This window comes from Camellia sinensis, chromosome 1, assembly GCF_055761805.1.
Source record: "Camellia sinensis isolate YWXY chromosome 1, ASM5576180v1, whole genome shotgun sequence".
NCBI classification, from domain to species: Eukaryota; Viridiplantae; Streptophyta; class Magnoliopsida; order Ericales; family Theaceae; genus Camellia; species Camellia sinensis.
Window position 1 is genome coordinate 126,730,119 of NC_138961.1, and position 72,089 is coordinate 126,802,207.

Consider the following 72,089-nt stretch of genomic DNA (forward strand, 5'->3'; position numbering starts at 1 on the left):
GGACTTGTGATGCTTGATCTGGTAAGTATCCAGCAGCCTTCCCACAGTCCAATTCACAAGGGGAGTTCTGTTGTTAGAAAATATTACTCTTCGTATGCCAAATCTGCATATGATATTTTTTCGAATGAAATTAATGACTCCTGCTCCATCTACTCTTCTCATTGGTATGACCTCTACCCACTTACTGCTAATTTTAGTGGCCGCTAATATCCATCAGTAACCCTTAGACTATTGTGCAATTGTTCTAATCAAGTCGAACCCCCCAAGTATGAAATGGATACAACGTCTTGACATTGTACAACTTAACTGTCGGTGCATGCAGCAGTTTCCAAATTTCTGGCAAGACTGGCATTTTTTGACATAGATTTTTGAATCTTCTTCCATCGTTGGCTAGTAGTAGTCAAGGTGAAGAAAGTGTTCGTACAATCGTTGGCCTTCTTGATGTTCCACTTTATGAGCTTCTCTTAATACTTTGTTTTCTTCGTCTTTGGACAAACATGCCAGGGGTGCCCTATCAAAACTTCTTCGGTACGATTTCCCTTGGTCAAGGAAGAAACGGATGGCCCTCCTCTTGACTTTGATAGCATCTAGGGGTTTTTAGGGAGTACACTCTTCTCTAGCCAATCAATGTATGGTTGTCTTCATTACTGCTCAGGAAATGGGCCTCTTCTTCCTTTGGATAAGCTTGACAGTTCGCACATTTATAGACAGCCCATTTTTGATGGCCCTTCAAGACTTGGATCTTCTTGCAGGTACATCTGATGACGAGTCTAATTGCTCGCCAAGCACTCGAAGTCCTCAGCGAAACGCCACAGGTTTGAGCCTTCTAAACCCTGCATCCATTTTGTCTCTTTTTTAGACCATGTCTTGGTCTTTCTCCCCTGCAGTTTGTGGTGGCTTGTCGGCCATCTGCGAAGGCTGCTGGCCATTGATGTGCCTTGCCGGCCGTCACTGATGGCCAGCCGTCCACCAGTGTTTTCTGCAAATATTTTGTGCCAGCTGTGCCAGCTGGTTGCATAGATGGTTGCATTTGTCCGCACGTGGAGGTCTGGATCTCCGTGTATAGAATTCATGTTTTCTATATATACGGAGGCCCTCTTTCATGTTTTAAGGTTGGAAGATTTAATATTCAAAATTCTCTATCTCTCTCTAGATTTCTCTCCCTCTCTGTCTCTCTCTTGCATTTCTCTACACTTTTGCCTACTTACACTACACTTTTGCATATCAACCCCTAACCAAAAGTGATCACCTTTGAGCTGAGGTTCTTTGAGGCCCTCTTGGAGCTCTACAAGTTGTTTTTGGCTTGATTGGTTCCCTAGAATCACTCTTCTTTTCAAAAGGTACAATAATTGCATTGTTAGCATACTTTGTGTTCTTGTTTTCCTTTCTTTTCCTACTGTTTTTGAGCCATTCTTGAGCCATAAAAACTCTGTCAAAATGGGATGAAATTTGTGGTTTGAATCCATTTTAAGGTAGGGGGTGGTTCACCCTTCTTTGTATCTTGTTTGTGAGGCTTCTCTACTAGTGTTTCCCATTTTATTAAACCATCCTTTTTTGGGCCTTTAACCACTGAATTTCAGAGTATTTTCAGTGGCAAAAAACTTGTTTTGAAATCCAAAATTGGAGGGGTTAGCCTCCCCTCCTTGTGTCTTGTTTGCTAGCTTAGTTAACTCCATATGTTAGCATGTTTTTCTAGCTTAACTTAGCTCAAGTCCAGCATGTTTTAGCCTCTAAAATAGCCTGCTTTAGCTCTGTTTTGGGCTGGTTAGTTCATTTGAGTCTTGTTTTGCATGGTTGTAGTGTAATAATCTTCACAAATTGGCGTTTTAGGGTCTTAGACACCTCTTTTCTGAGTTGATAGCATCTTTTGGTGTTGTTTTTCAATCCATTTCAGCATTATAAACTCTACAACCTCCCTCTTTGCTTCACTCTTTCATTTGCTTTTGAGGGTTGTTTCAAGCTTGGGATCCTTTAAGCTTAAGATTGAGGTCATGTTTAATGGTTTAATCCCTCACTTGGGATCCTTTAAGCTTGACATTGAGGTCATGTTTAATGGTTTAATCCTCTTTGAGGGTTTATTATCAACGGCATGATCTCTTTCTTGCCTTACAGTATCCCTTGGTTGACACTTCTTTCATCTTAGAGGACACTCACCAATGGACAAATTGATTAAAGAATGATTTGGTAACTAAAATCTGTAAACAAAATTGGCACGTAAAAGTGGCAAGATAAGCATTTCTTTGTGTTACATGGCATGTGTTCAAATCGAACGTTAATTTGAACATAAGGAAAATGGGACATTTCATACTCAAAAGTGATGAAATGTGCCACTTTCCTAGGTCTCCATTGCCCTTGATCATGCATGATAGGGTGATGGTCCTTGAGTGTCTTGTTTTGCATTAATTGAGCTTGCACACCTTGAAGCACAAGCCATCATGCAATGAAATTGCTTAGATTGGTGGTTTGTAGTTTAAGTTCACAATTCCTTAGATTTGTCTATGAAAATGAGGGGTGAATTGTGCATACAATCCTTGGAAAAACCTTCTTTTTGCTCTATTTATACTCTGTTGCAGCATGGTGATCCAGTGCATCAGTGGCCGATAGTGCACTATTGATGGCCGGCAGGCCACCTTCTTGGCCAATAGAGGGCTGGCAGCATTCATCTATGGCCGGCAGGCCACTGATGTAAGCTTCAGTAGATTTTGGTAAGATGGAGCAGAAAGGTTCTGGAAATGTTCAACTCTGCAAACAGAGGCTTTTAAGAGCAAAACGGAGGTCTTTTCGGGCAAAAACTGAGCATGTGCATCCTCCACTTCCCGAGGCAAAGTAGTGGCAGTGTAGTTTTATTGCTTAGTTTACTTACATTTTTGTTGTAAATTAGTTAGTTAGTTTACTAGTTGATTCATTCAAGTGCTGTAATAATTAGTTAATTAGTTTAACTATTTATTTCATTTTGGTTTGTAATAATTAGTCTAATTAGCTTAGTTAGTTTGATTAGCTTAGCCCTAATTAGTTGCTAGCTAGTTTTGCTTTATTCATTCAGACTTTCCTTCATGAGAGTAAAATGTAATAATGTGTATGTCTTCCAACCCCACGTCATTCTCCCTTTTATTTAATCGCTTTTGATGGTTAGATTAGGGACATGTTTCAATTAGCATACCTTATTCTTGCATACATTCATCTTGTCTTCCATGCACCAAGGCTCGACGAGTCATTCAAACTGCATTGCCATCTCAATATCTTAACTGTGGCATTTCTTTGCATAGCATTTGTATTAAAATGTTTCATTGCACAGCTTCATTGCATGATCATAAGTTATGTTCTTGCATCATGCATATCATTTGCATTTTGCTCCAAAACTACGCTGGTTTGATTCCTTGCAAAGGGATACGTAGGCAGCTTGTGGGCGCAACCATTTTGTTTTCTGTCTTGATTGTTTGTCCATGTCTTACGGCCTTGTCAAAATGGGTCATCTCAGGGCTTTGACATTCACTCACGTCATTTCATGGCTCTGAGTACTATCAAAGAGGGGCAACTGTAGATACCCCATTTTTTACGGCCCTTTAAGACTTGGATGTTCTTGTAGTACATCCGATGACGAGTCTGATTGCTCGCCAAGTGCTCGAAGTCCTCAGCAGAACGCCACAGGTTTGAGCCTTCCAAACCCTACATCCACTTTGTCTCCTTCTTGGACCATGTCTTGGTCTTTCTCCTCTGCAGTTTTTGGTGGCTTGCCGCCCATCTATGAAGGCTGTCGGCCAGAGCTTCTGGTCTGCCGGCCATTGATGTGCCTTGTTGGCTATCACTGATGGCCGGCCGGCCACCAATGTTTTTTGCAGATATTTTGTGCTAGTTGGTTGCACAGATGCTTGCATCTGTCCACACATAGAGGGCTGGATCTCCTTGTATAGAATTCATGTTTTCTATATGTAGGGAGACCCTTTTTCATGTTTTAAGGTTGGAAGAGTTAAGACTCACAATTCCCTCTCCCTCTAGATTTCTCTCTCTCTCTCTCTTGCATTTCTCTACACCTTTGCCTACTTACACTACACTTTTGCATATCAACCCTTAACCAAAAGTGATCACCTTTAAGCTGAGGTTCTTTGAGGCCCTCTTGGAGCTCTACAAGTTGTTTTTGGCTTGATTTGTTGCCTAGAATCACTTTTCTCTTCAAGAGGTACAATAATTGCTTTGTTAGCTTACTTTGTGTTCTTGTTTTCCTTTCTTTTCCTACTGTTTTTGAGCCATTCTTGAGCTATAAAACCTCTGTCAAAATGGGCTGAAAATTGTGGTTTGAAGCAATTTTAAGGTTGGGGTGGTTCACCCTTCTTTGTACCTTATTTATGAGGCTTCTCCACTAGTGTTTCCCATTTTTTTAAACCATCCTTTCTTGGGCCTTTAACCACTAAATTTTAGAGTATTTTTAGTGGCAAAAAACTTGTTTTGAAGTCCAAAATTGAAGGGGTTAGCCTCTCCTCCTTGTGTCTTGTTTGCTAGCCTAGTTAACTCCATATGTTAGCATGTTTTTCTAGCTTAACTTAGCTCAAGTCCAGCATGTTTTAGTCTCTGAAATAGCCTGTTTTAGTTGTATTTTGGGCTGGTTAGTTAATTTGAGTCTTGTTTTGCATGGTTGTAGTGTAATAGTCTTCACAAGTTGGTATTTTAGGGCCTTAGACACCTCTTGTTTGAGTTAATAGCATCTTTTGGTATTGTTTTTCACTCCATTTCAACGCTATAAACTCTGCAACCTCCCTCTTTGCTTCACTCTTTCATTTGCTTTTAAGGGTTGTTTCAAGCTTGGGATCCTTTAAGCTTGAGATTGAGGTCATGTTTAATGGTTTAATCCTCTTTGAGGGTTTATTATCAGTGGCATGATCTCTCTCTTGCCTTTCATTATCCCTTGGTTGACACTTCTTTCATCTTAGAGGACACTCACTAATGGACAAATTGATTAAAGAATGATTTGGTAACTAAAATGTGTAAACAAAATTGGCGAGTAAAAGTGGCAAGATAAACATTTCTTTATGTTACATGGCATGTGTTCAAATCGGACGTTAATTTGAACACAAGGAAAATAGGACATTTTATACTCAAAAGTGATGAAATGTGCCACTTTCCTAGGTCTCCGTTGCCCTTGATCATGTATGATAGGGTGATGGCTCTTGAGTGTCTTGTTTTGCATTCATTGAGCTTGCACACCTTTAAGCACAAGCTATCATGCAATGAATTGCTTAGATTGGCGGTTTGTGGTTTAAGTTCACAATTCCTTGGAGTTGTCTATGAAAAAAAGGGGTGAATTGTGCATACAATCCTTGGAAAAACCTTCTTTTTGCTCTGTTTGTACTCTGTTGCAGCATGGTGATCCAATGCATCAGCGGCTGGCAGGCCACCATCCATGGCCAACAGTGCACTACTGATGACCGGTAGGCCACCTTCTTGGCCAACAGAGAGCCGGCAGGCCACTGATGTAAGCTTTAGTAGATTTTGGTAAGGTGGAGTAGAAAGGTTCTGGAAATGTTCAACTCTACAAACAGAGGCTTTCGAGAGCAAAACGGAGGTCTTTTCGGGTGAAAATCGAGCATGTACATCCTCCACTTCCCGAGGCGGAGTAGTGGCAGTGTAGATTTATTGCTTAGTTTACTTACATTTGTGTTGTAAATTAGTTAGTTAGTTTACTAGTTGATTCATTCAAGTGTTGTAATAATTAGTTAATTAGTTTAGCTATTTATTTCATTTTAGTTTGTAATAATTAGCTTAATTAGCTTGATTAGCTTAGCCCTAATTAGTTGCTAGTTAGTTTTGCTTTATACATTCGGACTTTCCTTCGTGAGAGCGAAATGTAATAACGTGTATGTCTTCCAACTCCACATCTTTCTTCCTTTTATTTAATCGCTTTTGATGGTTAGATTAGGGATGTGTTTCAATTAGCATACCTTATGCTTGCATACATTCATCTTGTCTTGCATGCACCGAGGCTCGGCGCGTTATTCAAACTGTATTGCCATCTCAATATCTTATTTGAATACGTGTTTAACCACATGTTATCAAATCGATCCATATGCCATATTAGTAGCCGACCCTATTAATTGCATTCTTTGCATGTGTTGCATTAGGCAACTTGTATAGTTAGGAATCATGCATATTTTTCTAACTCATATCTTCTTAGCTTTGAGTACTAGGTGAGTTTTTATGCTTTAACATACTCACATGAATTGTGAATGTTGCCATGATTAGCATGCTTGCCATGAGGCTAAATGCTTACTTGCTTAATTGCATGAATGCCTGTGGATGAAGGTTTGTTGTTTGAATTGGAACGATTCAATGAATATATGTTTTAAGCTCATTTGTTTGAGTGGCAAATCCATTTTAAGCCCACTATGTTTGGTGGCAAATTCGCAAACTTTTAAGCCCACTTGAGGTGGCAAATTCAAACCATTTTCACAAACAAACATAAGTTGAATTGTTCCAAATTGAGCAAACTAGTCTATACTTGCTTGTGAGCATCACATAGTAATGCTAGTTTAATAACTGGAAAAAGAGCACATAATGTTTATAAAAAAATCATATCATGATTAGTAGAGGCCGATATTTGATCAGGCGAGCGGGGGTGCTCAATTCATGACATTTCCCTCTCGTACCTAAGTTCCTGAGCCGAGACAACTTTGGTAATGACGGACACGTGGCCTTTGGCACGAGTCATGGGTTTCCTAAATTCCTCCAAAATAAAATATTTAGGTGGCGACTTTGTATCTGGCAAAGCAGCCTAATTTTGGCATTTTTTATTCAAAATCAGTTTTCCAAAACGATTTGCCGAATTTGGACTCTTTGGTGTTTATCAGTTTCACATTGCACTTGTGAGATTAGATTCAAAACCACGGGAGTCCGAACTGTAGGGCTTCTTTTTGAGCTTCTAAAAGGGGGGGCACGAAAAAGCCGAGCTACAACATTGCTTCTTCAAATCAGCGCTCTCTTTTTCCATTTCTAGCCAGTAATAGCCTTGCCTCTGTATGTGTCGATACAAGCTGATATCTCTATTTCCACATGCCTTTGCATGGATCTTCTTAAGTCTATAACTTGCCTCTTACCTACCGACACATTTTTCCAGTAAGTTGTTCAGCCCTCGAAAATAAAACTCTCCTTTGAAGAGTAGGAAAGGTGCTAGTTCTGCTGGGTTTTTTCCTCCTTTGCATGTTCTCAACTACTGCATTATGTCTTCTTTCCACCTTTCAGCATTTCACTCCGTATATCCCTCTGATTGCAGGTGTTGTTCTTTTCTCGATAACAATGGTTATTCTATCCTTAGGAATATCCACATTTACCCCCAATGTAGCCAGGGCATCGGCAAAATGGTTCTCATTCGAGGGTTGTGTTGAATTTGAACGCCATCAAATTGAGTCAGCAACTTTTAGACTATGCTTTGGTACGGTGCTAAGAACGGCTCTTTCAGAGCAAGGTCACCGAATGCTTGTTTGATGACTAATTTGGATTTTTTCCCCAAATCTTCAGTTTTTAGAGGCCTTGCCTCTACACGACAGTTAGCCCTAATATTAGCGCCTCATACTCAACCTTGTTATTTGAACATTCAAAATAAAGTTTGTAGGACAAGTGTATCTCCTTCCCACCCCGGTTGGTTAGCGTGATTCCCGCACCACCTTTGCCAACCCCAAATGCTCCGTCAAACTTTAAGTCCTAGTAAGCTTCAGTTTTTGTTGCTGAGGCATAAACCTCGCCAGGTAAAACTACCTCAACGGGTTCATGTTCGCCAGATGGGAACTATGCTAGTAGGTTTGCAAGTGCCTGGCTCTTGATGGCTTTTAAGGTGATGCACACAATGTCATATTTTGCTAATGTGAATAGCCATCTTGTCATTCTCCCTGTCACTGCTACCTTGCTCAGCAAGTACTAGACGGGGTCACTCCTAGTCACAACCTGGATCGAGTGTGCCAAAAAATAGTGTTATAGCCTTTGTGCTGTGAAAATCGAAGCCAATCAATGTCTTTCAATTGGAGTGTAGCTTAATTCTACGTCGTTTATTATTCTATTGATGTAGTAGATTGTCTTTTCAGTGCCATCAATATCCTGGACAAGTAGGGCGCTGATGGACCTGGGTTTGGAGATAGGATACAATAGAAGAGGCTTCCCAGGTTATGGAGCGATCATGGTATGTGGAGAAGCATGTGCTTTCTTTATTGCCTCAAAAGCTTGATTGTGTTCTGGTAACCACTTGAACTTATGATTTCCTTTTAGAAACACTTTGAAGGGAGAAGTGATTTTGGCGAGAGTCGGGATGAACCACCTTAAATAAGACACTTTGCCTAGGAATTTCTTCAGGGCCTTTTAGAAGTAAAGCAAGGCCATTTCCATGATTGACCTTATTTCCAAGGGGTGTCCTAAAAGCTGTCTTCTTAGCATCTTCTTTGGCCATCTTGATTTGATTGTGACTGTTGAACACATCCATAAAAGAAAACATTTGGTCTCCTGCCGTAGAGTCAACAAGGGTTTTTACATGAGGCAAAAGAAAACTCATCCTTTGGGCATGCTCTATTCAGGCTGTAAAAATCGACGCAGATTCTTATCTGGCCATTCTTTTTCTTTACAGACACGATGTTCGCTAGCCATGTCTAGTACTATATGGCTCAATGAACTTGGCTTTTTGCAATTTCTCTATTTCTTTGACTTTTGCTTCAAGATTAGGGTGATACTTCCTAGCATGCAACTTTATTAGCTTAGAGTTAGGCAATGTGCCGAGGTGATGGGTGACAAGGGATGGGTCAAATCCTGGCATCTCATCATACGTCCAAGCGAAGACATCACTATAACATTTTAAGAGATCTATCAGTCCCGTTTTAGTCGTAAGAACCATCATGCCACTGATGAACACAAGTCTACTCTATTCTAGCGAGTCACTGAGGTTGACCTCACTAAGTATTTCATGTTGTTAGGCCCACCTTGCATGTATTAGGCACCTTAACCATCCTTTCATCTGCAGCGTCCTCACACTTACTAGCCTCGGGGCCATCCTCCATCAAAAATAATAGACTGTCTTGCTGCTCTCGCTGTCTTTAACGATTTTAGCCGAAGGGCTAGACGACTTGCTGCTCTTTTTGTGTTTGCTACCTGTGGGTTCCGCCTCCTCGTCTTGAATGCCCTTCCACCTCGAAAACTTTATCCCAACAACTTTACCAGTCTTAGGGGCTTCTTTAGTCGATAATTCAATGGAAAATACTGCATCAAAGTTATGTGCCTCATCTACTCCAAACATCTTTTCTAAGGCATTTATAGTCACAGTTTTCTTATCGAGCCTTGTTTTCACACATTGATGGTAACTTAATAGAACAGCCTCACATCAATGCATCCAAGCCTTGCCCAATATCATATGGTAGTTTGTCTCCGCCTCAGTTACATGGAACTTTGTTGCGATGCGGATTTGTCCTACTGCCAAATCTACCACGACGTGCCCTTTAGTAACTTTCTTCTTCCCACCAAAACCTATAACAGTGATAGGTTGACAGACCATCTGAGGTTCTAGAATTCCTGCCTTAATGACGGTGTCGGTGGTCATAATGTTTGTAATGACCCATAAATTTTTTTTTTTTTAATAATCAGTGCATAATTTAATTGAGCAAATTTTCGGATTTGACTGCTCTGTAAATTATGTGCGAAAATAGTTCGGTTTTGTATTTTTTAAAAATAGTTCCTAATCTCAGAAAATTATGATATTTTTATATATTGTTCCCATATGAGTCTATCATGTTGGATAAAAATTTCAGAATTTAATGATGATTATTTATTTTATGAAAATTCGTAGACTGATTGGTATTCAGTTTAATTTATAGCAGTTATTAAATTTTGAATGTTTAGACCACGACTTGAGATTAAGTTTGTTGTGGGCCTATTTTGGTATATAATTGGGCCATATTTGGCTTATGGGTGAAAATTTAATTCAAGACTCATGACTTAGATTCAATTTAATTTGAATTTATTTATCACTCATATTTAATTGCTTGGTCTATTTTAATTATGTGATTGATAGTGACCACATGGGGAGTTGTTATTATTTATTATATAAGATTATAATGTATATTTGAAAGTTAAATTTATGGTGTGTACCATACGGTGGAAAATTATATATTTTTGTAGTGAACAAAAATGGGTCTATATTTCGTAGTGAGCAAAAAAATATATTTTGTGAAGTATAAAAATATTATATTTTTGTGATGAGAAAAATTATATCATTTTATAATTTATGTTATCAAATTTTAAGATATTTTACAATATATTTTATATTGAATTTTGTGATGTTACACCCGTGGGGAAGTGAATCCACGTGGGGTTGTCCCCCACGCCCCTCCCTTTTTCCTTTTCCCATCAGACTTCTCTCTTTCTTCTTCATTTTGCTTTTCCCTCATTTTGGTGAGCAGAGGGCCTGCTTCACTGCTTCGCCTCTCTCCCTCCATGGATATTCAAGCTTTGAGCTTAGAGTAAGAGTCTTTAAAGCGGAATTTTGCAAAAATTTTGTAAATGAAAGTTGAAGATCTCGTCGTACTCTTCGTAATGGTAATCTCGGATTCTTGATTCGGCAAGGTTTTCCTTTTGGATTTGCTTCTCTTCATTATTTGAGGTAGGAACTTTCTCCATATTATTACTTTAAAGCTGTGTTAGGGATATTTTGAGAAAATATATCATCATAGGAGATATTGCATATATATATTTCTCAGATTTTGGTTTGGTTAATTTTTGGAAGCAAAATTATGTTGAAATGTTAAGGATGTTGGTATTTTGAGATTGATTTGAAAAAATCATCGTGTGTTGATAATTTTGTTTAAAAACAAATAAGATTAACAGTTGTATGGGTTGTATCTACATCATTTCATGATTTGATAATTTATTTTGAAAAAAAAAATAATAATAATGTTGAAATAGCATCTCATATTTGATTTTGGAATTTATTTTTTTGAGAAAAATAAATTGATGTTGATGAATATCGTGTAAGTTGTTAAGTTGGAATTATAGAGTTATTTTGGGATTAAAAATCCTAAAAGTGTTGTATTCATGATATTCTATTAATAGTGATATATTGATGATTAAATTTTGTTCATTTTTGTGAAAGTGAAAAATATGAAATGCGGACTTTTGAACTCCCAACTTTGAAAAGATTACTCTTGGGCAAGTTTTGATGTAAATATTATGTTGGTTAGTTAATTTGGAAAAAAAGTTGTGAAATTGTTATTAGTAGAGAATTTGGAAAAAAAAATAAAAATTAACTTTTAAATAGCTTGGCATGAAATATGATTATGGTTAAAAGACGAGACATGTTAAGTTAGATTTGATATAATTTATTTTGAAAAATTGTTAATATAATAAACTTACTAATTTAGTGGATTAAATTAGTTTGGTTAAAATTTTATATCATTTATAATTAAAAGTGTGTTATTGAGATTATGCCATAACTTTTAATATAGTAGGATGTAAATGGTAAAATTCAATAAGTATGAGATTTGGTGAAAATCATATTGGTTATTTTGGTTGAGGTGGAACAAAGTTGATTGAAAGTTTTGTGTGAGTCAAAATAATTGAGAAATTAATTATAAGTTTTACTAGTTAGAGTATGCTAATATGTTATTTTTGTACCTTAAACTCATAAATGAGATACTTGATTTATAAATTGAGGGTTTGGTTAAATTGGGAGTTGATTACCTATAATCTTGCTATTAAATGTATTTTCTGTATATAAAATTGTTTATGTGGGTATTTAAAAGAGAGAAAGTCCCAATTTGTAAAAGATCCTAAATGTTAATGTTTTGGGAGTTGTTGGATCATTTGGAAAAGATTATGTTTGGTTTTAAAATTGTTGAGTTTGATGGAAAACTATGTAAGTTTTGAAAGTTTGGCTTTAAAAAGGGGAATATGGATTGTTTCCGAGTGTTGGGAATTATGGGAGATTCCAAGTTATAGTTGTATGTTGGATTGTATATACATGTTATTTTTTAATTAACGCATTAAAGATAACTGTTTTGGCTATCGGTGGAGGATATTATTGATTGTTGTATAAATTACATGAGGATTAGGTGAATTGAAACTAATCTCTTATCGGTTGTCATTAAATATGATTGTGTTTTAATACATTGTATATGTATGATGTTTGGGAGGAGAAAGGAGATGTACTCCATATTTGAAAGAAGAAAGGGGATGGACTCCAATAAATTAAGTTGGCATGTATGTCCAGGGTAAAAGTCCTGAAAACCGCGAGTATATATGGGTGCCAATTCCCGCAGACGGCATTTCCGTAAAATGACAAATGTGTTTGTATGATAGCTATGTTGGTTAGAGACCCACTGAGTTGTATCCTCAATTTGGTTGATTGAATGAAATGGACATGATTAATGAATTGAGATAAAATAAATTGTGATATAAATTGAGCATGGCATCGCATTCATTTTAAAAAGAATATCTTGATGATATTGAAGTATGTTAATTTATTTAACAATTGTAGTTAATTAATTAAATTTGGATTTAAGGAATTAGGTAATAAAGTCATAAGGTTATGGCATGGTATGACTTTATATATATATATATATATATATATATATATATATATATATGTTTGGTATCACTATATGGCTGGACTCACATGTGTTTTAATTTTATAATATGAGATTATTTGGTGAGCTAGTAGTTTGCTCACCCCTTACTTGTACATGTGTACAGGGAATGTTTTTGGACTTGAGAATCAAACAAAAGGTTTTACCTTGACATGGTTATAAAGTGCTGATAAGCCGTAGTGCTTTTTAGTTGTTTCTTTGGCTGAGTTCTATGCTTTGTAAAGGGCAACGCCCTCTTATTTATTGTAAGCCTCAGGACATTTCTTTTATTTGTATGTAAATGACACTGTTGTATAACGAGAGGGAACATGTGTATTTATTTATTCATTATTTCATCAAATGATGAATTATCATTTGCAAATGGACTTAATTAATAAATATTGGTAATGTTATCCGAGTAATAAAATACGGGGCGTCTCAACTTCACTGATGCACCTCCATCAAGGAAGGTGCACTTAAACTCTACATCGTTCACGTAAGTTATGATGAACAAAAGGTGATTATGTGGGTATGGATATGCATAGTTGGCCTCTGAGAATGTGATGGAGCTATGGTCTTCTTGAACCCGTCAAGGTGTGCACTTTGGCCACAATGCTCTCAGTGTGGTATACTTCAGAGATATTGATGAGAGCTTTAGTTGCTTACAACCTCGAAACTTGGCTCAATCCCAGTGGTCGAACAAGTTATGGAATTTAATAGAGTTTTGTAAGGAGTGGGCATGAGTATCCTCCGTGGCCATTACCGCTAGAAGTTCTGCCTCAGGAAGTTGCCCCGTCGCTATCTCATCCAGCTCGTCATAATAAGACGCTATGTGCACTTGATCGCACATAGGCCCAAGGTATCCAACCATGCTTACATTATTCTCTTTTTTTGCTTATGATCAGGATAGGGGTCCTATCTCACGTACGATTGCCTGCATCCTTAAATTTCAACTTGTTCACCGCGACTTTCCTTTTAAAGATATTTTTCAAAGTCCAACAGTCTCTCATCTGGTGTTTGATGGCCCGATGGTTAACACAGTAGTCTGGGCTCTCCATCGCCTTTTTGCTTGGTAGGGTATCAACTAGCGATATAACAAGTTCTCCATCAGCCACCCATTCCTTGACCAAAGCTTTAACATTCTCAATACTGCATGGGTAAAAAATTTTGTCTTCATAACTCTTTGTTTTTTGGGACATAGACGTCTCTCCTCGCGAGTGGCTCCCTCCTAGTGAGGTTACCGTCGTAACTTTGCTATTGCGAGAGTACCGATGATCTTCACAAGGCTTGGGTAGTGAGCCAGTGCCACTAAGCTTTCTAGCCGCCTCAATTAGAGCTAAGAAGGTAGGTAGTCCATGGTTTACTAGAAACAAATTATAGTAGCGTAAGGCTCCTTCCACATAGATACTGACTAAGTGGACCTTGTCCCCTAGCTCATGGCAATCGATTGCCTTATCCTGGAATCTTTTGACATAATTCAAGATGTCTTCACCCTCTTTCTCAGTATCTCAGCAAAGTGCGAGTGTGGTAACCTTCTCTTGGACTAGCTCGTGGCAATCGATTGCCTTGTCCTGGAATCGTTTGACATAATCCAATATGTCTTCACCCTCTTTCTCAGTATCTCAGCAAAGTGCGAGTGTGGTAACCTTCTCTTGGACTTGGAAGAACTTGGTGTGGAACTTGTTCATCATCTTTCCTCACTACAACCAAAAAAAGTTTTTACAACACCAAATGCACGTCGTGAAAACGATTCTACAACGCGCAAGGTAAAGCGGTGTTATGACCAGTCATGGAAAGTCATTCACTTCAACATGTCGTAGTACGCCATTAAAAACCTTCTAACAACGGATCTTGTACGTCGCATTTGATTTTTTTACAACTACTTTTGCACACCGTTAATTCAGGGGACAAACCACAACGTTCATTGCTAGTCGTTAAATATTTAATAAAACGACCTATGTTGCTTGCGTAGATGACCCAAGTTTTACAACATTTTTTGCATGTCATAGAATATGTATATATATATATATTTTTAATTCAATAGTTTCTATTTTACCTGTTCTCTACAATCTAAGAAAACATTACAAACAAACTTCACAAATATACACAAATATCCAAAAAAACATTATTTCAAAAAAAAAAAAAAAAACTATCCATACGTTCTAAATATCCAAAAACTATCTATACGTTCCAAATCATCTAAAACTTATGTTTCTAAACATTAAAAACTATTCAAGTTCAAAATCATCCCAAAAAAAAACTATCATTAAGTTCTAAACCATACAAAATTTACACAAATATCTTCTTGTGAGTGCACCATCATAGGGTGATTTAATTGCATCAACACTTGGCTGTGCCCTCCATATCTTTGTATTAGGAAATTCCTAGCAGCTTGGATTGTGTGTGCACCATCATGGTAGTGAACTTCTCTCTCTGATTTTACAAGTAAAACAAGACTCAAGAATTGTAGCCAAGATTGCTATCATACCAATACAACTAAATTAGTGAAAAACATGGAAAATCATAAGGGCCTATAAATTAACAGAGCTAATTCAAGGGATTACCTTCTGCTGGGTCTGTAATCTAGCCATCTGCTCCATTAAGCATACAAGAGCAACATAGTCACACAAAAAGGACAGCTCCAAACAACCAAGTACTTGAACAGAACATCTCAACAACCCAACAACCCAGAGTTGGTTAGAATTCTCCAACAAACCTTATAACCCAAATTTCTATATATTTGAATTACCCAAATCCTAGACTTGATATGAGCAATAGAAACAACCAAACACAAATTCAAACCACAGTTCTGCACAGACTAAAAAAACCCATATCAAGGACTAAATTCTTAATCATTTTAAACAATAAGCATATCTGGAAATATATGTATATACATATATATCCCACGCTAAATACTGTAAAAGTTTTGTATCAAACAAATGTTTAGACTTGAACAAAGGGCTAAACATGTTATTTGGGAACCAACGGGAATGTCATTTGTTCATTAGAATTGTCCAAAAATTTTAAATGAGTGGAACTGTTCTATGGAGTGTAGGGGAGGTCATTGGAATTTGGTGCAGCTGTACAAGAAAGTAATAGACACCTTTTTGGTAGCCTTGAAAGTGGCTTGTGCATGTAGGCAACTTCAATGGTAGTCTATAATTAACTTTGAAATTAATTAAAAACTGATTTGTGAAGCATAATATGGCCACAAACAAAAGGTTAGTTTCATTAAGCACTAAATATAAATTAATTTCTGTGCGCTATTTTGTTTGCTAATTTCAATAGATATCATTGTTGAACATATAGTCAGATACAAATGCATGAACCTTTCCAATTGTACCCAAACAAAAAAAGTGAAATGATCTCCCATAACTAGTTTACATCCTTTTGCAAGTTTTCTATTTTTCATTAAGGAAGTGCAAGGATCATGCATTGAGTGACCCTCAGTCCATTGGAATTTAAACAGTGACAATATATGCACAAATTTCACAATTATGAACAAAAATACTTTCACATTCACAAAGAGCTGAGATTCTTTATATATATATATATATATATGACACAAAACAGGAATTCCATTAAAACAGCCAAACACGTTTCAACTTTTAGCCAAATCTCTAGTGTTTTAGTTTCTAGCGAAGTGAGAGATGTCAACAAACAGAAGTGCATATGTCAGACTAAACTTCACGCTCACACCATTAACAGGCCCAGTAGATGAGATAGGAAGCCACTTCGTGTCTCAACAACAACACCTAAAAGAATGAAAAGACTAGCATGGTTCACAAATTCATGTAGAAAATATATTTCAGTCATTCAGAACAATAATAGGTATTAGGTCCACAAAATACTTTAAGATATAAAAATCACGCAACATGATAAACACTATAAAATTTAGCATAGGGCTAATAGTTAAAAAAAAAGAAAGAAATGTTCAAATAATCAAATGAAATATAGTAATAGTTTAATATATTTATACAACAATGTTTCGTATGAATTTCTACATGCAGACAACTAGACAAGCAGTACACAAGCCAAAAAAGCAACTATTTCGACCAACTACACAAACACTTTTGATAGTTGAGCTCAATCTGTGCCCATACCATTCACTAAATCATTGCTTATTACCTTTTCTAATAGTCCACATGCATATTTCTACTGACTTTCCTGTAGTCTTAATGGTAACCACCAACTTGAATTAAAACACAACTTAATACTCATTTTATCCCTTTATACCACATCATGCTTCTCACCTCACCAGTGCACTGGTAATGCTTGGCACAAGCTGATATAGCCCATTCCAAGTCCCTGAAAACTTTTCAGTATATTGGATCTAGCGTGATTTATGTTGCTAAAAATGCAGTATAGGCAGTTTTCCAAACGTAGAAGAAACTATTGTTGTGTTTGGTTGAGGGATTTGAGGAGGGATTTGGAAAGGGAAATGGAAAAGGTAGGTGAAATATGAATAAAGCATGCCTAAATTTCACATAGTTTCACACACCTTTTCCCTTTTCCTTTCCAAATCCCTCCCCAAATCCTCCAACCAAACACACCATAAGTGATATAATGAATTACTATCAACCCATCAATCTTTCCGGTCTATGCAACCTGAATTTCTAATCATCACAAGTTGCCCAGTTTCTTTAGAAATAAATAAAGAAAAAGTTCTTTGTATGTAAATATTGAAACATCTATGATCTAACTTTTTTAGTTGCATTAAAATAATGTGTAGAATATAACTACAAATCAATTCAATCTCCAAATTTGTGTCAATGTTTCCATACCCGTTCATATTATTTACAAATTTTAACATAAGGCTTGCCCCATTGGGTCACGTGGCCAAGCCTACCACACACCATGACCCCAACCCTCTTCTAGTTTGTTCAAATTTGATAGCATTTTTGTCCACTTAACTCCAAAAGCCTTTGTCTCAATTATTTGGGTTGCACAAACATTTAGGTCATGTTTGATTCACAAGATTAATAGTGAAGTATTAATAATCCTATTAAATTAGTGTGGTATTCACTATCCAATTGGATTAATATCCATTGGATTAATAATCCCACCCCTACCCCATTACTAATAATCCTACAAATTTGTTGGATTAATTATCTATTGGATTAATAATCCTAAACCAAAATGTTAAAACAAACATAGGATAATTGGGCCCACGGATTAATAATCCCAATCCTATGCTCTAATCCACTCAATCAAACATGCCCTTAGATTATAACCAACATAATACCTAAATTAAAAATTTAGAAACTAGTTTTTTGGATTAGTGATAACTTGAGAGTTACTATTCCCCAGCCTATCAAAAAAAAAAAAATTATAAAAAACTATATATATATGAAAGAAAAGGAAGAAGTAATGTGAGTTAAGTAAAGGATGGTAAGAGGAATATCGAAAAACTTGCTAGTATGAGAGAAAAGGAAAGGTAAAACTTGAACTATGCAAAATGCATTAAGGGCAATAATTGGATAGCATTATTAAAGGACGATAAGAATAAAGAATAATGGAGGTGTTACTTTAAGATATATGTAATGGAAATCATGTTAGGAGCTTAAGTTTCGAATTAAGAAAATAATTGTAGCAATTATATGTCTATAGATTTCTTTCCCAAAAATTAGGATAGTAGATGGAAAGGAAGCCTAATAGTATTTGTATTGAGTTTTGGAAGTATTTAGGTGATGAAGGAGCAATTTGGTCAACTAATTAACTTGTTTAATAAGATTTTGCAGAAAAAGAAGCATGATGAATAAAGCAATATTTTTTTTAAAGATCCTAATAATACTATTTAGATCCCAAAATTCACCCACAATGATGAAGAAGCATGATGAATAAAGCAATATTATTTTTAAAGAACCTAATAATACTAAATTATTGAGTGTGGCAAATGCTTAAGACCCACAATTTAGATCCCAAAATTCACCCACAATGATGTGACAAGAGAGTTGAGTCTTATATAGTTGAGTGTGACCAATCAAAAGTTGACAGCTAACATGCCATCTTATATGAATCCCACATCATTTAGATTCTAAAATACATGAACTCACCAATACAACATCTACAGCAGGAATAAAATTTGATAATTAGAATTCTCATCAGTAAGTCATGTTATACTACACTATAGCGGTTTATTTCATTGATTTGATTTTTTTCACAATCAAAATTCTTATATGTGGATAAGCATCAGTGTATTTATTTAGGCATATGCAACTACAAATGTAACCAATTGTACTGTTCCAAATAACTAGTCAATATAAAACTCCAGTATAGAGTTGCTAGACATGGTTAGAAAATAAAAATATAAACCACCAACACAACAACCAAATCTCTGCATAAAGCCACTTATGTTCAATACTCAATCACCGTGTCACAAAATCCTCAGGAAATAAAATGAAAGGTGAGCCAACTTTGTCGTTTGCAATGGGAAATAAAAAATAGAAAGAAAAAACAGTAAATTAACTCTTAAATTCAGAGAAAAAATAATTAAGGGATTAGAGAAGTATACCGGACACATAGGGAGACCCATGGGACTGAGGAGACAATTTGTCTTTGATACCACCCAATCTGGTGGATAATGAAACCTACAAGATGATCCAAATTTACAATCTCCTGTTTTCAAGTAGTATTGGCAATCAGGTTGCCCAGGTCTCTCTGGAAACCCTCTTTCCTGAGTACTGCTTGAAGGTCCAGCAGGAGAGGGGAAGGTAGGATATGGTCTCGCAAATGCAGATGCTGAAGAAGGTAATTGTGTAACACCATACGGGGAACCTGCTCCAACAGAGTAAGGAACACTAGGAGACAAGACTGGGCTTACAGGTCCCTACATAAAATAAAATAACACATAATAGGTAACAAGCATAGACATGGAAATTTTTAAAAACTGTAGGACACGACACATGGGGGGACACATACACATATGCCATATATAAGGATAAATAGTTATTATATGTTAGATATATGAATATTTAAAATAATATTTTTTGAAGTATAAAGGAATAAATAGGTACACATTTACATTGTTTGTGTTTTATCACGAGATTCCAAGTTATTTTATTCAAACTTATTTGCGTTTATTTGTATCTAACCATTGAGAAGTGTCCGACGAGTGTCGTGTCGTATCGGTGTCTAACACAGTGTCAGACAACACTCTAATTTCTTAGAAGTGTCCGTACTTCTTAGTATAATAGAAATAACTTTGTAATATACCGCGTAAGGACTCCAACCCGAAATGGGAACAACACCAGGAGAAAGAAGCATAGGACCATTAGCACTTGGTAAGCACTTGGCACATATGAGCCAGGCAATGGTGGAGGCCTTCCAGTCCTATAGCTGGGAGACACTGCCCCATGTGGATCAAATGAAGGAACTGATGATGAAGACTGCACCGTTGGATAAAATTGATGTGCAGGCTCTGGCATTGACATCCCACCTGGTTGAGGATGATTGAATTTACAAATAACACCAAATTTGCATTGCCCCGTTTTCAAATAGTAGGAGCATTCTCTCTCACCCTGTCACAACAGAGACAAATAAGGCAACTTTAGTATCCCTCCCAAGAGTCCATACCATGCTCGAGTTCCAAATAATGGAAAGAGGGAACTTATGAAGGAAGAACAATTATTACTGGTCTTAATGGGTATCCATAGATATTGACTCGCGTATTACTCATCAATCCACCACCATTTCTAGGATGGTGGAACTTGCAGGATGCACCGAATTTACAGATCCCAGTCCTTGAATAATACTGCAAATTGAGCAATGCCAATGTAATCAATACATTACAAACAAGAAAAGACAATGAAATAATTTGAACAATCAACCCAAATAAGCAAAATCATGTTATAAATCAATCCCACTCCCCCTCTTCCGTACAGCCGGTTCAAACCCATAATTACTCCTACCAAATAGCAGCATAATTGCAGAGTATAATTGTCCCAACAAAATCACATGTCAGCATTCAAATATTTTATTATGATGTTGAAAACAACCGCATGAAAGCTATAACAGTCAACATATCTTACTATCAAGCAATTGGTTCCAACAACATCATGTTGAATGCTCCTGATTAAATGAATTTTGAAAAAGATGTGTGCACATATCCATAAGCAACAGTTGCGTGAAACATAAAGCTGTCTAGATTTGGAAATAGTAACTACTGACGTGCAAGCACTTACTAGTAACCATCTCTAAGACCACCGAATTTCTCTTGCCCAGTAGTATCCCAGCAATAAAATTGGATTTTCCCACAGTTTGTGAAGAAGTCCAAAGGGTGAACTTCGACAGCAATAGGTGCTGTTTAAAACAAAAACAATAATTACCAAATAAACATGCATGCATGGTACTGAAAATAATCTGAACTCAGTTAACGGGGAAATTGTCATGTCACTTAGAATTATAATTCTTCTCCTCCACATACAAAAACACAATCAAGTAGAAGCAATTAAATTAAACAATCAAACCCAAGAAAGATCAGGTTTTTACAAATACACTTACGTTCATACTTCTCAAATTCACCAGTGAGATGCCTCTTCACAATAGTTGTTTTCCCTGCATCATTCAAACATATTCAGCAACAAGAACCAAAATTCATCAAGCAACCTACTGTTCAACTTCGTGCACGTGAAATAGTTCAAATTAAACCTTTCTTTGAAAAACTAAGGATGTGTTTGGCTTCAATATTGAAAATTGTTTTCTATACTGTTCTTCTTAACAGGAAAAGAAATAAGCAACACAAACAGAACTTAGTTGGCAAACTGTTTTCAGGATTTATCTTTTCTTTTCTTTTCTTTTCTGAAACACCCATTTTTGGGAAACAATTGTTAATTGCTTTCCAAATTCTCAAAAAATGGATTCATAAAAACTAAAAAAACATAGGAAAACAAGGGTATGCTTGAAATTCTCATTCTCTTATTTTTTGAAAACATGAATAACAAAAATGGCAAATGAAAACAAAAATAGTGAAAACGAAACCAAACAATCCCTAAACATACTTTTGGATTCATTTCAACTCTGAGGGGAAAAAATGAGCTAAAGAATCACAACATGCTCATCTTTCCTTAGTGCCAAACAATTCTTATATCCTCAAGCTTGATAGACATTTAAAGAAACAATTTTTTCGATATTACAGAACCAAAAAAAAAAAAAATTAAAAAATTTTAAAAAGTAAAAATAAAAAATTAATACCAGTTCCAACATCACCAACAATGACGAGCTTGAAGCTTGGGTAATCAACAATCTGTTGGTTCGGCAAAGCCTACAAGCACGAAAAACTACAAAATCAGCGGCTCAAATATAAACCCAGAACTCCATTCTTAATAAAAATGCTCAAATGATTTTAAACTTTTTTTTTGAAGTGTAATTTTTTACATGAAAATGAACAAATCGTGATGCATTGAGAGCAAGAATTGTAAGTTGAAAAACCCTAGAGTCTAACTAAACTCAAATCAAACAATGACGAAATCAAAGACATCAGACAGTAGAATAGAATAGAAAGAGCTTTACCACTGGATTTGAATATTCTGATACAGGAGCTTGGTGTGTTGGAGAGAGAGAAGAGGCATTTGGCAGCGGCCAGAGAAATTTGAAGGGAAGAATCAATAACCAAGTGGAAATAAACATAGCTCAAGAATCAAACTGAGATTTTTTCTAGATCGAAGAGAAGAGCATAACGAAACCCTTCCCCTTCGAACCATCGATCATTGCCATCGCCGTGGTCAAACTAGTCTCACCGCCGAAGAGAGAGCACCGTTCCAGGTCGAAGTCTCACTGCCGCCGAACCAATCTCCCCTTCGAACCCTCTCTATTCTCCCTCTCTTCTCCGATTATGCCCCAGTCTCGTTTTGGCCATGCACGGGCACTTGAAAGAATGTGTGGGCTCACTTTACATGAGGCTCAATCCTTGGCTCATGACGGGGAGTTGGATATACCCAGCTTAATTCATCGGTTTTCCAATATTGGAGACATGGGTGACCTCCTCCGGCGAGGTTATCGTTAACGTGCTCCCTGCTTATGCTTACTTGCGCACTTCCTTCTTGCCCCTTGTTATGGTAGAGCTAGCATTAGGTTGGTTGAAGTGGCTCAATGTCTCAAGGAGGGTAAGAGTTGTATAGGTTTGGTGTTGGACGAGACTTTGGTGGGTTTGGATGCTTTCCATAGGCGAGAAACTACTCGGTTTGCAGGGAGTCCACTGCTTTTTCAGGTAATATTTCCCACCCTTCCTTATTTATGATTTCGCACATTCCTCGGCACTCACTTTCTATTTTTCTCTTAAAGCCGTTTTCTTCACTTTTCTCTTAACGGACATCTCTCTATTCTTTAATCTCTCTTGTTTTTCATCCATTCCCAGGTGTGGCTAATAGATAAGCTTAAAGTGGTGGACCTTTGCCCTAAGTATTCAGCCCTAGCCTATTTCTTCGTCCATAACTAGTGGACTTTCCCACAGAAGGACTGTGGTGTGATTAGATGTGCAACAGATCTGTGGCTAACATTACCTGGCATTGCCCCTGGCTTAATTTGAATGAGATGAGCTATAGCATGTCCCGACAGCTGGGTATAAAGTTGATTGGCCTCACACGTTGCGTGTTCCATTTCCCTTTCTGGTTCAGAAGCCAGTTTGGAAATGATCAGAACCGTCCAGAAGAGGGGGTAAAATACCCGGCTTCATTCCTAATTCGTGCTTCAAACTTGACTCAGTACCTTGGAGGGCGACAGAGCTTGGCCACTGCTGTTGGCTTCAGTTACACCCTTTCTGGCGAGTACTTGGCTTGGCTCGAGGACAAGGAACAGGTTAGGCTAACTTTGGTAGTAGAGACTTCCACGAGTGCGAACAAGAGACATAGGACCACCTGACTTATCTGTGTCCCTAGGTTTATCGCTTTGAATTTTCTTTTCAAGTTTTTATGATGTAAAAGCAACTTTGATTTAATCAGAGAGTTAAAGAATGTACTTGTGTTGAAATCAATAGAATTAAGGTTATGAGCATTGAAAATTTTCCTTTTTGGTCCCAAAAATGGTATAAGTTGTAAAAGATAGAATTTTTAGGAAAATCAATTCATTAAAACTTTTGAAAACAATTTTCGGAAACGGTCACTACTTGACACACACAGAATCAATCCTCAAGATGTACAACTCCAAATCAGGAGATCATAACTGCTCATAACTGCACTCGTCATCACTGCTCTATTTTGCAACCGGCCCTTCTGCCAAATGGAGGTAACACTACCACGTTCACAGGTGATGGAAAAAGATAGACCGATCAAATAAATGGACAGGACAGTTGAGTTGGAGATGGTTATGACCGAACTTTAGGATGAAGTTGCCTACATATCCCAAAGATGGGAATCAGGCCTTATGTAGTTCAATTCGGGTTCACTCGAGTGTTAACTGTCTTCTTTTGTGCTCTAACTTTTGCCAAAGCCGCCCTTTTGGGTTTTTGAATTTGCGAGCTTGATTTTTCTTTGTTTCTAATTTTTCATGCTCTAACTTTTGCCTTGGTAGCCCTTTTGAGCTTTCGGCCTAGGTCGCCCTTTCGGGTTTTCGGTCTAGCGAACCTCTCAATGATAGTATTTCTTCAACTTGTCCATATTGACCGGTTGTGAGAACTCCAGACCATCTAGGTCCATAAGGATAATCGCCCCTCTTGACTAGATAGATTTGATGATGTAAGGACCAGTCTAATTGGGTTTGAACTTGCCCCTAGGGTCATGAATGGGGGCTTGGTTGTCCTTAAGCACCATATCCCCTTCTTTGAGATTTCTGGACTTGACTTTCTTATTGAAGGCCCTAGCAATTCTTCGCTGATACCCTTGGATGTGATATAACGCCTTTAACTTCCTCTCGTCAAACAATATCAATTCTTCGAACCTGGTCTGTTGCCAATTTGCCTCTGTTATCTAACACTCGGCCATAACTCGTAGCGATGGTACTTCAATCTCAATTGGTAGAACAATTTCCATCCCATACACTAGAGAATAGGGGGTTACCCCCGTGGATGTTCGGATTGACGTTCTATACCCCCAGAGTGCAAAAGGTAGTTTATCTAGCTAGTCTTTGTAGATTTCTACCATCGTCCGCAGGATATTCTTGGCATTCTTATTGGCTACTTCAATAGTTCCGTTAGTCCGTGGTCTGTATGTTGATGACTTATGAAAAGCCACATTTTATTTCTCCAACAAATCTACCACTTCTTTCTTGAAGTGTAAGCCATTGTCTGAGATAATCTCGTTTGATACCCTATACCTACAGATGATGTTGTTCTCGATGAACTTGGCCACATGTGATGCTTTCAACACAGAGTAAGACTGAGCTTCCACCCACTTAGTAAAATAATCGATCGCTACTAGGATGAACTCATGCCCATTTGAACCCTTTGGCGAGACTTCCCCGATGACATCAATTCTCCAGACGGAGAAAGGCCACGATGAAGTCATGTTATAAAGCTTTGACGGTGGAATATTCATGCGATTAGCATGGATTTGACATTTATGGCATTGCCGCACAAAACTAATACAATCCTCCTCCATAGTTGACCAATAATAGCCTTGCCTGAGAATCTTCTTGGCTAGCATCATACCATTCATGTGTGCTCCACATTCCCCTTTATGAATGGCCTCCATGAGACGCTTCGACTCTTCTTCTTTAACAAAGAGTTTGTGCATTCCCAGATGGCCTCTCTTGTACAGCTTGGTCCCGCAGATGATGAATTGGATGGCTAGACGCCGTATTCCCCGTTTATCCTTGTCATTTGCCCCTGGTGGATACATATCTTTTTCCAGAAAGTTCCAAATGTCGTAATACAAGGGTTCTTGTCTTGAACTTCGTCTATTGCGGTTATTGAAAGTGTCGCATAAGCGGGTGCATACTTCTGTTCGATGATAATTGGACGCATCTTGACTCCAAGTGAGATGTCTACCATAGAAGATAGAGTTGCCAATGCATCAGCGAACTGGTTGTTCTCTCTCAGCAGATGTGTAAACGTCAGCCTTTCAAACCTCAGAATTAGGCCCCGTTTGGGGACTTACCTTTTTAGCCAAAAAGCCAAAAAGTTACCTCTTTAGCCAAAAAGTCAACAACTCATACCAAAAAGTCAAAGATTCTCTTTTCTCTCTACTTTTTGCACATCTTTTCGTAATTAGCCAAAAAATCATCCCAAACATATAAGTTGTTTTTACCTACTTTTTTAGCCAAATAGCCAAAAAGTTACTAAATTAGCCTGTTCCCAAACGAGGCCTTAGAATATCTAGGGTCTGATGATAAACCTTCATGTTCTCTTCCTTGATCTTCCAATCCCCGTTGGCTTGAGAAACAATCAGGTTTGAGTCTCTGATGACGTCCAACCTTATTGCCCCTAGTTCTAGGGCAACTTCTAGTCCTGCAATGCATGCCTCATATTCTGCTTCGTTGTTAGACACTTTGAGCCAGAGTTTGAAAGCTAAGGGTATGTGGGAATCATTGGGTGCTATGAGCAACACACCTATCCCATATCCATATTGATTAGATGCTTCGTCAAAGTACATTATCCATGTTTCCTCCTCTATCTGTAGAATGTCTTCATCTGGAAATAGATACTCTACCTCTTCATCTCCTTCCACTGGGTGGTCCGCTAAAAATTCTGCCACTACTCTCCCTTTGAAGGATTTGTGCGTGACGTACTTGAGGTCAAATTCGGAGAGAAAAAACAACCAACGAGCTAGTTTACCCGTAAGCGTCGGTTTCTCAAAGAGATATTTGATGGGGTCTAATCTCGAAACAAAGATTATAGAGTGAGCTAACAGGTGGTGTCTCAGCTTCCTTGTCGCCCATACTAAAGCTAGGCAATCTTTTTCCAGAGAAGTGTAGTATGTCTCATAGTCTAGCATCTTCTTGATCAAATAGTAGATGGCCTTTTCCACCTTAGCTTCTGATTCTTGAGCTAGCATGCATCCCATGGTCGAATTTGTCACCGACAAGTACAAGATCAGTGGCTTCACCGGTTCTAGTGGTGACAATGCAGGTGGATTCTGCAAATATTGCTTGACCTGCTCGAAGGCAAACTGACATCGATCATCCCATTGGAACTTCTTCCTTTCTTCAGGAGATCAAATAGTGGTTCACAAGCTAAGGTTAATTTCGAGATAAACCGTCTTATGAATTGCACTTTACCTAGAAAGCCACAGACCTCCTTTTCAGTCCTCAGTGGTGGCATTTTTAAGATGGCATTGATTTTGGATGGATCTACTTCAATTCCCCTCTGTGTGATCAAAAATCCCAGCATTTTTCCAGCAGTCACCCCAAAGGTGCATTTTTGTAGGTTCAACCTCAGTCTGTACTCCTTGATCCATTCAAACAATTTCTCCGGTGCGGTGTAGTGGCCTTCGCGCTCTTTAGACCTGACAATCACGGCGTCTACATACACCTCAACTTCTTTATGGATCATGTCGTGCAAGATCATAGTCACAACCCTCTGAACCCTCTGATAGGTAGCCCTAGTGTTTTTCAATCCAAAAGGCATGACTCGGTAGCAGTAAGTATCCCATAGTGTAGTGAAAACAGTCTTCTCTCTGTCCTCCAGTGCCATCAGAATCTGATTATGCCCGGAAAACCCATTCATAAACAAAAGCAAGGCATGGCCAACAGTGAAATCTACCAACTCGTCGATGTGCGATAGTGGAAAGTCGTCTTTCAGACTAGCTCTGTTCAGATCCTAAAATTCGACACAAACCCTGATTATGTCGTCCTTCTTCGGAACTGGAACGATATTAGCCAGCCAAGTCGAGTACTTAGACACCATCAAGAAACCCGCATCAATCTATTTGGTGACCTCTTTTTTAATCTTCAACGTCCAATCTGGACGGACTCTATAGAGCTTCTGTTTCACTGGTCGGGCCTCAAGGTCAAGAGGAATCCGGTGTTGTACAATCTCAGGATCAATTCTAAGCATGTCTTCATAGGACCACGTAAAAACATCTTTGAAATCTTTTAATACAACGATTAAACGCTCGTGTTCCTGTGAAGACAACGTGAACCCGATCTGGACCAAGCGGGGATCCTCTTCGATACCCACATCAATTGCAATGATTTCATCTATGAAGGGCTTAACACGCCTCTCCTTCTCGTGATCAACCAGAATTTTCAAAGCCCGAGGAATTTCTTCCTCTTCGTTTAATTCAAAATTTTGAAAATCAAGATCTGTGCAACAAACTAAAGGCACAGAGAAGTAAGTGAAATCTACTGCATTCCCATTCAAAAAGTCTCGGTTACAATTGACTCGAAAGAAAAACTAAAAGAAGACCTAGACAGGACCGTGGTATTCGAGTTACCAACCCCAGAAGTACCAGACTCAGACTCCTCCTCCTCAGAAGAACTCGAATCTGATCCCAACTGAACAGACTCGATGGAATTAGATTCGGACTCATTATTCGGTTCAGAATAGCCAATAGTGCCCCTCTCAAATTGCCAGACTAGGGGTGGAGCCTCAGCTGCGTCCATGATGAGACCAATGAAATCCGCTGCTAGTTTATCCCTGATCATAGAGATAGTAATACTCTCCCCCAAGTTGACGGGCTCAACGCCAGCATTGGAACTTGCTAGTAGGTCAGCCAGTGCCATCCCTCATAACTCCTCCTCATCGACGTCTAGGCTTGCATTCCTGTCTTGCTCTGTACTACACTCAGGTCAATTTGTTCATCCTCATCTTCTGGAAACTGGTGTCCAAAAAAGATCTCAAATCCCAGGCACCTTGTCTTTGTTTCCTGGTCGACCCATGGCTCTAGAAATCCACAAAAAGGGAAATCTTCCCCTTGGCGGACAAATCGTCCGTTCAGGGTTCCCCGAATTGGCTTGTGGACCAGTTCATAATGCCCTCCAGCCCTCTTTGCTTTAAGTCTCCCTCTCAACTCATCTCCCTTTCTCTTCCAGTCTTCGGCAGTAGGCTTGTACCCCAACCCGAAAGCATAGGGGTTGTGACTTAACTGTTTGGCAATGGTATCTCCTTGCCTGCCACTCTTGCCCAGTCCCAATTCAGGAATGTGCCCTTGTTTGTTTATCATGTAGATGGATTGGGTGCTCACATAGTTCCCGTCGTCCTCCGCCATGATAGATTGAACCAGCCAGGCCTCTGCCAAGGAGAAGCCGAAGAGGAACATGTCCTCTTCAGAATCCCAATTTGCACGGATTCAATGTTGCCAATTACACATAGATCACAAGCACACCAATCACTATCCCATTAACATCAAAACACAGCAGAAATTCCCATTTACGTCTCTTCCATTCCGATTGCTTTGGAGGGAAACCAAAATTACCCACAGAAAAGATTTGGGGGCATAGATGTAAATTCAACATCAATAAAACCCACAATTATCCTTGCTTTACGTGTTAAACCGTGGGCCAATTCGTCTTTAACATTGGGATGAGACTTATTGATTCATAAGATTAAAGTTAGGACTAAATGGATCAAAAGATTGAAATTTGGGATTTAATGGTGCATTCCCAAAAAAATAAATACATTGTATAAATTCAAATTTAATATGATGTAGACTACTTTCAAATTATATTCGATTTGCACATTTCATTTTCTAACAATCTTTTTTGAATAAATTTTTTGGATTATTTATATGGAGATCCCCTAAATTATTAAAAAATGTTACTTTGACCTTCTAAACTATAAAAACGTACAAATAAACTCCTAAACAATTGAGAAGTATAACTTTAACTCCTTAAACTACAAAAGCATATAAATAGACCTCCTAAACGTTAAAAACATACTAATTGGTCCCTATAATAGAATGGGTCAAATTAAAACACGTTAATAGTTTAGATGATCCATTTGTAAGCTTTTATAGTTTAAAGAGCAAAGCGATACTTTTTAATAGTTTAAAAAGTCTATTTGTACACTTTTATAATTCAAAAGATAAAAGTAATATTTTTTTAATAATTTAAGAATTCTTCATATAAATAACTTAATTTTCTTTTCTCTTGAGATCAAAATACTCTTTCCAGAATAAGATAACATTGGAAGAGATTGAGTCAGATCCTCTTACCCCAATCCCTTGTCCCAAACCATTCTCACTAGATTCAAAATACGCATTGCGTATCACTGCAATTCTCCAAGTTTTACATTTATCAATTTCGTTCCTAAAAATTGGAGCTCAACAAAGAAACTGAAAAAATCACAAATTGATTAAATTTAGACTGAACCACATAATTTGATTTGATTTGATTTTTTCAATGCATAGTTCAGTCTTTATTATTAAAATAGATGAATTCATGATTTAGTTAATGATTTTATAGTTATGGAACCAATTTGAAATCAAACCAAACCAAATATATGTGTGTATATATATATAATTTGCTACATATAGTAAATGCTCAAATATCTTATTAATATCAAATATATATACAAACTTGCAATCGTAGTGTATGATGGTAGAACTAATTCTAAATAATTAACTAAACAATTCTTTCATTGTAAACAATATTTTTTATTAAATTGTGAACAATGACGAAATTCCTAAATATCGTGATTTCAAATTGAATTGTGAGTTCAAATTGAATTGGAGAGTGTTTTACTAGACTTTCATGATTTAGTTTGATTCCAAATTTTATAAAATTATAAGTAATGATTTAATCTTTGATTTACTCCTAAACCGAATCAATTCAAACTATGCTCATTCTTGTAGACCATATGTATATATTTTATGCTATAAATATTTTTCTTATTCAATTCTTGAAGTGTGTATTTCAACCACTTTCTGACCACGTGTTTTATTTATTTATTTATTTATTTTAAAGATAGGTAACCACCTAGTGGCCGTGTTAAGAAGGAAAATGGTTAATAGTATGCATCAAGTAACTAACCCAAAACACTAATTTGAACAATGAAGGGAACACTTCCAAATATGCAGTTTGGGAAATTGGATTCCAAAAAAGAAGAAAATCAATCTATTAAAATACAGTACAAACTACAAAGTCATTGGCAACATAACACCACACCACTGTGGCTTTCTTTGTTTCTCATCCAAAATTGCAGAAGGAAGGTGTAAACAGGCTCTGTTTGACTGCCAAGAAAATTGCAGTTGAAGGGAAAACAGTAATTGAATTCCCAAACACGTTTTTAGAAGTGTTTGGACTTTTGCACTCGTAGATTGGCTTTCCCATGAATATTTTAGTTTTCTAAGAGTTTCCTTGCAATCAATAGAGCATTAAAAAAAAAGAAAAAGAAGGAAGCTAGTTCGTGGGAATCATTATTCTGAGATTATGCATTCAAACGAGGACAACGACAACGACAGATGGTTGTGGGTGGACCATTCCAATAAAAAGATGAAGAAATACTTACCCCACACTACTTTCATGTGAAACATGCTTTATCGAAGCAATTGCAGTTGATAAAACATGCCTTATCGTGGAAACGACACTAATATTCCTCAGGCTTAAATTTACTCTGCTTTATAAGTACGTACACCATCATTACCTATTCTTTGAACTCGGGAACAAAGTTCTTTTAGAAAAGAGTTGTGGTTACCTATCAATATAGAGCACCTGTTACTATCTAAATCGTTGGATTGTCGCAATCAAAGTAATCATTATGTTTCAAAGCTGAGAAATTGGAAATTCACAAGGTCAATCTCAAAATTAGATAGGCAAAGTAAAACACCCAACTAAATGGTGAGTAAAGAGGGGAGATATTACCTATGCACTCTATTACACTGTACATTTTTGTGTTTTATTCAAGTACACTACTACCACACTGATGTTATCTTTGCTACCCCAAGCCATTGCCAGCTCAATTAATACTGCTGCTGCCTCCGCAGCACGGCTTTGATTTACAGCCTCACTGAATTTGCTTTCATTTAGAGTCGCTTGAAGTCTCCTCTTAATTCTGCCATCCAGACATCTCCTCACGACTGGGCATGCAACCTCATTTGAAACAACATCCCATAAGCCATCAGTAGGTAGAATCAGAAATTCATCTGCACTAGTTCTCTTGCTCACTATGATTTCTGGTTTCGGTATTACAAATGGTTTGAGGTAGTGATCCCCAGCATTCAAATTTCAAAACCTCGTGAGGAAACAAAATTACAGCCGCCAGTATCTAAAGAGCACTTGAGCCACTGAGTTTAACATGAATGTTGTGGGCCTCGTGGTTGTCCTCAAAGTTAATTGTTGTATGGGTCAAGAGTTTGCTCATCAATTACGAGCCCAAATCCATCCCCCAACTTGACCCAAGGCATCAGGTTAGAGTTTAGGATCTGCCAAATGCTCCTTAGAAACTGATATATCAACTAATAGGTGAAATGGATTAATGATTTTCTATGGTCTTTAGAAACAATGTGCACCCTTATAAATTTTGTAAAAAGGACAAATGGCCATGCCCAACATCAACTTAAAATGTTTAACATGTCCATTTATACTACAAATAGTGATGCGGACGTTGGTGTCTAGCTCAAGAAGAAAGACAATATGGTATATCCTCATTTAACAACTCTTACACTAATAGCAAATAATACAGTTATTATCCCTGTCTAACAACTCTGACCACCACACAAATGGTCATGCTGAAGCACAAAACCAACACAATCCTTTGTTTTTGCTTGGCTAGATTTTCATTTTTTTCTTCTCTGTCTATCTAAAAGGAGCCTAACCTAAGAAACCTATTCTAAGGTGGTTATGAAAATCCTGCTTAGGAATGTAATGTTTAGGAAAGATTCACTTGTGCTCATAGAAACATACGATATATGCTTTCCCAAGAATCAGCTCAAAAGTTTTTTCCAGTCAGATTGTGCAAATAAGCAGTTCAAACACAACAATTACATGCTGAACCCAAATGTTCAATGGACACCAAGAAAAGGCATTCCACCACCAGAATCTACTCCAAAACAACTGACTACTTACTACACTCAGCTAATTAATTACCAAAGTATCAATCCAAGATTTGATATTTTTCTCAGAAAACCAGCTTCATCTATGGAATAAAGTATAATCGCATAATAAATTTTTACATACCTATGGATATTGAAGTAGAAAGAACTCCTAAGACTCGAGCCCATTCCAGTCTATAACCTTCCACCAGCACCTTCAATTCTCTCCAACTCATCAGGTCTGTCAGGCTGTGCATAGAAATGATATCAACAAAATAATCTGGAACTGTATACGCAAGATCAAACGAGATATTATTTATTTTTTTTAATAGAAATTGGATCCATCAATTACAATATATTGATAAATTGATAAGTACGATGGATGTAGAGTGAATTTATTTTTTATTTTTTTGTTATCAAGGTCATGACTCATGTGGCATAATTGTGCAAACAAGAGGTTAGCAACGAGGGCAGTAAAGAGCCAACATGTAATTCAACTTGAATTTTCTAGTTCAACCAGAACAATAGGCAACAAGCATGAACATTTACTACAATGCTGCCATTTCCGTGGGGACACCAACTCCTCATGACACTCCAAGCATGTGTCTCATACCTTGTGGATGTGTTCAAAATTAGATTTCATTTCTCTGGAAAATTTGCTGACACATCTCAAACACTCTACAACACAGCCCAAACTGTTTGACATTTTATTATTTTTAATAGAATTTGACATTATAGTCATGCACACCAATCACAAGTCGAGTATACAGTCAGCACTTTTCTATATTGACAGAAACACAATGTAGAAATATACAAAGTATAACTATCAAAATGTACTTTTCAAGCTTCGTCTTCACATTACGGAATTCTTAAATAGATATTTAAAATGTCAACAAAAGTTGTACATTTGACGTATATATTAGAATCATATACCCTATTTGTTTCAGTGTCCTAAATGTTTAGGATTTGCCATCTCGTGTTATGCTTATGTCCCATGCCCCAGTTTGTGCCACTTAGATCATTACTGCGGGACAAACAGGTCAATACAACTTCAAGCTAAGCATGGTGGGTTTACTAACCTTGAAGATTTGGAGTCCCCTTTTTCTTTCTCAAAAACATGGAAACCTCTTGATAGTTTCTCTCTACTGGAAATATATATTAATAGATGCTTTAATTTTGTAAAGATGGCGTGTTATGTAGAACTCCATAATGCTGAATGTTTCAAGCATATCTTAAACTGCTTTTCAGTTAAAAATCTATTATGCTGATAATTTTGGAGAATATCAAGAAAATTCATCGTGTATGAAAACGTGGAGGGACCACAAATAAATTAATCGAGATTTACTAATTAGATTCTTCGCTGTATATGTAGGGGCCCCATCCAAGCCGTAATGGTGTTGTCCACTTTGGGCTAGGCCCTCACAGCTAAACGTGTCATTATTACTAGGAAGGGATGCAAACTCACTTATACAACACCATGAACTTTGCTTACCTAGCCGATGTGGGATGAGATGTGATACTAAGTGCCCATAGAAGTCATATTGGAATCAGAATACTTTGGACCTACAGTATATGCACAAGGGGACTCACTAATCAAAAACTATATACAGAATCATTCATGACATTCCCAAAAGCTGGAGGTAAAAATATGTCTAGCATCACTTTAAACTATAAACTCTTTCTGACAAGGCAAGAACACAATCTGACCAATGACCAATATGGCCACATTCCACATTCCAGCCATGCCCAATGATTCATTGCATATTAAACCATAGCTGCCCTAGACTCCACTAAATTGCAAGTTGCAACACCACAACCATGTTGTCATCATCATCACGAATTGAGCCTAATATTCTAAGAACATTAGCAAATTTTGGATACATAGGTTTAACTAGGACACTTTTACATACTAACCAAGACTAAAAGATGACTACATTCATTAAAAGTGATCATCCTTAGCAAAACAAAGAATAGCAGGTGCAACCTAATTATCTCCAAACCCAGATTGATCATCAGAATTCGTTTAAATGGTATGCTTGAATTGAGGTATTGATTCACAAATACAATCCAAGCATGCATGAACTTGGTTCCTCAAAGAATTAAACTTGAAGTAAAAATTTGAAGCAATGTGCAAAAATGAAACCAGGAGAGAAATCACCAGTCCAATATGTTCAAGCTGAAAAGCCTTAGAATTCAAATTTATATCCTCAAATTAGTTTTGCAAAAAGGCCTTTATTTGAATTCATGCTAAATGTCTTACAAATTCGGAGGACTTCACTTTCATAGTGAGGACTTTGTGCAGGTTTATGAGATTCTTGTACAATAATAGAACTTCCTAAAATGCATTCTGATGCATAATACTTGGTAAGCCTCCTACTAAAGCTCCAAACTTTTGTTTTATTTTACTGTGCATCAGCATTTGTCACCAAAGTCCTCTAGCTAGAGTCCTTCACAGTTCATACAATGTGCCTATTTGGTAAAACTTTTTTCCAACTTAAATCAGCTTTTGGCTTAAATTAAGCTATGTTGATGTGTTTAGTACAACTTATAAGGCACAGATTATACCTTAATTTAAGCCATTTTCGGCTTAAATCTCAAAGTTGCTCCAAGGGTGCTTATCAATTTAGCTTATGCGCGCAGCTGATCATGGAGGGGCAAAATGACTTAAATGCCCCTCACAATTTCAAGTAATTACAAGTGTACCATGTATATAAATAAAAAAAACCCTCATTTTTGTCTCTTTGATGAAGCTGTCTGTCAATTTCCGGCGATGTCTGGCGATTTCCGACGATGAAACAGAGATCTCTCTCTTCTCTCTCTCACTCTCTCTCTCTCTCTCTCTGCTACATCCATGGCACCGTACCTAGGGTTTTTCGTCGTCGATCTCGGGTTCGCGGCGATTTCTGGCAGATCGCAGCAGATCTCACTTTCTCTCTCTTCGCGATCACAGCAGTTCTTTGTCTCTCCAACATTGTTCGTTGCCGATCGCGATCGCCACGTCGCCGCTGTACCTTCGTCGTCGTCCCCCACGTCGCGATCGCCACGTCGCCGTTGTACCTTCGCCACGTCGCCGATCAGATATCTCTCTCTCTCTCTCTCCGGCTAGGGATTTCACTCATTTTTTTTTTCTATTTTTTTTCTAATAGGTTTTCAGTATTTTTTTAATAAAAAATAATAATAATAATAAGCCATTATTATTAATAATTTTAGTATTAATTATTAAAATTGATTATTTTAGTATTAATTTCAGCATTATTAGTATTTTTAGTATTATTAGTATTTTTACTATTAATTATTTTAGTATTAATTTCAGTATTTTTATATTTATTAGTATTGACACCTAATTCATTTGTAATGAAAAAATGAAAAAATTATACTAATTGATACTATTATTAATTTTAGTATTAATTGCTAATAATTAAGCCATATTAATTAACACCTAATTTATTCATAATGAAAAAATGAAAAAAATTATACTAATTAATACTATTATTAATTTTAGTATTAATTGATGGTAATTAAGCCATTAATTGACACCTAATTCATTCATAATGAAAAAATGAAAAAAAATTGTACTAATTGATACTATTATTAATTTTAGTATTAATTGATGGTAATTAGGCCATTAATTGACACCTAATTCATTCATAATGAAAAAATGAAAAAAAATTATACTAATTGTAATTGATACTATTATTAATTTTAGTATTAATTGATGGTAATTAAGCCATATTAATTGACACCTAATTCGTTCATAATGAAAAAATGAAAAAAATTATGCTAATTTATACTATTATTAATTTTAGTATTAATTGATGGTAATTAGGCCATTAATTGACACCTAATTCATTCATAATGAAAAAATGAAAAAAAATTATACTAATTGATACTATTATTAATTTTAGTATTAATTGATGGTAATTAAGCCATATTAATTGACACCTAATTCATTCATAATGAAAAAATGAAAAAAATTATGCTAATTGATACTATTATTAATTTTAGTATTAATTGATGGTAATTAAGCCATATTAATTGACACCTAATTCATTTATAATGAAAAAATGAAAAAAATTATACTAATTGATACTATTATTAATATTAGCATTAATTGATGGTAATTAGGCACACCTAATTCATTCATAATGAAAAAATGAAAAAAAAAATTATACTAATTGATACTATTATTAATTTTAGTATTAATTGATGGTAATTAAGCCATTAATTGACACTAATTAATTTGTAATGAAAAAATGAAACTAATTAATTTGTAATGAAAAAATGAAAAAATTTATACTAATTGATACTATTATTAATTTTAGTATTAATTGATGCTAATTATATTAACTTTTGTAATACTAATTATATTAACTTTTATTAATGAAATAATTTTTTTAAAATTAAAACTGAAAAATGATAAAATAATCATTTTTGTATCATATAAGGGCAAAATGGACAATTACACAGTAAAAAGTTATTTTACAGCTTATTAACCAAACACTACTCTGCTGCTGCTTAAATCCATAATCTAACAGTTGCACCAAACAGGTTCACAACTTATGTTTACAGCTATAAGCCATAATCTATTAAACTATTATCTATAATCACTTTTCCATAATTCTACCAAACGGGACTAATACCATACACAAGCAGAAGTCCTGACCATAATTAAGCCTTCAAAAGTTTGCATACTTAATAATTGCATGGTCTATAGTGTGAGAAAACATATTAATTCTACAAATTTATCTACTAATTTAAGAATTCCAATAGACATCTATGGCCCCCAAATAGCATAGGTCTTAGGAGGACGCCAAGCCAAAGGAGTAATGTAGTTCTAATACTGCTATTTTGGTTAGGCAGGTAGCAAGAACAGAATTTGGTATAAGTATTAGGCAAAGTTTGGCAAGTTGAAAAAAAGCTAAAAAGTCAAAAAGTTACTCAAAAAGTTAAAAAGTTATCTCTATTCACCAAAAGTCAAAAAGTACGGTTGCACAACTCTCAATTCTAATTTTCCCGTACACACTAATTTATACAATTTTTTAATACATATTTTTTCATAAAAAGTCAAAAAATTAACCCAAACAACCATTTTTTTTTTTTCAACTTTTTAGTCCAAAAAGTCCAAAAGTGCATATTTAGGACATCCCAAACAACCCCTTAATATGAAAAAAGTAAGTCTAATCGGATAAGTTATACTTTTCAAAAAATGGGGATAATCAATCATGTTTCCTACAATTCTTCGAAAATACTAACCACTGTCCCTGCCAATAGGTGTTGTTTAAGATTAGTATTAGGGGTGAGTAGCGGATATACCGATCCGTCAAAACCGACTGAATCAAACCGATCCGCCGCATTTTGGACGGATGCGTGATGACCAGTGGACGGTTGCGGATTAATTTTCTGCAATCCTCCAATTTGGCAGACGGATGACGGATTTGAAATTTCTTTAGCCGCAACCGAACCGCCAAACTGCGAGCACCCCTAATAATTTATAAGACTTTATGTTTTCAATTTGTTTAAATATTTTGTTTGTGTTTTTAATTGAAAAAAAGTTTAAATATTCTGTTGAAAAAAAATTTTCAACTTGAATATATTTTTTGAATCGAAAAAAATAAACATATTATTTATCTATATTTTTTGATTTTTAAATTTAATTCTAAAAATAATAAATAGAAAATATAATATATGCTGGCTGGTTTTTGTTTTCAAAAACATATATAGATGTAACAATACAGAGACATACAATCTCTACTACTACCTTGTTCATGGTTTTGTTGGTTTGAATTGTTATTATATTTTAAGAACCACAGATTGTAATACTTTATGTGGATGAATCATGCTGTGATTGTAATATGTGGATGAATCATACTGTGATTATAATATGTGTTATGTGGATGAATCATGCTGTGATTGTAATATGTGGATGAATCATACTGTGATTATAATATGTGGATGAGCCATGCAGTGATTGTGATATTTTAAAGTTTCAAACTTTCTTTTTTTGGATGAAACATACAGTGAATATAATAGTTTTTTAAGTCATTGACTGTAATACTTTCTCTTCTTTTTTTTTTTTTTTAAGGAAGTGCACAAGTTGAATTATGTTTAAAATTTATAAAATCTTAAATCGCCAAATCAATTCGCATCCATCCGCCAAACCGCCAATCCGCTCAATCCACATCCGCCGGATTGGCGGACGGATGCAGATTGATTTTCTCTAATCCACCAATCTGGCAGACAGATGGCGGATTGAAGGTTTCGTGGTTACAACCGACCCGCGCCCACCCCTAATTAGTATATATGTAAAAAGTGTATTATGTGAAAAGTGTTTAAAATATATAAAAGGTGTATTGAAGTTTTAACTCTTTTGACATAATTTAAATCTTAACTAATGTTTATTGGTCAGTGGTTAGTATAACCCTTTCAAGAATCAAGTAACACATGCCATAAATAACTGTGTTATAGTTTCCCTTGCCCCTGTTTCCAAATTTGTTACACTTGAGTAAAGAATGAGAACTGAGTTTCAAATGTTGTGGGTGTGTCTCGCATTTAACACAGATGATACTTATTGTTACTTGTTGGCGACATACATGACCTAATTTCCGACCTGGTATTTGTATTTGGGGTCTATTTTGATCTGATTTTCTACTTTCGAATTCTTGTATATATTGGGTTATTTCAAGCTTCTAGGGTTATGATTATCTTGTAAGCTTCAGTGAAAAGATTGTTGAGAGACAGAGCTGACTTATTGTAATCTCTAAATTAATAGCGAAACTCATTTGTTGCCCATGAACGTTGACTTCTAGTCAAACCACATATATTTTGTTCCGTTTTAACTTTTTTCTCATATTTGTGTTTGCCTGATGCCAGTCGATTTCAAAATCTCTTGTATGTGAAATCTCACTCATCCGTCATTCTGTGTTTTGAAATGTTAGGCAAACTTTAGCTTATAGGAATCCAGAGAATGAAAATGTGATTTTGGATCACCATGATTCTACCATTTGGATAAAATCGGAATGGGAATGTGATTTTTGATCTCTAATCTGACCTTAATCAATTTCCCAGACCGAGGAATCTGATTCCCTACTCCCCAAAGTAATCTTGGAATCCTTCTTTAAAAAAAAAAAAAAAAAAAAGAGAGAGAGAGTGAGGTTGATTCATTTCTTAATACACTCCAATAATTTTTACATTTTTTCCCTGGAGAAGACTCTAAATTATCCAAGCACTTGAATGAGATTATCCAGATGTCATGCTTTTGGGAAGAAATTCCTAAAAATAAACTATCAATTCATGATCTGCAATTTCTATCAACCAAACAGAGCATTACTGTGAGATAGTTCACCTCAATTTGTACTCTTCATAAAAAAAACTTATACAAAAAGGAACAAAATCAAAGCCATAAAAGATTACTATCATGTAAATCCTCAATGATTATATCCAGAGATTTTTTAAAGCACAAAATGAGGAAAAGTTAAAAATTTATAGAAACATAATATCCAAAAGATCCAAAATTACCTTATGATCATTAGACATAGATACAGCGACACCTCGTCTTGACAGCACAGCTCTTGAGTCGCCGCAATTGGCAACCACCACCTCCTCCTCCCCCACCACCGCCACCACCGCCGTGGAACCTATATTTGCCGTTATATCATTCACTTCCTCATCCATCTTCCCAAAACACGCCACCATCACCTTCTCCCAATCCTCCTCTGACCTCGTTTCCACATCAATCTCCTCTTCGATCTCTTTCACCAGCAAGCAGTGTAATCGATCACGGCAAGAATACGCCACTCTTGACCCTCCGTGCCCATCGTATACGCCAAAGAAGTCATACTCTCTCGAATCTCTGCTCAGAAACCCTAGCTCCACTGTCACTGCGTCCTCCATTTCTCTTCTTCTGCCGATCACTGATGTCGATCCATGTGGCGTGCACGTGACACTCCGCGACTTCTTTCTCGACAAAAGCTCACAACAATCTTCGGTTTGTGAAAGGTCTCGGTTCTTCTTTGAACACTGATCATCTCCGGAACATGCTAACGTCATTTTCCGGCGACAGTTCAAAGACGGTGACGTGAGTCGCGGGCCGTTCATGATTTAAAATGCGGGATGAGATGGGGAAGTTTTTTTTTTTTTTTTGAAATTTTAAAATCTGAAGAAATGAGAAAACAAATATTATTAATCCGCTGGATTAGCGCCACCTGGACTAAATGCGGCGTTCTAGTACGGGAAATGGAACAGCGACGTGGATTTCGCACCGGAGTACGTGTGGGGCTGAGATTGAACTAACTAAACACGTGGCGTTCGGATCGTAAATTACGTGATTTTGTTTGGCGGGAGACATCGTTTTGAAGTGACCCCCTCCCCACGTGTAATTTCCGGAAGTAAATTACGTTGCTTCTCGAGCTCGGACATTTTTGTAGTCAACAACATCGGTTTTTTAATGTTTTTATTTTGCAATCTGATCCAATTTTTTAAGACGAATCTAGAAGTTTGTGTTTTATCTCTAAAATAATTAAGAAATTTTTAATAAAAATGAGATTAAATATTATATAAATTAAATTTTATGAGAGTTTAATATAAGTTTTGTTTGCGAACTTGATTATTTTAATTGATTTTTTAAATTATTTAATTTGATTAAAATAGTTGTATTTGAAAAGACAACTGATTTTTTTTATAATTAATTTAATGGTTGTGAAAAGAAAAATAAAATGATTATAACTCGAATATATCATTTTATTTTATAGACTATTTTAACGTATTTTATATTTTAATGAGTTATTTTAGTCAAATTCTCTTCCCAAACAAATAAGTATACGAAATTTATGGAGAAACCTAAAGAAAGTCACTGTAATTTACCTAAATGATAAAATTACAAGAATAGAGTAACTATTAAATACACTCAAGCCTCCTTTGGGTGGTAAGTTTTTGACTAAAATAATCCCAAAAAAAAAAAAAGAAAATTAACATTTCAAAAAGTCAGCGAAATTTATGGAGAAACCTAAAGAAAGTCACTGTAATTTACCTAAATGATAAAATTACAAGAATAGAGTAACTATTAAATACACTCAAGCCTCCTTTGGGTGGTAAGTTTTTGACTAAAATAATCCCAAAAAAAAAAGAAAATTAACATTTCAAAAAGTCAGCGTGTTTGAGGTGCATTAAAGAATGTTTGCTACTATTAGCACTCAAATTAATATTTTAGACTGTCTATTTCTATCATTTTTTTATTACAATAATAGCATCTGTTGGAAACTGGATCGGACCAGATCCATAACCCATAAGAAGATAATTATTGTATTATCTTTAATTATTTAAATTTTTTTGATAAGGTAATTATTTAATTATTTATAAGAGAGCTTGAATGATAGTAGATATCTATCTACACATCATTATATATCATATATGGAGAAAATAAATATACATGTGTTGTCCGGAATTTTACCCATAAGAGATCTCTAAAAAATTGTTTCTCTCTGTGTTCATCTTTCCAAGGTCACCATTTTTATACCTTAAAATTTGGAGTTTGTGTTTTATAGGGGAGACTCTAATAGCTTCTCTATTGACATGTAATTTGCAAGAAGAAGGGTTCGTAATTCAAGTGTTCGGATCTTATCACGTGGGTGTTTTTTCTACCTAAAGTAACCCATTATTTCTATTAGTGGCATCAGAACCTCTTGCTTTTTTTTTGCCTCTTGATTAGTATGGCATTGATATATTTATTGCTTATATTATTAGATTGATGCATCATTAATAATGTTTTATATTATGACGTATTTAAAGAGATTTTTGGGGTTATCCATTACAACAGATTTTTGTACTCAAAAATAGAAAATAAGATTTCATTTTTTTTTTTTTTTTTGTAAATGAAATTTATATATTTAGATTATACTCTGCATAAGCTTTTTATTGTTATAAAATAGAATTGAATCGGAGTTAAATTAAAAAATATATGATTTTTCAAACTTTTTTGAGTTAAATTTGTATTTTCTGAACAGTTTGAGCAGAAAATAATTTTTTGAATATTGCTATTACAGCTCTACCGGGCTCGCGGTTCAGACGCGCGTTCTGCTCCCAATACGGCAAAGCAGTAGGGCAAAAGTGTTTACTAATTGCTAAGTGGGCTTGTTATATGAATATATTTGCTATGTTGGGCCAGACTTAGTATCATAAGCTAGGTAGATGGATCATTGGTCCAGCCCAAAAACTTTGGGCATGTTGTTGCTAATTTCTGATCTGTCCAAGCAGTGAATTGGGAGTCATGGCCCATGCAAATGTCAGGGCTTTTGTTTTATTTCATAATTTGAAAAAAATTAACAAAAAATTTAAATTAAGTTTTTTTTTTTTTGAAATATTTAGCAAAATTAATTTCTGATTTATTATATTACTTTCATGATTAATTAAAAAAATCAATTAACTTTTTTTTAGCATTTTGTTATGCTTTATATTTGTTGTTGTGTTAATTTATTCTGTGATTAATTAATATGTTGGTCATGTATCAACATATTAAATATGAGTCCTAGGTTTTATTGTCCAACACTCTATTCCTTAAATAGAATTGTAGTTGAACTCCATCATGTGACCCATTTAAATTGCTTTTATTTTTTAATTGTTCATTTTAATTTAATTTTGTTTGTTTGTTTTTTTGTTTTTGTTTTTGTTTTTTGTTTTTTGTTTTTTTTTTTGTCTTTGTTTTTTGAATGGAGGTGACATTGGTATTCATTGGTACACATGTTTTTATTTTATCGTGTATGGTTGAATGTATATCCCATAAATGTATTGGTGAAGTGACATCCCATGTTTTTTCCTTTTGCATTTAGAATCAATGTAGTAGGATTCTTTTGGGTTGTAAATTATTATTATTATTATTATTATTATTATTATTATTATTATTATTTTGATGTATTTTTCCATAGCCATGTAAGGGGATGTGTTTCATTATCACCAATATATTTCAAGGTTGCCTTAACATGTTGCACTAAAATACCAATAGAGCTTCAAGTGGAGCCCACGTGCAAATTGTATGGCACAATTTATAGACTCATTTATATCATGTATAATTTTAAATTGTGGATAGTGAGAATTGTTCCCTATATTTTATTTTAAATTAAATAGACATTTTATTGTTACTTACATTGTGGGAGATGATTACTAGCACCTAAAAATGCGAAATTTTCAATCTTATAATGTGAAAAATAATTTTATGGTCTAATAATATTTAGAATAAAATATTGAGATATGTGTCTAATTAAATCTTTACACAATGAATTAGTGAAACGGCCTCAAAGAATATTATTGCTGAACTTTATAAGGGAGATAAATTGAACGGAAATAACTATGAAATATGGCACAGGAAGGTTCAGTACCTTCTCAATGAGCAAGAGTTGCTCGACCATTTGACCAACATCATGGCCACACCTGAGGCAAGGAACATGGCACAGTATCATTGTTACGAAGATGCCTATGCCAACTGGTTTAAGAGGGATAAGAGTGTGCCCTTTACCTTGTTGAGCTTCATGCATGATGACCTCATTGGGGAATTTGAGAAATTCCCAACTACCAAGAAATGTGGGGTCAATTACGCCTGAAGTATGGAGGCACGATAGCAACTAGGTTGTGTGCCCTTACATTGAAGTTGAATCAATATATGATGGACCCAAAACATACTATGGCTAAGCATCTTAGGGTGATATTTGCCATGATTAGAGAGATGAATGTAGCTGGCAATGATCTCACTGATGAGTAACAGATTCTGTCGGTCATCAAATCCTTACTTGACCCTTCATGCGGACATGTGAAATTGGTGCTCACGCATAATAAGAGAATCAAAAATTTTGATGACATTTCTCGATACCTTGAGCTCGAGGCAAAGCGCAAAGATGCGAACCGCACTGCTACACTTGTCGCTAAAGTTGGAAAGCACAAGGGATACAAGCCTCAGCGCAAAGGACAACAAAAAGGAGCTAGACAAGCAAGTGCTGAGAATCTGGCACCAAGGGATGGTAAAGTAACCAAGTGTTGCAGAGGCAAGCATGATGGAAAGAATGGCAAGTCCAAACTCAAATGCTATAACTGTGGATAAAAGGGTCACTTCGCTCAGGAGTGTACTAAACTGAAGCAGGTACACCTTATTACCAGCTCTCTAAATATATTTGTTTGTTCACATGTTTTTATTGCTTACTCTCTCCTTGGTTGGATTGTAGACATAGGAGCAACCAAACATGTACCTAGAGATCGGGTTGGATTTGTAGATTATCGTCAGATACCAGTTGGTAGGAATTATGTAATAATGGGAAATGGAGTTCAAGAAGAAGTCTTAAGAGTTGGTACCTTTTAGCTCAAGTTGCGTACTAGGTGCAACTTGCTCTTTCATAATGTGCTTCATGCACCCACTATCCGATGTAATATACTTTCAGTTTCAGCACTTTTGAAGTTACGTTTTTCTTTCCATTTTGAGGACATTAGAACATTTTATGGTCATGGTAATTTGAGGTATGATTTCTTTATGTTAGATTTAGATTTAGAATTGAATAATAATTCCCTTATTTGTGTTGCATCTCCTTCTTTTTCTGATAATGTATCTGATTCCATTAAATGGCATACAAGACTAGTCCATATAGGACAAGAAAGAATTGCTAGATTGGCTAGAGAATGGCTATTGGCCTCTCTCACCAAAGTTAACCTACCTATATTTAAGCCTCGTTTAGCTGGAAAGGCATGTAGAAAGCCTTTTGGTAAGGCTTCTAGAGCTATTCATCTATTAAAGTTAGTCCATTATGATATTTGTGGACCAATGAATGTCAAGTCACAACATGGCATATCCTATTTTATAACATTTATAAATGATTTCTCGCATTTTGGCGCAGTATTTCTGTTATCTCACCGCTCTGAAGCTTTGAATTATTTCAAACACTTTGTAGCAGAGATTGAGAATCAGAAAGAGAGGAACTTGAAGGTTTTCTGAACTAATAGGGGTCGAGAATATTTGTCTGATCAGTTCGGAGAATTTATGAGGAAAAAGGGATACACAGACAATTGTCAATTCCTGGGACTCTACAACAACATGGTGTTGCAGAGAGAAAGAATCGCACACTTTTAGACATGGTTAGGTCGATGATAGCACAAGCTAATCTCCCAATAAGTTACCAGGGAGATGCTTTAATGATTGCGGCTACGTTCTTAACTGAGTGCCTTCAAAATCGGTTCCTACCACTCCATATGATTTATGAAACGGTGAAAGGCCTAATTTATAAGGTTTATGCCCATGAGGATCAGCTAGATATGTTCAGAATACTTCTCATAAGTATGGGAAATTATGTCATGGAGTTAATAAATGTATTTTTATTAGGTATTCAGTGCACTCTAAAGGCTATGTTATATATGATGAACACCCCGATGGGGGAATGATTGAAACAGAGTCATGCGATATTGAATTCCTATAAGAGGATTTTCCAAGTATTGGTGAGGTAAAAAAGGATCTTGAACTCTATGAGTTAGAAGAACCTTTGGGAGACCCTTCTAGATCTCACAAATAGGATGAGAGTCACAAGCAATCCTCTACCTAGTGGAAGTATACCATTAGGAGGCCCTCAAGATCCATAGATTCGTAGAAGCCAATGTTGAATAGTTCCTTGCCGACGCTTCGATATAGAATGAGTCCTTTATGAGTATTTATGTGGATGCCGATGAGCCAACTTCTTTTGAGGAAGTCACAAAATCACCTAATTCTAAAAAATGGATAACTATTATGCAGGAAGAGATGAGCTAAATGGCTAAGAATAATGTATGGGAGTTAGTTGACCTTCTGTTTGGGCGCAAGATGATTGGTAACAAATGGGTCTTAAAAATTAAGCACAAGGATAATGGATCAATTGACAAGTACAAGGCTCGACTCGTGGTGAAGGGCTATACCCAACAAGAGGGTATAGATTATGAGGAGACATCCTCCCTTGTAGTGAGATTTGCCTCCATTCATTTCATTCTAGCTATCGTCGCACATCTAGATTTAGAATTGTTCCAAATGGATGACGAAGAGATCTATATTGATCAACCAATAGGTTTTCAGGTTGAATGAAAAGAATGCAAGGTTTGTCACTTTAAGCTTAAAACAGTCATCTAGGCAATGGTATATTCAGTTTCATCAAGCTATCGTCACTATGGGCTTTGTAATGATGGAAGAGGACCATTGCGTGCATGTCAAGAGGATTAAGAATAAGTTTCTTATCTTATCATTGTATGTGGACGATATTTTGTTAGCTGTGAATGATTTGGAATTGATTCGTTCCACTCATAAGTGGTTGTCTTTTACTTTTGAGATGAAGGACATGGGTCAGGAAAATTATGTGCTAGGAGTTAAGATCTCAAGAGATCATTCTAAGAGACTTCTTAGTTTATCCCAAGAGACTTATATAAAGAGGATTTTAGAGTAGTTTCATATGCACTATTTAAGACCAACAGACACTTCAATTGAGAAAGGTCAAATTCTTAGTACCATGCAGAGCCCTAAAATAAAGGAAGAAAAGAGGCAGATGGCTAATATTCTCTATGTGAGTGTTGTTGGTAGTCTAATGTCTGCTATGATGTGTACTCGACCCAACATATGTTTTATGGTTGGAATGGTTAGCTGATATCAAAGTAATCCTAGAGATGCACATTGGGCTACAGTTAAAAGGATATTTCGATATTTGCGAGGGACTGTAAACTTCACTTTATGGTTCCAAGGTGGTTCTTTTAGATTGGTTGGATTCAGTGATGCAGATAGGTCTGCTGATAGAGATGAGGGTAAATCAGTTGCTAGTTATGCTTTTGTACTTAGAGAATAAGCCATTTCATGGTGTAGCAAGAAACAATAGTGTGTTTCCTCGTTCACGATGGAGTTAGAATATGTGGCTTGCATTTCTGTCATTCAAGAAGCAATATGGTTAAAGAGATTCTTGTAGAGCTTGAGTGCAACAAGTTATTTGGATAAGGCTGTTGTAGTCTATTGTGGTAGCACAGCTACTATAGCTTATGTGAGATATCCCAAATATCATGGAAGAACTAAGCATATTGATGCCTATTATCACTTTATTCGAGACATCATTGCGTAGGGTTTGGTGGTCCTAAGTCATGTCTCCACTAGCGACATGGTTGCTAATCCATTGACCAAACCCATTGCAAGGGATTTTTTTCATAGACATATTAGGGGTTTAGGCTTATGTAGGATTTGATATACTTGTATTAGATGGACCCTTTTGATCTCATGCATTAATGAAATTAGTTTTCCTTTTATTTTGCATAATGATATATTGTTTGAGCACATATCTTGAACTACATGTATATGTCACCAGGCTAAGATTGGCTTTCTCACACTGGCGATCACCCTGGTGCTTGTTGAGCGAGCATGATGAGACATAGATTATCTTGGCGCTTAGAGAGCAAGCAAGGTAAATGTTTTGTTACTTGGGAGTGAACAAAACTGGTTTATTAGTAGATGTCGCTTTGGCATTAGTTGAGATGAGACTTACATAAGTCGAACATAGAGTTTCTCCACAACTTCATGAAGCCTAAATATAGCCGAATGTGAGGTCTTAGATAGGCGCTTGATGAGTGACTAGGCTAAGAAACTCAAGTTAGGCGCTTGTATAGCGACTAGACTAAGATTTGTATGGCATTAGAGAGTGACAAATCCAATTGAGTGGGAGCTCCACCATAACATACTTATCATATTGTATGTGCTATAGTCAACCATAGAAAGGAGTAGCTAGATGGGTCCCTGTTCTAGCACTGCATGAGCCTTATTAAGCCATTAATTGGTTTATACTATGCCCTTGAACTTGGAACTATGTCATGAAGTGATGACTCGATGTTGCTACTTTAACATGTCACCCTAGGATCATGATGAATATGATCTAGAGGACCATGTCTAAGAAAGAAATCAAGTTTGAGTGGATTAACATGAGTGGCTAGGGAAGATTCTTAGATTTCATACCCATATATTGTAGCTCATTGCCCAGGCGATATTGTCAGATTTGTGTTCTTGATATAGTCATGAGTACAAATACAACGTTTGAGGTTAAGCATGTTTATGAGTTGACTTATAAGGGATTTAAAATGCTTGATCTGGTGTGATCTAGCGAATTCGAAGAATAGGCAAGTTTTTTGAGTGATGTGCTAGGTTAGCTTGATAGTGACTTAATATAATATTCCTACTTTATACCTTCTTGTCAGATCGCACGCTTCATTTTTTCGTATGAGAAGTGGATTGAATGAGAGATTGAGAAATAATACCAGATGTCGACGAGTGGGAGATGTTGGGAATTGGATTTGATCCGACCCGATCCATAACCCATGGCGCGTCCACATGGGTTATAGGATTATTGTCATATAATTATAATAAGATAATTATTGTATTATCTTTAATTATTTGAATTGTATGATAAGATAATTATTTAATTATCTATAAGAGAGTTTGAATGATAGTAGATCTCTATCTACATATCTCTATATATTAGATATGGGAAAAAAAAATATATGTGTGTTGTGTGGGATTTTACCCATAAGAGATCTCTCAAAAAATGTTTCTCTCTATGTTCATCTCTCCAAAGTCACTATTTTTGTACCTTGAAACTTGGAGTGTGTGTTTCATAAGAGAGACTCTAGTAGCCTCTCTACTAACGTGGAGTTTGCAGGAAAAATGGCTCATAATTCAAGCTTTCAGATCATACTACGTAGGTGTTTTTTTGGCCTAAAAATGACATGAATTATTTTGAGACATCTCATCTCACAATTAAATCCGCTCATCCACTAAATCATAATATAGAGTTTATGAGAACACTCACCTCCATCACTACCTACACACTTAAAAACCCTCAAATCTACACACTCTCAAAACCTTCAAAATCTTTCGATGACTAGTCTTTTGGCGAAAATGGTGGCAACTATTTCACAATACATACTTTACCAACAATGGCAGTGAGTAAAAAAAATTTCAGTAACCCCAATATCATGAAAACGAATAAAGCATCACAATGTAAGCTCATAACAGGTTCACAACTTGAATGATATTCGCAACTTAGAAGAGGCTAACCTTGTAATGATAAGTTATTTCAAAAGCAAACACACACACACAAAAAAAAACAAAAAAAACAAAAAAAAAAAATGGTAAAAACAGTTTGACTTTTTTTTGGTACTGAACTCTCCTAACATATGCCAAAACCAATGACAACACATGGCTGAATTAAAGGCATTAGTTTGGCAGTGTCCAACCAAACATTATTCATATGCTTTACACTATCGATCCAAACTTTTTTATTTATATATTTGACACTTTGGACGTAACCTTAATGCATACTTATGTTTTGGTTATACAATGAATTTTAGTTTTATTTGTTAATCAAACTAATTGATGCACACTTGTCTCTGTTTGTTAAACTTTGATGAGTCAAAGTTGTTTACAAACATAGGATTTTACGTTTTTATAATGTTAGGTAACATAGGTCCGAGCATGTACAAATTGTTTAGTAATATAGGTTTGAACATGGGTAATTTGTTTGGCAATACAGGTCCACATGGCAGCAGAGAGATCGACAACGGACAGAGTTTGGCGGTGAGACATCAGTTGTGATAGAGAATGATGGCGGAGAGATCAGCGACACAGTTCTTGTTGCACAAATTGCGCGATTAAACAAAACAAATAAATTCATATTTGATAAATTAAATTATAGAACATCAAATAAATTTATATTTGATAAATTACATTATGGAACATGAAATAGAAATACATAACACATAATATATTGAAAGACGAGGAATCAAACCAAAGCTTGTGTGGTACTACAGTCTCTTTAAAACAGATTAGCCGCCTCACCGTGAGTGTTGGATGTACGTCGGCTTTTGTCTCCTAGGATACGATGGTTTAGATCGGCTAACGCAAAAGCACCTTCTGTTAGCTTTGGCGAACCGACAATGGCAGCACTCTCTCAACACAGGAAGAATATATTATAGAAGGAGACTAACTTGACTATAATATGAGAGCAAAATTTCTCTGTTGAACCTAAGGGAGATGGGCCTCCTTTTATACACAATGGCGGAGAGAGGAGTAACCTTCCAGCCATGAAGGCTGGTAACTAATGCCTATTACTCCTACAAAACTGCTGGAGTAATGCACACAATTGATAGGGATTCAATGTATGAGTTACACACACTATACACCTATGTGTATATAGATATCTTGTAGCAGACTTGGCCCAAAACGATTAGGTTGGTGGACCACCAATCCCTAACTCATTCCAGCAAGCCTCAAGCCCCAAGCCCAAGATCCAAGATCCATGACCCACGGCCCATGGATCACGGCCCACAGACCAGGCCCGGTCTGAGCGGGTAGGTGGCGCGTGCACGCGCGTGTGGCAATTTCATAACCAACTTGGACTATAGTCTTGGCCTAAGCTCATCCTTGAAGCATCCATAACTCCCTTCCTTCGAAAAATTTGGATGCCCCAAAGGGCTCATGCCCTTATCAAAATCTTGAGGTTTAAATACCCATCAAAGTTTTCCTCTACAATCAATGTGGGATTGGTACTTATACATAATACCTAATACCTCATTCATGAGGCCAACTTTATGAGACAATTTCTCATTCAATTCTTAATGGTTTTTTGTCATTCTTTTTGTAGTGTAAAGACATTGTTACAAAGAATCTAAACTCATTTAATCCCACTTTAACCAATGGTTGGGACCTACTTTAATTTCTCATTAAAGTCACAAAAAAATATTTTTTTCCAGCAATCCCCTACATGAATAAAAATTGACCAAAAAAAGAAAAACGGACAGTGTTTACAACAAAGACTTGGAGAGAGAGCACACAGACTAACCCTGCATTAAAAAAGTTAGTTGTTGGCTTTGAACCTTTCGTAGTGAAAGCGTATCGGATTTACTGGCGGACAAGTGAATGTGATGTCTTGAACTGTTCTGTCATTTGTGTAAACCGAGACAATAGACCTCATATAGGAGTTAGTCCAACCGTTGTTCTTGTTCTCATTATTGTGTTCGGTATGGCCCTGGAACACTAGCCTGGTTCAGTGAGTGGTTTTAAAGAATTCGGCCTTACCAATTCTTAAAGAAGCGGCCCAATTCGCACTCACATAGGTGACCTATATAAGGTATCTCATTATATCACAGTTGATTATTCATATCACTTAGGTCATTAAAAGCATTAGCTTAACCTTCCACCCCTACAAGGTATCACTGTACAAAGGAATAGGCAAGAGGATTTACCTCTTCAGTGACTCACCCATTACACGAAATTAGGTTGTCCCTTTGAACCTAGATCTTGGGATTTCCAATCAACTAGGTTTGGTTTTCCGTTTCGGTAATGTTACTAAAGGCGTTAACCCCATTCCTCTTGATGACGTTTCTACTAACTCTAGAATTAACCCTTTGGTTAGTGGATTCATAATGTTGTCCTTAGACTTTACATAGTCTAGAGAGACAACTCCATTAGAGAGTAGTTGTCATATGGAATTATGTCTACGACAGATATGTTTAGACATTCCATTATACATATGACTCTATGCCCGTCCAATTGCCAATTGGCTATCACAATGAATACAGATAGCAGATACAGGCCTCGACCAACGTGAAATATCCTCAACGAATTGCTGAATCCATTCAACTTATTCAGTTGCTTTATCCAAATCAATAAACTTAGATTCCATCGTTGATCTCGAAATACACGTTTGCTTGGATGATTTCTAAGACATGGCTGCCTCTCCAAAGGTATACACATAACCACTAATAGATTTGGAGTCCTTTATATCAGATATCTAATTAGCGTCACTATACCCTTCTAGTATCACTGGGTATTTGCTATAATGCAGCACATAATCCCAGGTGTAGTGTAGATAACCTAACATCCACATAATGCCTCTCCAATGAGTGGCATTCGAATTACTCGTGTATCTACTAAGCCTGTTAACAGACTAAGCTATTGTAGCTCGACTTTTTCGTGCTCCCTTTCGGAAGCTTAAAAGAAAGCCCTACAGTTTGGACTCCCATGGTTCTAAATCTAATCTCATAAGTGCAATATGAAACTGATAAATACCAAAGAGTCCAAATCCAGTAAATCGTTTTGGAAAATTGATTTTGAATTAAAAATGCCAAAATTGGACTGTTTTGCCAAATACAGAGTCACCACCTAAATATTTTATTTTAAAGAAATTTAGGAAACCCGTGACTCATGCCAAAGGCCACATATTCATCATCACCAAAGTTGTCTCAGCTCGGGAACTTAGGTACGAGAGGGCAAGGTCATAAATTGAGCATCTCTGCTCGCCCGATCAAAGATTGGCCTCTACTAATCATGATATGATTTTTTATAAACATTATGTGCTCTTATTCTGGTTATTAAACTAGCATTACTATGTGATACACACAAGCAAGTATAGACTAGTTTGCTCAATTTGGAACAATTCAACTCATGTTTGTTTGCGAAAATGGTTTGAATTTGCCACCTCAAGTGAGCGTAAAGTTTGCAGATTTGCCACCAAACATAGTGGGCTTAAAACTGATTTACCACTCAACAAAGTGGGCTTAAAATTTACATTTGTTGAATCATTCCAATTCAAACAACAAGCCTTCATCCACAAGCATTTATGTAGTTTAACAAGTAAGCATTTAGCCTCATGGCAAGCCTGCTAATCATGGCAACACTCCTACTCATACAAGTATGCTAAAGCATTAAAACTCATCTTGTACTCCAAGCCAAGAAGATATGAGTTAGAAAACTATGCATGATTCCTAACTATACAAGATGCCTAATGCAACACATGCAAATAATGCAATTAATAGGCTCGACTATTAATATGGCATATGAAGCAATTTAATAATATGCGGTCTGAGCACGTATTCAAAGAATTATTGAAATGGCAATGCAGTTTGAATGATGCGTCAAGCCTCGGTGCATGCAATACGAATGAATGAATGCAAGCATAAAGTATGCTAATTGAAACATGCCCCTAATCTAACCATCAAAAGCGGGTAAATAAAAGGGAGAAAGACATGGGATTAGAAGACATACACGCACACACACACACTTATTACAACATTATGCCCTCGCGAAGGAGGGTCCGAATGAAACTAGCTAAGCTACACTACTTAACTAATTATTACAACACTTTGAATAAATAAAAATCTTACTCTAAGCTAATTAATTATTACAACACACTTAACTAATTAATCAATTAAACTAAGCTATTTAATTAACTAATTACACAACATGAACTAATTAAATACCTAATTAACTATCTAAGCTAAATAGTTACAACATTTGCATGAATTAGCTACAACTAATTAACTAAGCAAATTAACTAAATGGCCTCGGGAAACGAAGGATGCATGCATGCTCGGTTTTTTCACCCGAAAAACATCCATTGTCTGCTACGAATTGCCTTTGTTGCACAACACCTTCACTGTTTTCCTCCTCCAAATCAACACTACTTTGCTTTAGAAGCACAAAACTGAATTTTTCACTAGTGGCTGGTTGGCCACAGATAAGGGTTTGCTTGCCAACACTGAGGGGGTTGCCGGCCACTGATGAGGGTTTGCCGGCCACTGAAGCCAAGTCTTTCCTTGTTGCAACAGAGGACAAAATAGAGCAAGAAAGGGGTGGTCTCACGAGTTGTTTGTACCATGTATCACCCTTTATCATCAACACAAGCTCAAAAGAATGATACATTTGGCCCTCAAACCATCAATCAAGCAATTTCCATGCATGATGGCTAAGGGACCAATTTGTACAAATTCAATGAATGCAAAACAAGACTCAAATGCCATCACCCTATCATGCATGATTAAGGGCAACAAAGACCTAGGAAAGCAGCACATTTCATCACTTTTGAGTATGAAATGTCCTATTTTTTTTGTGTTCAGATTAACGTCCGATTTGAACACATGCAATGCAACACAAAGAAATGGTTATCTTACCACTTTTACTTGCCAATTTTGTTTACACATTTTAGTTACCAAATCATTCTTTAATCAATTTGTCCATTGGTGAGTGTCCTCTAAGATGAACGAAGTGTCAACCAAGGGAAAATGTAAGGCAAGAGAGAGATCATTCCATTGATAATGAACCTTCAAAGAGGATTAAACCATTAAGCATGACCTCAATCTCAAGCTTAAAAGATCCCAAGCTTGAAACAACCCTCAAAAGAAAATGAAAGAGTGAAGAAAAGAGGGAGGTTACAGAGTTTATAGTGCTGAAATGGAGTGAAAAACAATACCAAAAGATGCTATCAACTCAAACAAGAGGTGTCTAAGACCCTAAAACACTAACTTGTGAGGACTACTACACTACAACGATGCTAAACAAGACTCAAATGAACTAACCAACCCAAAACAGAGCTAAAGCAAGCTATTTTAGAGGCTAAAACATGCTAGACCTGAGCTAAGTTAAGCTAGAAAAACATGCTAACATATAGAGCTAACTAAGCATGCAAACAAGACACAAGAAGGGAAGGTTAACCCCTCCAAATTTGGACTTCAAAATAAGTTTTTTGCCACTAAAAAACCTCTGAAATTCAGTGGTTAAGAGGCGCAAAAAAGTTGGTTTGAAAGTGATAAAGAAAGGTACAAAAGCTGTACAAACAAAGAAGTAAGAAGGGTGAACCACCCCCTAACTGAAAATGGCCTCAAACCACCATCTTTAGGCCACAAAAATAGAGTTTTTTACAATTCAAAAATAGGCCAAAAATAGTTGAAAGAGATGGACAAACAAGTGTCAAAGAGGAGTGTTATACCTTTTGAAGCAAGCAACAATTTTAGGCACAAATTCAAGCCAAAAACCCCTTCTATAGCTCCAAGAAGGCTTCTAAGGACCTCAACTCAAACGTGATCAAGTTTGATTAAGGAAGTGTATGCAAAAGTATAGGATTTGTGAGTAAATGTATACAAAATTGCTAGAGAGAGAGAGAGAGAGAGAGAGAGAATATTGCTCCAAAATTTTCTAACCCTCTACAATGGGGGATAGGTCCCATATTTATAGAAAAACAAGCTTTCAGTTGTGTTAAATCAGTTCATACACGTTTATGGTGATCAAGCTCATTGTGCCAACAGTTGGAACAGCTGTCAAGAAAATATCTGCAAAAAGGCATCAATGGCCAACAGGCCACTAATGTGGCCGACCAGCCACCAGTGATGGCCGGCAGGATCAATTGGTGGCTAGTAGCCACCAAGGGTTGCAGGCTTGAAGATTTTGGTCCAAAACAGGGCACAGAATGGATGGGGTTTGAAGGCTCAAAGACAAGGCATTTCGCCGAGGACTTCGGGCACCAAAACGAGCACAAATAATCACAATCATTGAGTGCACAAACAATGACGTCCAGGTCTTGACAACGGTAAAAAATGGGGTGTCTACAGCTATATCCGGCCTTGTACAACTCATCGGACACATTAAACTTCCAATGACCCAAGAATATTCTAGCTAAGAGACACTCTCACCATTATTCTTAGTCAAATGTAAACTTATGTCTATCGGTGTCCTAGATACACTTGTATCTGATTTACCAAATTTCTTAAGTATCTTCTCAACATAGTGAGACTGAGAAAGTACAATACTACTAGATGTTCTGGTAATCTTTATACCCAGAATGACATCTGCAAGGCCCATATCTTTTATGTCAAACTTAGAGTTTAACAATCTCTTAGAAGTTCTAATCATCTCATCATTACTATCAACAATGAGTATGTCATCAACTTACAGACACAAAATGACATTACATCTGTTAGTGTCTTTGACATATACGCATTTGTCATACTCATTGATTTTGAACAAATTTGACAACATAGCATTATCAAACTTCTCATGCCATTGTTTAGGAGATTGCTTCAAACCTTACAATGATTTGCTAAGCTTACAGAATTTCTTATTTTGTCCTGGAGTTGAAAACCCCTCGGGTTGCTCCATGTAGATTTCTTCATTCAAATCTCCATTTAAGAAAGTTGTCTCTACATCCATATGATGTGTCTCCAGACCGTATAAAGCTGCTATCGCAATCACCATGCGAATGGATATAATCCTTGTCACAAGTGAATATGTATTAAAATAATCCAGGCCTTCTTGCTACCTGTATCCTTTGATAACTAGCCTAGTGTCAAGACCCAAACCCGTCCCTACAAGTTTACGTCATGATCGGCCAGTAATCACGGATTTCCTACGGCCTCTATACAATATCCAACCAAGATTAAATACGGGGCTTAGCAAAAGCAAATTAAATATAGAAGAAGTCCATTGAGCTGTGCATAATTGAAAAGAGCTTACAGTAGCATTGTTCAACCATTCCAAAGGTAGGTACTTGTACATTACAAAAGCTTTCAAAAGAAGGAAAATAAAACAAACAGGGGTTTAGCCACAATTCAACTAGATAAAAGACATACAAAAACCCTTATACCAAAAATTCAACTAAGAGTTCATAACAAAAGGGGTTTAGGCTTGCTTGGCTCGTCATGAGTCCAAGTGCTCCATCTCAAGAGCTCCACAAAAGGCTGACCATGGGGTGACTCCGAGGCAATCTCTATCCTTGATGTTCGACATGCTCACCTACATATATATATATATAACATAAATAGTGAGCTAATGCCCAATGAGTAATAACAGGATAAAGAGGTTATATGAATGAAGTTTCACAACAGTACAAATATCAATTAGTTTAGCCATCATGTCAATCCTTCACGATAAACAAAACCATTGATCGATAGCATATTCGACACAATTCCGATTTCAATTTAATTCTCAATGATCCGTGTTATTCCAATAACAATTCTCATTCAATGACAAATTACGTGGTACATCCAATAGAGTAACAATATTTCAGTAGCAATAGGACCTCGAGGGTCAATCAATATATTATATTCAATTATCTGATGGGCCACGGTATTGTTTCCCCTGGGCGAGGGCCAATGGGCCATGGTATTATATCCCCCGGCAAGGGCCTCACTAAAGAATGCCACGAGTATAATTTCAAAACAGAACTTCATTCATTATGAGAAAATAATGTTTCGATAGACCATTTCATCAATCATCATAACGCTTCAATGAACCATTTAATCAATTATATATCAATTTCAATAGCAATAACATTTTCGAAAATAGAAATAACTTGAACATATCTTTATAAAGTTATTACTCATAGTGGTTTGTGGTGACACTAAGCCTCGGGCGTCCACCTAAACAAAACACATAACAAAGTACAAATGAAACTCCATTTCATTTTAATTCAATTCTTTTTATGTGTTTCTAACTTATTGTATGATTATAGGAGTTCAAATGGTACCTAAGAATGCTCAGAGTGACATGAGGATGAAAATATGCACTTAAAAGAGTTGGTAAAATTTTACTGAAAATAGGGTCTCCGCTCGAGCGTAACTTCCTACGCTCGAGCGGGGGTTCAAAAACAAAGGTGGTCGCTCGAGCATAACTTCTGTCACTCGAGCGATCTATAAAAATACTGGTTACATGAAATTCCTACTCGATGGTCACTCAAGCGGAAAACTGAGAAAGGGGTCCTTACTCGAGCGCCACTTTGGTCGCTCGAGCGACCTGTAAAATTTCAGAAGACTTTTGGGAGCTCGATTTTCAAGCTCAAACAGGGTCTCTCTCTTTTGAGCGAACAACACGAATTCTGGAATTTCCAGAACTGTGTTTGAGGTTCAAGCATGGTATTCAAAGCTTCAAATCTTGTGTTTTTGGTACTAAAACATGGAGAATCATTGTATAACATGAAAATACTTCCAATTTGAAACCATTTATTCGAAACCATGGCAAATTCTTAACCAAAACTTCAATTTCAAGTTATAAAATAAGTTTTAATTCAATTTGAGCATATATTTCTTCAAAACGTATTCAAAACATAATCAAGTGACATGAAGAGCATGAAAACATGAAGGATTCTCCAGATTGAGGTATAATTGTGCCATGCAGGTATGAATTTCATGAATTCCAACACAAATTATGCATGCATGTACATGTTTAACTCTTAACTTTCAAATTCAAGGTGATGGAAGCTTCTATTTAACAATCCCATGCAAATGAACTCAAAACCTTGGTGAATACAACTTCTACATAGCTTGATTCCAAGAATTTAGAACGAATTACATACCTAATATGTGAATTCAAGTGTATTATAGCTCCAATCTTTGAATCGTCCACCAATTCTCTACAAATCTCCTCTTTCTCTCTCTAAATGTTGAACTCTCCTCTCCTCTCTCTCAATTCTAAGCCAAGTGTGTGTATAAAATGAGCTCATAAACTATCTAAAGCTATTTATATGGTGTGATTAAGTTAGCCTAATCAAATGTGATTAAGATTAATTAATTAGCCTATTCTAACTAATTCAATCAGTTTATTCTAATTATTTTGATCCAAATCAAATTTCAATTAAAGTTGTCATAAAATTCTAAATATTCTAATTAGCCTATTAGGCTAGTCAATTTCAGTTTCTGAAGTCGTTTAGGCTTTCAATTTCTGACTCTAAGTTGTCAAGTTAAACAGATATTCCATATGTTAATAGATAATCATAGAATTAAACATGTAATCACACAATTAAGCACATAAACATTAATTAAACTCATTAAAATTATATAATGTACTAGTTTGGAGGTCGGGGTCATCACACCTAGCTTTATACTTATCAATTGATCCATCCACTTTCATCTTTCTTCTAAAGATCCACTTGCTCCCCAAGGCCTTACTGTCTGGGGTTAGATCAACCAACTCCCTAGTATGGTTTTGTAAGATAGAGTCAATCTCACTCTTAATTGCTTCTTTCCACAAAGGACTTTCAAATAAAGTCACAACTTCATGGAAAGTTTGAGATTCTTCCTTTAACATATAAGTCAAGAAGCTCGGACCAAAGGACTTTGCGGTCCTAGCCCTTTTACTCCTTCTTGGCTTATCTACTTCCTCAGCTTGATCATCGATTTGATCATTTACGTGATCATCTATGTGATCATTGTCACTTTTAACCTCTTTCATGGAACTCGGAACCCCTTCTTGGATACGACAAGGTAATATATTTTCAAAAAAAGATGCATTTATGGATTCCATGATAGTATTCTTGTGTATATTTGGAATAGGAGACTTAAACACAAGAAATCGCTATGCACTGTTATATTGTGTATAACCGTTGAATACAAAGTCAACGGACTTTTAGGCTTATCCTAACTTTCTTGGGTTTAGGTATTACCACATTTTGCACGACACCCCCACATTTGTAGAATTTATACAAAGGCTTTTGGCCTTTTCCAAAAATTCATACAGGGTCAATGATTATGAAACTCTCAAAATCATATAATGTCATCAACCGAATTAGGCACCCAAACATATTTGGTCCAACCTATCACTCTGAAGCCAATAGTATTACTATTAGGAAACACAAATCCAGTGTTCAATAGTCTATTATTCGAAACCTCATAACATGGTCAGTAGTCTTATCACTAGGAATCACTAATTTATCAGCATTTGGTCAATAGACTTTCTACTTCTAGGAATCACAATGTTTTAACCTGTGATTAGTAGTCACTTTAGTACTAGGAATCACAATGTCCTAACATAGGATCAATAGACTCTTTCTTTACTAGGAATCATTATGTCTTGACATATGATCAGTAGCCTCACCACTACTAGAAACCATTATGTCTTGACATGTGATCAATAATCTATTCACTACTAGGAACCACAATCTCATAACTGTGTAGCCAGTGGTCTAACACCTCCTAGGAACCACCAGTTTTGTATCTCTGTGATCAGTGATCTTGTACTCTCTAGGAGCCACAAATTTAAGAATATATTTGGAATTTAAAAATTCAAAATTATATTCACCCACCCTAACGGATTGTCTCATCTTTGCTTTCAAGCAAAGTCACGTAGCAATCATATATGCTATAATTGACATAAGGATAACATACTAATAGTAATAACCTTGACCTTTGATTTACGTTAATTCGTGGTTAAATAAGCTTAATCCGTAATTAAGAGAAATTCTGAATTAAATTGCTTGTGTGTGTGTTGCAATATTGTGCTTATATCTGTTTAGCATAGAAAGATATGTTCGTGTTTTCGTTTCGATTTGTGAATTGAAGGCCTCGTCGGCATCCGATTCAGAAATTGACTTGATTTATGTGTTAATTAGAATTTTAAGAATTTTATGGTAGGTTAAATTGAAATTCGATTCAGAACAATTAAATTAGATTAATTAATGCCACTTTGCTTAGCCTAAGCCAAATTACTTAAATATCACTAAGTGGGCCTATATAAGGCCACTTCTATCACTCCTACACATTTTTGACACCCTTGTTTCCTCATCTATGAACTCAACATGAGAGAGAGAGAGGAAGGATGGATCTCAACTAGAAGATTAAAGAATTGAGCAAGAATTTACTAGAATTGAAGGATTTGAACTTAGGAACTCAAAATTAAGCTTCTAGCTCTCATCTTGACAAGCCTAGGTAAGGAATCTAACCCTTAGTTGTGTAATTGAGTTAGTTTTTGTAAGAATTCAAGTTAAAGAGGTGGACTAACATGAGAATGGGCTAGGATTAAAGAATTGTAACTCAAATCATACGTGCATATCCATATTATGAAGTTTTGAAATTGTTTTCATAAGAATCCTCACATGCATGTTCATATTTTGGTTGTAGACTAAGAATTCACCATGTTTTTGAGTTGAATATTTCATTTGATCATGTTTTGGGAAGTTATGAACTCAAATTACACATGCATGACATGATCATATGATATTCTTACATTTCAAGTTGAATGTTGCACAATTGACATACTTTTGGGCCTTGATTTCATGAAATGATCTTTACACCTTCATATTTTACAAGTTTACACATGTTATCTTAAGTTTTGGGCCCAAAAGGATGTGAATTATAGCTTTGGATTTGAATTTGAATTTGCAGCTTGGGAGTGCAATCTGGAAATTCCAAATTCTGCACTTCCGCTTGAGCGTAAGATTCTACGCTTGAGCAGAAACCTTTGTTTTTGGATTTCTGCTCGAGCGACCTGGAGTACGCTCGAGCGTGAAATGCATGCTCCCAGAAGTTTCTTATTTTTACAGACCGCTCGAGCGGCGAGAGTTGCGCTCGAGCGTGGGCATGAGTCTCCCGCTTGAGCAGCCATCGAGCGTTCATCAAGCGTGAAAATCGCATAACCAGTACTTTCAAAATTTGCAGAATGCTCGAGCTCGGGAAGTTGTGCTCGAGCGTCCCCTCTTATATTGTATGTCCGCTCGAGCGGGGACCCTGTTTTTAGAAATTTGGCCAAGTGTTTACCAATGTGTTTTAGTATCCTCATTGCATCCTAGGCATTCCTAAGCCAAGATTAAGACATAGTAATGAGGGTAAAATGTAGAAACACACTAAGAACAGAACATAATGAGTTAAATATATTCCAACGCGTGTTTCAAATGTGTATTTGTTATGTGTTAATGTAGGTCATGCGCCCAGTTAAGTGAATTACCTACTCTACTCGTCTACTTGGAGCCATCTGTTAATTGTGAGTAACAACTTTGTAAAGCTATGTTTAATTACAAGTATTTTTTGACTGATATGATACGATATGTTTTCTGAAATGCTATTTTATGAATTATGAATGAATGTCCATTTTTCTGAAATGTATTTGTGGCATGCTTAGTTCACGTGGCCCTCGCCCGGCGGTAACAATACTATGGCCAATATGTATGTGGCCCTCACCCAGGGGTAACAATACCGAGGCCTATATTCACGTGGCCCTTGCGTGGAGGTAACAATACCATGGCTACTTGCGTGCAAGATATGGACCTTTATGGTTGTCAGTACGGACTATACATGTAAGCCTTAGGACCAAGTTGATATGATAGCTAATGGATGTACCACATATGATCTTATGCAAGATCCAAATATGAAAATGATTATGAGTAGGAACGTGTATATGATCCTATTTTTTATTTGAAAATTTGAATATGCATAAGACCCTATTTCTGATATAAACTCTGATTTCTAACTCTATGATGGACATCATTCGTTAAAACCCTTTACCTTGTTATTATTCACTAGGCTCTCGTTCACTATTTATATTATGTATGTAGGTGACCAGGCACATGATTAAGGCCAAAGTTGATGGCCTAGGATTCCGTTTTGTCAGCCACCCTTTGCGCCTCCCGAGGAGGCTCTGGATCAAGTTAAGTTGTGTGGCCATGTCTTTTGAACAATCAACACTTTGTTCTCTTGTTAATGAACAGTTTGCTTTTGGTTATCTGTACATGGGGTAACGTATAATTACTGTACCTATGTGATGCCTTGGGTTTGTTTATAAAGTTTTAAAATTATTTTGTTCCATGTATGTTTGCACAACTCAATGGACGATGTTTATTTTTTATATTTGCTTTCGCAGCCCCTATCTTATGTTATCCTATTCAGAGGCCTTTGGTAATCCAAGGATTACTGGCCGGTAACGATGCTAAACCCATAGGGGCGGGTTTGGGTCGTGACACTAATCGCCTCTGATTAATTCAAAGATATTATCATGCAATCATATGATTTCCTTTAATCACACTTGATCTCTTTAGATCTTCCTTTACGAATCTCGCAAGGCTTAAGGTTGGTAGGTGGAACAACATTTCTGTGGTCACCTCTTGAAGCCATTTATGAAAAATCACAACAGAATTTCACTATTCTATTTTTCCAGACACTAAACTTAACACTAGAAAATCCAAAGTTCGAAATTTAATTCAAAATTGATCTCGCCACTTACCCTAGAATCGAACATGGTCAGGAAAGTTTCCAAGAAGATTGGAGGGGTCACATTGGTCCCACTTAAGACCCAGTTAACCTTAGACAAAACTTTGAAGAGCATGTTGATTCGTAGTCCATGGGAAACAAATTTAGAATTAAGTTTTTCAAGAGAAAAACTAGGTTAAAACAAACTAATTCCCAAGCAAATAAGATTTGCTACCAAAATTACACCACTCATAAAAGTTAACCGGTACTCTCGGAATTGAGCCCATTATTTCTGAATAAAATCAGAAATATTTTGGCTAATACTAAAATTTGGTTTCTTTTCTCAAAACCAAAACACTTTGGAAATAATCAGATTATAAACAAAAATACTTTGGAAATAATCAGATTATAACCAAACACTTTCTCTAAACTTGATTTTCCAACACTTTGGGAATAAACCGATTAAACCCAAAGACTTTCTCAAACCCCAAAGGTTTGAAACCAAATTCGTCTTAGTTGTCATTTTTGAACAAATAAGAACTACTCTTCAGCTAAGGCTAAACACTTTGGTTTCTATTACAAAAAATCAAACCAAATTCCAAACTTACAAGCAATTTAAAAATTGCTAACCAAATTACAAGTAATGTAAAAAATTGCTATAACAATTACATGCATATAAATTGCTTCCAACATGCAAGCAAACAACCTTACTTTAAAAGAAAATTTGCAATTAACCACTACTACATCTCAAGCAAAAAATTGCTTCAATTATAAAGAGAGTAACCAATCCATAAGGATTTTAAATAGTCCAAAATCCTTTCCACGCTTAGGTATTCATGTTCATCACAAAGCTTAGTCGTCCATACTTTTTGTTTGTACATCCCAAAGACTATTCACTTGGTTTTGTGTTTGCTTTCCCAGTCCCTTTCGCATAGTTATTCCTGTAAAGAAAATTAGCAGAAAACTACAAGAAAATACAAGCCAAACAATCTAAAGAAACTTGAAACCATCTAGAAAACTATTTAATAATAAAATTAACTAATGAATTAAAATGCTAGATGAGTTACAAAAATAAACTTATAACTCCACAATTAAATTAAATTAAAACTTTAATACCCATCAGTTACGTATGAAATTATTACACAACTAAAACTCCAAAATTAAATTTACAATTTAATTTACACAATAAAAAAGAAAATAAATACAGACAAGTTACAAAATTAAAATTCATAACTTCACAATTAAATTAAAAATTTTAATTAGCAAGAGTTACATATGAACTTATTACACATTAAACATGTACAATTAACATGTAAATAAATAATTCTAGAAATTTTAAAACATGTGAATTATCTTAAAAATCTAAGATCTAATAAACATATTATAACATTAGAAAAATGTACACCATGGTAGGAAATTAAAACCTAGACTCAAAAAATTAAACTACACTGGAAAGCACTACTAGGACCAAACATCATAAGACAAATATTTAATTTCTTTACCAACATTAGAACATGAGCCTTAGTTTTATGTCTTTAAAAAAAAAAAAAAAAAAAACACCAGGTTCTCCAAACAAAACAGTAGCACTTTTCCCTTAATAAAATAAATTTGATATCATGTATTATAGAAACCCACAGCAGCATGCATATCAAATTAATTTACAATCATGTTCAGTGATATAAAAGAAACAGTAACCTTAATTAAAAAAGAAAGAATATGTGCAAACGTAGCAGATTTATGGGGACAGTGCACTACTTACCCACACGAAGAGATGTACATAAGGACAATTAGAATTTCTTCTCATGAAATAGTGAGCAATCCTATAACAGTGTACAATCTTGGGGAAAATAAACTAGTCCAATTACATATGAATTTATTTGTTCAAATACCATGAAGAATATATAATATGTTTTAAGCTTGTTGCACAAATTGCGTGATTAAACAAAACAAATAAATTCATATTTGATAAATTAAATTATAGAACATCAAATAAATCTATATTTGATAAATTACATTATGGAACATGAAACAGAAATACATAACACATAATATATTGAAAGACGAGGAATCAAACCGAAGCCTGTGTGAGTCTTCTTAAAATAGATTAGCCACCTCACCGTGGGTGCTGGAGGTACGTCGGCTTTTGTCTCCTAGGATACGACAGTTTAGACCGACTAACGTAGAAGCACCTTCTGTTAGCTTTGGCGAACTGGCAATGGCAGCACTCTCTCAACACAAGAAGAATATATTATAGAAAGAGACTGACTTGACTATAATATGAGAGCAAAATTTCTCTGTTGAACCCAAGGGAGATGGGCCTCCTTTCATACACAATGGGGGAGAGAGGAGTAACCTTCCAGCCATGGCAACTAATGCCCATTACTCCTGCAAAGCTAATGCCCACAATTGATAGGGATTCAATGTGTGAGTTACACACACCGTACACCTATGTGTATATACATATCTTGTAGCAGACTTGGCCTAAAGAGATTAGGTTGGTGGACCACCAATCCAGCCCAGCCCATACCTAGCGTAATGACTCGGATTCTAATATTATCGGATTGGTGTGAAGTGTTGCCCGTCACCTTAAAACTTGTATGGTTGTCGGACTCTTGGTATTGATGGGTTGGCAAAGTGAACCATAAATATTATAATTGAAGACCCTTGGGTGATGTTTGGAACCTTGATTGAAGCCTTAACAAGATATTAGGCAAGATTAGATCAAAAGCCCTAAATTTGAGTTTTTGTTTTTGACTAACCTTCACTCTTTTGCCCTTTTCTCTTTCCACACTTTGAATTTAGATGTGAGACTAGAACCATTGGAAAGCTTGTTTTCGAAGCATCAATTTGGACACAAGAACGACCTAAAATGGAGTCCGAACGAGAGAGTTATGCCTGTTTGAATTTTGAGTTTCTGTGTTAGAAGCATACTCGCTCGAGCGAGCTTTTCTTCACTTGAGCGAACAACACGATTTTCAGAGATTATGGGAGTTTATTTTCTACGCTCGAGCCAAGCTTCCTTCGCTCGAGCGACCAGGTCACTAACAGACTTTATAAAGTGGCTTCTTGGTCCTAAAACTTTATTTTTCTCCCTCTCTTCTCGTCCCATCCTCTAAACTCGAAACCCGAAACCCGAAACCCTAACCTTCCAAACTCTTGATTTCTCTCCTTTTTACCCAAGATTCACCACAAATATTTCAAGAAGGTTGAAGAGCAAGCATAGATCAAGACTTCTACTGATTGTTTTGTGATTTCATTGGAGTTTCAAGTTGGGTCTTCATCTTTAGCTTCCAATCTTGAGGTAGCGAGTTCCCTTAGCCTTAAATATTTATGATTCAAAGTGATTTTGGTGACATTTTGGGATTTTGAGTTTATTATGGGTTAGAAAACATTAATGGCTAGTTGTTCGAGTACAAATGGGGTTTTCAAGGGTGTTGAATATTCTGGCATATTGATAAATAATAATTGATGATTTGAGGATTTGACTAAGGAAAGAGGAAAACCCCCAATTTTCTTTAAAACCATAGGTTTGAAATGTAGAGTAAAAAGGGGATTTTGAAACTAATTGATAGTTTTATGTTAAAATTGACATTAATATGGTATTGGAATACATGGAGATTATGAAATGGGTAAATCCTAATAATTCTATGAAACTAGTGTGGGGATAAAAGTTGTGGATTAAATCATTTTGGAACCTTAGCTTGGGATTTTAATAGAAATGAGATAACTTACCTAAGTAATGTTTAAAAGTGGAATTGGAGTCATATTGAGTTGATATTCACATGATGTTGGAACGATGGAGAATTTGGGATTGATGTTGCTATATTAGATGATTATGGAAATTGTTGAGATTGTCTTGCTTATGTTTCATGTTAATTATTCTTGTAGTAATGATTTGAACATTAGGCAAACTATGATATTGGCAAACCAATTGCATTGCATTGTATCTTCATGGCTTTGGCATCAAGTGTGTAGAGTTAAGTAAAAATGGGTTATTTTGACATGTATTGTGTGTGTTAAGGTGCCCAATTGCCCTTTCGTGCTTGTAGGCCGGAAAATGTAGGAATGTTATCAGTATGTTGGTAAAGGTGCCCAATTGCCCTTCTGTGCTTGTGGGCCAGTAAATGTGGGGGAAAAGTTACAATGATTGATGAGTGTCCAATTGCCCCTCCATGCTCGATGACTAGAAAATGTGGAGATATTTTAAGAATGAAATGGGTGTCCAATTGCCCCTTCGTGCTTGGTGGCTAGTAAATGTGGAGGTTTTCTAAAAGTAAGAGGTGCCTACTTGCCCTACTGTGCTTGGTGGCCAGTAAATGTGGGGAGTGTTGGTGGCATGTAACGTGGAGTTTGTTACAAAATGAAGGTTTATGGTTAAATCAATGGTTAACAAATTGGGTCAAACTTGGAATGCGAATTTAGCATTTTACAAATTGGTTTTCTAATAAAGTTAAGTTGCGTGCATGGCATGACATTGTATGAACATAATCACTTTGAGCACACTTATTTGTTGTTAAGTTTATTTCCTACTGAACGTCAAAGCTCACTCCCTTTTTATGGGCTACATATCCTAAAAATCCAAGTGCTAAAGGTGTATTATGATAGTGTCGAAAAGCGAATGGAATTCAATGTGGAACGCCGAAGCTTCTTTAATGTTGTTCGCCTACAGCCTTTGAGCTTGTTTGTCTAGTTAGGAATTGTATTTGTTGAACCAAGGCTCTTAGTCTTGAAAGATGTAAGCCCTTGTGGCAATTTAGATGGATATTTTTATATTACCATGTATTGTAATTTTATTATTTTGAGCTTGACAAGAAATTTATGAGAATGTGAAAGATTCCAGTTGTTGAATTGTATACCTTTGATTATTGTTCACATATTGGGTTGGTAGCATATCATGGTATAAATATCGGGGCATGACACCTAACCCGTTCCAGCAAGCCTCAAGCCTCAAGCTCCAAGATCCACGATCCACGGCCCACAGCTCACGGACCCAGACCTAGCCCGGTCCAGGCGGCTCGCGCATGTGGCAATTTTTTCATAACTAACTTGGACCATAGTCTTGGCCCAAGCCCATCCTTGAAGCATCCATAACTCCCTTCCTTCGAAAAATTTGGATGCCCCAAAGGGCTCATGCCCTTATCAAAATCTTGATGTTTAAATACCAATAAAAGTGTTCCTTTACAATCAATGTCGGATTGGTAGGTATACACAATACCCAATACCTCATTCATGAGGCCAACCTTATGAGATAATTTCTCACTCAATTCTTAATGGTTTTTTGTCATTCTTTTTGTGGTGTAAATACCTTGTTACAAAGAATATAAACCCATTTAATCCCATCTCAACCAATGGTTGGGACCTACTTTATTTTCTCATTAAAGTCACCAAAAAACCATTTTTTCCAACAGTTCTCTCAACAGTGCATCTCTCTCGACGATGAGAGGAAGATTGGTGAGTTCAACTGTTAAAGGTTTCGGGAGATGAAGGGTTTTTAGGAGGTGTGCTAAGGGGTGCACATTTTGGTAGGTGTGATGATTTTAGAAGGATAACTTTGATATTATTTGAGGGGTCCTTAGAAATTTTTAAGATTTTGATTTTTGTTAAGTGTTGGTATAAAGTGTTAATTGGGGTGCTAGTAGCAACACTCTTAAAGACTAATATATCCTTATATTAGTTTTTTTTCCATATAACTAAAACAATGGTAAAATGAAAAATTTAAGCAAAATAATTAAAATATCACATTATCATTTTATGTTTTTTCATACAATTAAGAAAGTTACTACAAAATTATTCCTAAATGCATTAACTTGTAATACCCCACAAAATTTTTAAAAGTTAGAAGTCATTAAAAAAGAAAAACTCACTCATAATACCACGTAAGTGGTCCAAACTAATGACAAAGCGGAGAAACTTATGGATGAGATATTGTAACTCGCCTTTGTTATGTAATTGAGAAACAAAGGATGATGCACTTAGTATGGATTGTGATTTTCCATTTATTTGAAGTATTACATGGGCGACGTTACATACTACTTGTTAGTTTGGAAAGTGGTTAAGGATTTTAAAAATATTGTTAAAATATGGGGTTTTCCCTTAAAATGTATATTATGGAGAGAGTAGAATATAGTTAAATATATGTTTATATACAAATAATTACAAAATAAAATCTAGGTTGGCAACTTTTCTCTTTGTTAGCGTCTTCCCTCACCATAGTTAGTACTTGTCTTAGAGCTTCTCCAATGGGGAGCTATAAACTATTTTTTTAACATGAATAATAATTTTTTGTTCTCCAATACTATAGAGCATCTCCAATGGAGATGTTAACTTTGTTTGTTAAAGTGTATGTTAGTGTGTACACATGGCAAAAGTGGGATCCAAATTTGTTTGTTATGGAGAAGCTAACTTAATTAGTTCAGAGGCACTACAGTGAAGATGCTGACTCATTAATTGACCCACCCTACCCCTCCAACCCATTACAAAACCAAGTACAAACTGCTACGTATTTATTAACGACCCATTAATTAACTACCACACCCACAAAGCAATAACACAATTTATATTGCTGCAACAGTTACAATTTGGCACAAACCAATTACTGCATTTTTTTTTCATTTCAGTAACTACAACAGTTTCCTTCATCCATCTTCATCTATTTGCAAAAATCTCCATATTAAACCAATTCATATTAGTTTTGAATAAATTAATGGCTTTGTCATTTCAATTTGTTTATATAATTGAGTCCAGTTCTTCAATCGATAAGAGCTCATCTGATGGGGATTATCAGACAATTACAACGCTATCGTAAATGAGTTCAAAATACAATGAATTTGGTATGCCAAGCTCATACATTGATGTTAATGTCCTAGATCATTCTCCAATATTCGACACACTGATCCATGGCAGAATGCCTCCCGTTAATTATGAAGTGAATGGGCGTCAATATACAATGGGGTATTACCTAACTGATGATATATACCCTCAGTGGGCAACTCTAATCCAAACCATCACACATGCAACAATTGGAGAAGAAAAATTGTTTGCTAGAAAACAAAAAGCTGCTAGGAAGGATGTTAGAGTGTTTGACGTGTTGCAAATGAAATGGCATATAACATAAGGACTAGTGAGTTATTGGAACAAATAAGACCTTTGTCATATAATGAAAACATGTATCATTCTACATAACATGATCATTGAAGATGAATACAACACGGACGCTGAAAGCTAGAGGCCCCTGCTAGATGAGACTATATCCCTTCCAGAATATAATCGAAACCCAGCACTATTAGTAGCACACATCTCCTCTCTTCTTAGTATAATTCTCAATAGAGGGGCATATATGATACTCAAGTTTGATCCAATGCACCACTTGTGGAATTAATTTGGTGATCAAGAATTATAAATCTTTAATAGCAGAGATGTCTACAAGTCTCCTAAAGGATAGATAAATGACTTTTTCCAAGCTATATAACTTTGTCCTTTAAATTAGTGTTTTGTAATATTGACTATTTGTATTGATCATCTACATAAGACAAGCTGTTAATTGAAGAAAAACTCAAATGACTATTAGTTTTCTGATGTGTCGAGTCCTTTTAAAGCAATTTGAGTATATTAATTTGAAATTTATGTCTCTTTTAATTGTCCTCATCACCGTTGAGTCCTTTGAGTCTTGTATTGTTACCTATTTTTTTCCTTGTGGTTGTTCATATACATTCTAGTGTGTCCCGATGTGTCATTTTGCATCTTTGGATGTTGGAGTGAATCCAGGAATGGTGCGAATACTTTTAAGGTTGTTTTGTCTCACTTTTGAGCTAAGACCACTCAAGCGGTACTTTCGTCGTTCAAGCAGCAACGTCGTCCTTCCAGAACTTTGTTCTGAAGTCTGAAATACTAGGAGTATGCTTTCACCGCTCAAGTGAAGGTTCCACCGCTCGAGCGATATGTTTACAGAGGAGAGAGATTCTGAGAATTTGAATTCACCAGCCTGTCCGCAGTCAGCTTCGAAGAATGTGTTCAATTACTTAAAAGTTGAGTCCTTACACTCTTCTCCTTCACTTTTCATGTCACTCTCTTTCTCTCTCTACATTTCATTTTCTCTCTTTTCTTTCATCTCTCTCTAGAAAATACCCACCAACCTCATTAATTCCTTGATCTTTCTTAATCCATAGGGATTTTGACCCTAGTGCCTTCATTAATATTAGAGAGCTTGTGAAGGGCTACGTTGTGTGCGATGGAGATCGAATTTTGACATTGTTGATTTTGAAACTTTTCTCATCCTTTTTTTCTAAAACTTGAGGTTGGCAGTTTCTTTGAGTTATATATATGGTTTTAGTATTTTTTATTTTTTATTTTTATCTTTGTTAAGATTTTGTGTAAAGGATTTGAGATTTAAAAAGTGAGATTTTGGAAATGTTGAAAAGTGACTTTTATTATGATAAAGTTAAAATAAAAATGGTTTTATGAACCTTTGAACCTATTAGGAGCCTATGGAGGAAAATATCTTGAAAATTAAGGAAAAACCCTCTTTTGCTCAAACCCTAGATTTGGGGGAAATTATGAAAAATTAGATTTTTTTTGTGAAATAAGTATGAAGTTGTTGGAAATTTCTTTAAAAAAAAAATGATGAAATTTCTTTTGTTGTTGTTGGATTGAGATATCATGGAATAGACAAACTGTGTTTAGAAATTTATATGATAGCATGATTTTGTATATGCTTGGACTATGAAATGAAAGTGAACATTGATTATAAATATGAAATAATATCATATATCACACGGATATGTATTTTGGTTATGATTGGAGCAAACGTTGAGAATTGTAGAATGTAATGATGGAATCTTATAATTGCATCTCATTTCATTCATTTTGCATAGCTTTGAATATCATTTATTATGGTTATGCCTTGGGAATTGATTTATTGTTTTGAGATAAAAATTGA

General features: G+C 36.0%; 2 protein-coding genes, 1 long non-coding RNA gene and 2 pseudogenes across 5 annotated transcripts; 1 reads left to right on the forward strand and 4 right to left on the reverse strand.

Annotated features, from left to right (window-relative positions):
• Window positions 1-14,662: 14,662 nt before the first annotated feature.
• Window positions 14,663-15,399, reverse strand: LOC145797224 (uncharacterized). Of its 2 annotated transcripts, none has more exons than XR_014338481.1 (2): window positions 15,146-15,399; window positions 14,663-15,014 (listed from the first exon to the last, which is right to left on the reverse strand). It is a non-coding gene; the product is annotated as an uncharacterized LOC145797224 (long non-coding RNA). The 2 variants fall into 2 exon arrangements; XR_014338479.1 differs by having other exon boundaries at window positions 14,663-15,060.
• Window positions 15,400-16,079: 680 nt separating this feature from the next.
• On the reverse strand, window positions 16,080-22,517 carry LOC114302906 (GTP-binding nuclear protein Ran-B1-like). The gene is made up of 7 exons (XM_082883844.1): window positions 22,092-22,517; window positions 21,774-21,843; window positions 21,084-21,137; window positions 20,765-20,882; window positions 20,215-20,334; window positions 19,797-20,101; window positions 16,080-19,410 (listed from the first exon to the last, which is right to left on the reverse strand). Exons 1-5 carry the CDS (start codon window positions 22,206-22,208, stop codon window positions 20,259-20,261), a joined length of 435 nt encoding a protein of 144 aa, XP_082739970.1. The 5' UTR covers window positions 22,209-22,517; the 3' UTR covers window positions 16,080-19,410; window positions 19,797-20,101; window positions 20,215-20,258.
• On the reverse strand, window positions 18,634-20,014 carry LOC145819864 (zinc finger CCCH domain-containing protein 32 pseudogene; annotated as a pseudogene).
• Window positions 22,518-32,433: 9,916 nt separating the features above from the next.
• Window positions 32,434-40,570, reverse strand: LOC114302898 (putative protein phosphatase 2C 8; annotated as a pseudogene). The gene is made up of 2 exons (XR_014338485.1): window positions 39,938-40,570; window positions 32,434-32,671 (listed from the first exon to the last, which is right to left on the reverse strand). The product of XR_014338485.1 is annotated as a putative protein phosphatase 2C 8 (transcript).
• Window positions 40,571-46,190: 5,620 nt separating this feature from the next.
• LOC145819868 (putative mitochondrial protein AtMg00820) lies at window positions 46,191-46,496 on the forward strand. The gene has a single exon (XM_082913810.1). It carries the CDS (start codon window positions 46,191-46,193, stop codon window positions 46,494-46,496), a length of 306 nt encoding a protein of 101 aa, XP_082769936.1.
• The last annotated feature ends 25,593 nt before the right edge of the window (window positions 46,497-72,089 follow it).

Coding starts and splice junctions, on each gene's coding strand:
- LOC145819868 (XM_082913810.1), top strand. CDS start 46,191: ATGGCTAAGAATAATGTATGGGAGTTAGTTGACCTTCTGTTTGGGCGC.
- LOC114302906 (XM_082883844.1), bottom strand. CDS start 22,208: ATGTTTATTTCCACTTGGTTATTGATTCTTCCCTTCAAATTTCTCTGG. Junction 21,844..22,091: donor CAGAATATTCAAATCCAGTG/GTAAAGCTCTTT, acceptor TCGTGCTTGTAG/GCTTTGCCGAACCAACAGAT. Junction 21,138..21,773: donor TGTTGGTGATGTTGGAACTG/GTATTAATTTTT, acceptor TGAATGATGCAG/GGAAAACAACTATTGTGAAG.